The sequence below is a fragment of the Psammomys obesus genome, unplaced genomic scaffold (assembly GCF_907164565.1).
Source record: "Psammomys obesus unplaced genomic scaffold, mPsaObe1.curated_primary_1811, whole genome shotgun sequence".
Classification (NCBI taxonomy): Eukaryota; Metazoa; Chordata; class Mammalia; order Rodentia; family Muridae; genus Psammomys; species Psammomys obesus.
In genome coordinates, this window is record NW_026590859.1 from 8,223,345 (window position 1) to 8,295,433 (window position 72,089).

The 72,089-nt window shown below is 40.5% G+C and overlaps 1 protein-coding gene and 1 long non-coding RNA gene across 2 annotated transcripts in view; both read left to right on the forward strand.

The window, feature by feature from the left end:
* The window catches only part of LOC129678389 (uncharacterized), an 11,941-nt gene extending 31 nt beyond the window's left edge, over positions 1 to 11,910 (forward strand). Inside the window, exons 1-4 of the long non-coding RNA XR_008720371.1 lie at positions 1 to 196; positions 5,406 to 5,631; positions 5,841 to 5,883; positions 6,694 to 11,910. The exon at positions 1 to 196 is cut by the window's left edge and continues 31 nt beyond it. This is a non-coding gene — a long non-coding RNA (uncharacterized LOC129678389). The remainder of the gene's footprint in view (positions 197 to 5,405; positions 5,632 to 5,840; positions 5,884 to 6,693) is intronic.
* A 15,927-nt stretch (positions 11,911 to 27,837) lies between these two features.
* Positions 27,838 to 54,373, forward strand: Lyplal1 (lysophospholipase like 1). Its single transcript, XM_055609210.1, has 5 exons — positions 27,838 to 27,950; positions 31,713 to 31,812; positions 40,287 to 40,456; positions 52,728 to 52,843; positions 53,506 to 54,373. The coding sequence occupies exons 1-5, from the start codon at positions 27,857 to 27,859 to the stop codon at positions 53,767 to 53,769; spliced, it is 744 nt and encodes a 247-aa protein (XP_055465185.1). The 5' UTR covers positions 27,838 to 27,856; the 3' UTR covers positions 53,770 to 54,373.
* Positions 54,374 to 72,089: the final 17,716 nt, after the last annotated feature.

Consider the following 72,089-nt stretch of genomic DNA (forward strand, 5'->3'; position numbering starts at 1 on the left):
GAGGATAGGAAAACACTCCTAATGTGAAAGTAGAAAGGGGGATACTGACGAAGAAGAGGTTGAAAGGTAGACAGAAATGAAGAGCAGAGGAAGAATAAGAATGTGAGCGAGGCCAACCAAAACTAAAGATAGATGAAAAACCCAAATGGAAACGACTGTATAAATGAAGTCTTCCTGAGTGAGCTGGAATCTCAAAGTAAGTTTAATTTGTTTTTCCATGGTGGCAAAGGGCGGTGGGCACTTTAACAATGTTCAGTAGCTGCTTTTACTTCTGTTGAGAACTCTTTGTTCGGTACCATAGACTATTTCTTTTGAGGTATTTATTTGTTTTCTTGATGTTTGGGCTTTGGTTTTTTTGTATATTCTCTGTCAGACAAAGAGCTAGTAAAGACTTTTTTCCATCTGGTAGACTGCCTCATCATGAAGTTGACTATTCCCTTTGCTATACCAACCCCCTTTAATTTCATAATGCACCACTTTGTCAATTGTTGGCCGTATTTCCTGAACAACCAGAATTCTATTCCAAAAGTCTTTATGTCTACCTATGACTGTGGCATACTTCCTGCTTTTGTCTTTAGCAGTTTCAGAATTAAAAACTTAAAAATCCACACAGAAACACAAAAGATTCCCAAGTGGAAAAAGCATTCCTGAGTAAGAGGAACATTGCCTAAGACAGAACCATATATGTTATACAAATTATGCTACAGAGACATAGTCATAAAATCAACATGGCACAGAACAAAAAAACAGACTTAAAGATCAATGGAATGGAAAAGAAGACTCAGAGTAAGTCTATGTAACTATAGACACCTGTTTTTTTTTTCTGTTTTTAAAAATTCAAAAAATACACATTAGAGAAAGAGTGGTGTCATCAGCAAATGGTCAAGAGGAAGTTGGATAGCTACATGTGAAAAAATGAACTAATCAACACCTCTCACCCTCCACAAAATGTCGCTCTGTAACATGGCTGTGGCTTCAGATCTGGTGTAGTAACCTATCATTTTTCTTCTTGCTCAGGATAGGATTGCCTGACCCGGGTCTTTTGTACTTCCATAATATGAATTTTAGAATTTAGGATTTAAGATACTGTTTACTATTTCTGTGAAGAATGTGATAAAATTTTTGAGTAGGATTGCATTGAATCTATAAATTACATTTGCTTGTGGTCATTTTCATAGTATTAATTCTTTAAATCTGTTGAGCATGCTTTCATCTTCTAGTGTCCTCCTCAATTCATTGTAGTCTGTCAGCAAGCTTTGTTAGATTTAGACATATATACCTATTTTAGACTATGGTAAATGGAATTGTTTACCTGATTTGTTTCTCAGTGTGTTTGACATTTGTACATAGAAAGGCTGCTCACTTTTATATGTTAAGTTTGTGGCCTGTCAGGGATAGGAGTTATCTCTCCATCTTAGTTTTTGAATCTCACACTGAGCTTGGGATTTCCATTTTAGCCCTTGGGATCCATCTTCTCCTACTCCGAGCTCTCGGATTACAGGGGAGCATCATTATTACCCAGCTATTATATGGATCTTAGGGATTCAAACTCAAGTCCTCATGATTGTTCAGTTAGTACATTACATATGGGTCATCTCCAGAGTCCCCAGTTTTTTGGGTGGTGTTGGGGATAATTCAGGCTCCTACACACTAAGGAAGCGAGAGCTATGTCCTAGTTCTTTACTGTACATTTCCCTTATGACCTCCAGCAAAATCAGAAATAGTCACCAGGAAACCCTAATTTACCGAAGGCAAAAAAAAGCCTAATTAACCCACCCATCTCTTCCCCATGGAGGACAGCTAGAAGAAATGCTGCATGAAGAAATCACATGGAAGATAATGTCCAAATGTCTTTAGAGTGAAAGCGATGATCTTCTGAAATATACTTTTACATGAATACTAATTGGGTGGATTATATCCATCATTTCTATGGTTTTCCTTCAATAGATTCTTCCCTACCTCAGAAAACGAACTCTGAAAAGTAATCTACAGTACCACATGGAATTAAACTGTGGTAAGAGTGTAACATGCAGCCAATTATATAATAACTTGATGCAAGGGCATGTTCCGTGAAGTCATGATCCACATAGTTTATTTATTTTTAAATCAGCCTGAACCCTAGGCATGTAAGGAAAGTGCCTTAAACAAAACTAAATAATGATAAATGAATCCAAAGAATATGTTCGCTTAAAATGATTTAAATTCAATGTACTGAATAACTTCAACCTCAACATTTCAAAATTTAGCTTCTTTGTAATTGGTCCAAATTCCCTAAGGTTTTAAGTATATTTTAATTACTCTGTGATGAATTTGATTACTTGAGATTAAAGATCCAGATTCGTAACCTTGTTGTAATACGTTTCAATGATCTGGGCTCTACACATCACATAAAAATGAAAGAATAAGGAAACTGAGCAAACACACTATTACAGAAGAATAAACTGGGACAGGCTCACCAGAAAATGTTAAAATATTTTGCTGGATTTGGGTTTTGTAAGAATTCTTAAATATGTTTGGCCTAACACATTTCCCTTTAATTCCCTTAATACGCCCTGAGGATTTCCACAGAAATGTGAACCATATGTTTCAGATTCATTTATACTTAACTCATCAACATGTTTGGGGCGAATAATGTGAAGCACAAAAGCTTCATGAACACTTTTTGTGGGCTCTTTAGTTGGTAAACAACTGGAACGTGAACCCAGAAATCCTGAGTCTTCGTTTAATACTCAAATCCCATCAAGAGCAAGAAAGCTCTTAGCCAGGTTGGGCACACTTTGCCCTTGGCCATGCCTTGCTCCAGATCTCGCAGCTGGGAGGAATTGTTTTGATAGTTTACTCTGCTCTTGCCACTTTCGTTTTAGAGACCGTAAGTAAGTCTTTGATGGCACAGTGCTTGTAGGCTCCCAGATCAATGACACCCCATCAGCTCTGTTTGTTTTTGTACTCTGAAATAAAAGCTGCACCTGCTGTGAGCTTGCTCAGCAATGAAGGGAATTAAGCAAATCAGTTTGGAAATCTTGTTCACGCCCTACCCACTACAGTCTGTTTGTGTGTGCAGAGAGAAGACAGAGACAAAAATTACTACCTGGCTTTCTCTGGTGTCTGTTCGAATGAGTAGAAAATTATTTAATGGCTGTTTTTACAGGCTGATTATCCTCATCTGACTCCACATCTTTGATATAGCGTGGGACTGATCTACTTCCTTTCTCTGTCAGCTTAGTGGAACATGTGCTAAGATCCAGGTCTGGGCGTTTAATGGCCTGACAAGATGAACACCGGTTGTTTGTTCTCTGCTGTCTATCATTTTGCAAAGCTTTACTCTCCTCATTAAGATGGCTGGCACCTCAGTGTTTGGGCAATTAACACTCATTCCTGTTTCTGTATCTTCCTCATGGGTTGTAGATCTCAGTTTCCCTCTGGTTTGTATTGACAAAGACCCCTGTACTCTGTGAACACTAAGGATAATCTGCTTAGACTGGCATCTGCTTTGTTCTCTGTCCAGCCCCACTACCTGCTCCATGATCAAACTTTAATCCCTCACTGTTGCTTCTGAAAAAACCTTTGGAAACAAGATCTGGAGTCTGAAAGCATTCCTTTCCTTCTGCTTTCCACTGCAAATCAGAGGTAAAAATCTTCTGGTTTAGCTCTATATGTAATTTCTGTAAAGGAAATGTAAAAACAGAGGATTACCAGACTGAATGAGAATAATCCAAAGGAAACACTATAAGAGGGAGACATTCTCTTTCATCAACTCTCCCAGGGATTAAAGAAAGATGAACCAGCTATGCAGAGAAGAAAGAGTGAAAACATCACTTTTCAATCCAGAGCATAAAATCTACTTTTTGAGTTTCACGAATGAAGGTCTCAATTGATCATTTCTTTGTATCAAAATAGAGTGGAAATTTTAAGGGGCTAAAGGGGCTATGTGTGTGATTCCAGTGAAGGAAACTGCAGGAATGGGGCCTGAGTACCTCATTTAGTAAACATTCCTGGCCCAAGGTGTTGCGGAAAATAAGGCACCAGGGATAGAAGTATATTGCCTTCCACTTATAATCATTAAGGACTTTTATTTCCCTGTCTCCACAAATCATTCCTATTAAAATAAGATTCTGTGAGGCCCCACTCCAAAGTGGGGAGAGGAGAGTTTAAACAAGTTGGTAAGTTACTGTTTTTAGCTGTGTCTCAAAAATAAATTATTTTAAAGATATATTGTATAATACGATTAAAATATTTCACTGTGCAGGTAGACATTTTACACATAACACACAATAGTGGAAGGACGGTGTCAGAAACCTTTTGGTTGTTATCTGTTTCGCTTTAGGATCAGAGCATGTTCACAGCCCACCCCCAGGCCTGTCAAAAGTGTCCTAGACTTGTCACCATGGAGGTGGGACCAGACCTCTCACCACTCTAGCTCAGCTGCTTCCTGTTGCAGAAACTTAATTTGGTCTCTGATTCTCTTTCTTTTTTCTTTTATTGAAGTTCTGGGAACTAAGCCCAGGGCTTTGTGTATACTGGGCAGGCACTATACCCCTAAGCTGTATGTCCAGATCTACTTTTTGATATCAAGGTCAAAATAGACCTTGCCTGAAGGCCACCACAAGAATGCCAGGTAGATTCTTATGCGTGCTCATTAATAATTGCAATTTCAGGGCTAAGAAGTTATCCTAGCTATAAAGTAGCTTCCATGCAAGCGTGCAAACCCAACTTCAATGCCTTGAAACTGTGTGAAAGGGCTAAGTATGGTTAGAGGACACTGGGTTCCTAGAGTAAGTGGCCAGCCAGCTTAGAAAGCCTTCATGGAGAGTTCCAGGTCAATGAGAGATCCTGCCTCAGTAAACAACATTCTCATGAGAAATGAAAGCTGAAGTGGAACTTGGGCCACAAAACACAGGTCGACCTGGACAAATACAAGCCTACACACACACACACACATACACAGACACACACACACACATGCACACACACACACACACATGTGTATGCATATGCCCACTGCATTCATCCATAGACACACATAGAAATATGCATACATACAGACACACACATACTCATATGCACAATGTACATATATACATACATATTCTCAATATGTGCACAAATGAGCACACATACTCATGCCCACTTACATACAGATATATACATATGAACATACACAAACATACACCAAACCTCACATAATGGCCCTTACACACATATGAATATACAGAGATGTTATGTGCACACACACACATAAAGAAAGAAATTTTACTTCTGCAGTGATGATACTTGTACAGGTCATGAGGATGAAGAAAAATAGCAATAGAAATCTTATTCTAGTTCTGCTTTTTTTTCTTTTAGGATTTTTCTTTTTTTGTGTTATATTTTCATATATATGTATGTGTCTGTGTGTGTGCATGTAGGTAGAGCTTCCTTCAGAGGCCAGAAGAGGGCATCAGAGAACCTGGAGTTACTGGTGGCTTTGAGCTGCCTCACTTGGGTCTAGGAAACTAAGGTTCCTTCAGCCCTCTGCAATTGCAAGCGATGCTTAACTGCTGAGTTGCAGCTCTTCAGTGAGACCCCAGGAACAGCAACCATTTTACTGTGAAGGACAAGGATGCAGGTTCCAGACATCTCGGGATTATCCGGGTTAGTGATATTTGGGGGAAAATATTGAATTCAATAAGGAAAGGAAGAGCTCTAATGTAATGAATTGGATGCAAACATAACCTGAGCTGTAGAAAATGAAGTAAAAAATAGTCCTGCCTGTCCCTCCCCCAGTCCTGGGATTACAAGCAGATGACCACGCTGGCTTTGTAAGTGTTCTGGGATTCTAACTCGGGTCTTCTTGTTTGCAGGGCCAGCGCTTTATTGATGGAGCTATCTTCCCAGTCCCTTAAGGTATATTTCTGATAATAGCATACTTTTTCTTAAGTTATTTTTGGCCATATCCACCATAAATTCAGCATGCTGGTTCTTAAATCCACACAACTAATCAAATTCTGGACCCTAATACCATCACTTAGTTCAAAGAGTAGAGTGTCATTCATTTTCAGAAAATTAGGAGATATTTGTGTCTTTTTCAGTGTTTGGGTGTTTTGATAAAGAGAGGCAGCATTTGATTCCTTTTAGGTACTTTAATGTTGAAGTAGAATTTATCACAGTCTCCAAACACATACAAAGACAGAAATGAGGAAGTGAGTCAGTAGCAAAGCTGAGCAGTAGCTAACCCAAATCTAGATATCCCTTTTCAGAAAGGGTTCTGCACATTGTTTGTGTCACCCACGGATTTTCATTGTTGTTCAATAGAAACTGTCTGGACTCATTCAAATCCTTAAAATCTTTCATATGCCATTATTAAGTATACAGAGAGATCCATGAGACTAAAACTTGCCCTTTGCTTCTGAATTCTGTTTAGAATACTGTTTGTATCCTCAACTCCACATATTTATGGAAATTTGATAGTAGAAGCTTTTCAATAGCAGTGGGCAATTACAAATAACAACTAATATTAGCTGCCATCTATAGATTTACAATGATGTAGTTTATTTAACATTCCTACTAATCCTTATATTTTAGGTACTATTATTTGGTCCATTTTATAGGTAAGGAAACTGAAGCTTAAGAAGGGTAATTAGTTCGCTCATGGCTACGCAATTAGTAAGTGGAAGGGCCAAGATTAAAATCTGAGCAATGTGGTTCTATGTCCAGATGGTGAAGAAGCTAACCTGCCTGCAGAGAAATGACAGAGAACGAGGTTCTGGGTTTGGAGAGAAAGTTCTGTGCTTAAAGAGCTTGCTGTGCAAGCAGTAAGTGAAACTGGAGTTAGGTCTACAGGAAAGTGTGGTGTCCACACACTGGCAAATCCTGGCACACTGGAAAAGCGGGAGTAAGGAGCCCTGCAGCAAACCTTTCATCTAGACAAGCCATATCAATCATCTCTGAAGGTTCACCTGAGAGACCTCAGTGATTAAGGTGGAGAGAAATCAAGGAAGATGCTTGACGCTGGCGTTGGATCTCCACAGGCACACACTCAGACCTGCAAAACACACACACACACACACACACACACACACACAGACCATGTACATAGACATGATAAAAAAATAAAAGGAAGCTCCCTGGCAAGTCAAAGGAGAAAATGATTATGATGCTAACATTAAAAAAGAAAAAGATTTCTGAGAAATGAATGACATACTTTTCCTGAACATCCACTGCTCACCGGTGCTCAACTCTACTCTGTAATCATAACGGTGCCTCTCAGAGCTAGCATCCCTGGTAAATCTAAGCACAAACTGTCACTCAGGAAATTTGATGTTTCAGTGTAAGTCAACAGAATTTGAAGTGCTCTGGGATTTGAATTTGAAGATTCATGAGGCAAATTGAGAATTTCATGTGCAATCTAGAAGAAAAATTATAATTTGTGAGAAATGTCAACTGTCTTCACCTTCACTATGGTCAACTGGAGTCTCAGAACTAGGAATGCTGGAAACAACCCAGATGTCCATCAACGGAGGAATGGATACAGAAATTGTGGTACTTTTACACAATGGAATACTACTCAGCAATTAAAAACAAGGAAATCATGAATTTTGCAGGCAAATGGTGGGATCTAGAAAAAAAAAATCATCCTGAGTGAGGTATCCCAAAAGCAGAAAGACATACATGGTATATACTCACTTATATAGCCCTATAAGATAGGATAAACATACTAAAATATGTACAACTAAAGAAGATAAACAAGAAAGAGGTCCAGGGGTAAAATAATCAATACTCATCTAGAAAGACAAAGGGGATGGACATTAGAAATAGGAGAAAACAAGTGGCAGGACATTAGCCTACCACAGAGGGCACCTGAAAGACTCTACCTAGCAATGTATCAAGGCGTTGCTGAGACCCATAACCAAGCCTTCTGCAGAGTGTAGCGAATCATATGAAGGAAGGAGGAATTAGTATATCCTAGAGGGGACAGGGAGCCCCACAAGGTCCAAATATATCTGTGCACAGGGGTCTTCTATGAGACTGTCTATCCAACCAAGGACTATGCATGGATATAACCTACAACCCCTGCTCACACGTGTCCCATGGTAGCTCAGTATCCAAGAAGGTTCCCTAATGAGGGGGACAGGGACTGTTTCTGACATGAACTCATGAACTTCCCCTCCCTTCTGAAGGAGAAGCAGCCTTGCTACACCACAGATAAGGACATTGCAGCCATCATGGGGATACCTGATAAGCTAGGGCCAGACTGAAGGAGAGGAGGACACCCCCTCTCAGTGGACTCAGAAGGGGGCAGGGAGGAGATGAGGGAGAGAGGAAAAGAGGGAGGGGGCTACAGCTGGGATACAGGTGAATGTATAAAATTATTTAAAAATAAAAAATATTAAAAAAAAAAGAACTAGGAATGTCTTATACATCTGAATGTAGAATCAGGTTATGTGAGAGTTATCAAAAGTCAAGGAAAACGAAAATCGTGCTCCATACTGTGTCATCCTGGGGAGCCCGAAGGCAGAATTTTGAGATATCTTAGACAATGGAGCAACTCACTCTCTGGGGCTTGGGCTAGAAAGGTGGCCAGACACAGCTGGCTTACCAGGATCTCCACTAAGAGGTGCTTTCCTTCCTCTTCTTGGAACAAGGACTGAGATCCATTCACTCATTTTTCTCACATCAGAGTCTACTCTGTCTCTTGGAATTCCATCTGCCAGAGATAGTCCATTTGAGATGCTGTTGAGGTATTGTGGAGCTTTTGAGAAGTATGGCCTCAGTAGAAGTCTGTAGATGAGTGGCTAAGAAGCCTTCGGAGGACAAGGGGGATCCAGTACCTTCCTATTGCAATTTTATCCTTTATTGTGCTTTGGTTGCTTTGCTTTCAGTTGAGATGCTTCATTACATCTCCCAAAAAAAATAAGCCAACAAACCATGGGCTGAAACCTCTAAAACCATGAGCCAAACTAAATCTCTTTCTCAAAATAGTGAACTGAGACTTTTGTAATAGTGACAGAAACCCAACTTACATAATAGCCATAGTGGGGACATGTAATTATCACTACACAGGACATGCCACAGGTGTTTCACAATCTGCTTGGTCTCAGTGAGACCTGAGGAGTTCCTGTCTGCGTGACCAAGAGAATGGAGCAGTTGAGAAGAGAGTTTGGAGCCAGTGTGAATGCCATGGAGCACATACTTCACATCTTCTCACATTCTGGATGCCTGTTTCATGCCATGCAGCAGGCTAATCCCTGAGGATTAGGGCCAGGAAGACATGTGGAAGGAGTGTGCAATTGGGCAAGAGGAAAGGGGACAAAGCAGATCCTAGCCAGGAGATCTGACGATTACTCAGGGAAGGTTATAAAATACATCACTGTTCTAAGGGACAAACTGAGTCCTGACAAATCTTCAAGGCAAGCTTTAACCAAGTCTCTTTCCCCCAACTAGATAGGATGAATTGTTTTCCAAAATAAATCTGCAAAATGAAATTGACAAAAGTGAAAGGTCTTTGAGAAAAATATGAACTAAAATCAGGTTCTCAAGATGAATATTTCAGCACAACTCAGCATATATTTAAAATGAAATGTAAAGTATTCCTATCAAGAAGGTTCAAAGCTCTCCAAGCAAAATTGTTTGACCTGTTTGGCAGTAAAATAAATACAATGTGTGGTCTGTTTCAGGCCCCTGTCCAAGTCCAATCACATTACATTTTCATAGTCTCAACATTTAAAAGCTCCATCACTGTTGTGTCAACAATGGCATATGGGAACATCTCCCAAACACATGGCAACCAGCACATTATGCAAACACGTTTGCTCCATGAGCCAGAATCGGCTGATTTCCAGAAAATAAAATCTTACCAAGTGACAGGAGGATTTGTGTGCTACATCTCAGAACCTCTTCATTTGAAACACAGCACGTGAGCTTCAAGAGTTCAGATCCACTCCATGAACTGTCAGTTGACTTTCCAAAATCACGAACATCTTTTTTCAGTTCAAATCAGGGAGCAGAGGCTAAAATGCCAGTTCTCTGGCTCTGAACCCAGTTTGCTCTCCATTGCACAGCATGGTTAGCTTAATTTTTCATACTGCTTTAGTCTGAGATACAATTAGTATGTACCCACCAATGGTTTCCCCTTTTCATTATTAAATAAAACAAGTAATATATGACAGAAAGCTCAAACTTGAGTCCACAGGCTGGCTGCCATGGGTTTAAATTAATTGCTTAATTTTCCTAAACTGGTTTTATAGCCTAGAACCATGAAGAATAAATTGAAGATGGTTTCAAAGACAGAATGAAGAGGACTACAAATAATAAACACTATACAAATATATTAGTATGTTAATAAGAATCATTTTTCCTGACTGGGATTAAGAATCGGTGGGGAGCGGTACTTGTTGCCAAGGCTAATGACCTGAATTCTTTCTGTGGGACCCAGGTGGTTGAAGGAAAAGAACCAAGTCCTATGGGTTGTCTTCTGCCCTCCACAGTGTACTGTGATAAGTTTGCGTGTGAGCATGCATGCACACACACAGAAACAAATAAAAAGTTGAGAGAAGCATATTCAACCAAATTGCCTTGGGAAGAATAGGAGTAATAAAGTGTGCAGCTTGGTCATGACCACTGAACCAGTGATCAGCAAGACCTTCCCTGTTTTCTGGTTCAGTGACTTCCTAGGCAGAGCCTGGAAGCAAACAGATGTTCACAAAATACTTGCTCCACTAAGGAAGCCACAGGAAACTTGAACTGCATATTTTCCACAAGGGTCCAAATCCCCAAGTACCTGCTGGTTTCACTGGCATGTGCAAGGTTCGGTGAGCAAATGCATTCATCTGAGACTAGTGTTAGTTGTTGTTCACATGTTGGCTAGTGAATGACAGCATTTGAGTGGAAAGTTGAACATTCATTGTGTCCTTTCTTTGGTCCAGTCTAGAGTATGAAAAGTTATGCTTTAGCCTTCAGGGTGGGGCTTGCTTATTCGTTCCCATTTATCAAAAAGTCAGGAGACCGTGGAGACATACACAAGGCCAAGGAGCTTGCCGCAAGTTCATCCGGTAAATCCTCTCTGGGACACACAGATCCTGAGGGAGGGCTGCCCTGCCAGACCACTTCCTGTGTTACATCCTGAGGCCTTCACAGTTTTGGCCTCTCTCTAGCAGGCCCTTCCCTTTACAGCTGGTCTGCCTGACAGTTTTCAAACTAAAATAATTCATGTCTCAGACATCTTATTACCACTTGTTTTGAGTTGAACACTGCCCCTTTCTTCCAAATGGATGCCTCTACCCTAAACACCTGAATGTCAGTCACCATTTGGATAGATACAGTGTCTTTGCTGATGGAGTCAGACTGGGAATCTCAAGTGGAAATGATCGAGAATTTAGATCTGCTACATCAGATGACTGCAGTCCTCCTAAGAGAAAAGGGACGGTTTGAGCATAGAGACATGGAGGAGCTAGAGCTACAGAGGCTACAGAGAAGAATATGCTGCAAATACAGACACAGGCTCTGCTCAGATGTACGTATCGTATCATTCCGGTAGCATCACAGCCTGTGTGAAGAGCTAGCACAGATGTGTACACAGAGTCTTTTAGACTTCTGGTCTCTAGGACTGTGAATGAACACTTTTGCCTCTTTGAGCAACTGTGGCATCTCCGTGGGTCATGTCTTAAGGCACCTCAAAGAAATGAAAGCATCACAAGACCACTTCCTCCATACAGAATAAAGAGGAGCCCTCGGGGGCTTTTCAACACACTTAGGAATCAGGGATCCCATACAGAGCCAAACGTGTAGGTTGCACTCCACATGAGAAAACCTGGCGTGAACTACAAGCCACACAAGGACAACACCAGCCGTGGCTGCCCAGCATCCAGTCTTGCTCTGGATCTGAGATCACCTAGTATCAAGAGCAACGCTGACTTAAAACATATCACTCCTCCCCATAGCACACCTCCATGCGACTACGGAGCAACATGTTCTTTTCCATTAAAATAAAGGAAATATTTTGGGAAAAAATATCACAAAAGTCTTTCCTATTTCTTCCAAGAAATATCTATTTCAGACATTGGCTTTCCTATTCTTAGTTACTGCTGATCTATCTGGTCCAGTTGTAAATCCACTGCACAGTGAATGTCATCTAAAACATCCAATACTCCACATCTCCCCACAACCCAAGGAATCATCAACTCATTAAAATGTGCAACCAGGTCCATTCGTGCCCTTCTGAGTATTTTCTCCTGGATGAAACACAGAGAAACTTCCTAACTGCTTAGGAAGAAGAACTATGCCTTATTAGGAATGATGTTTTTAAATCCAAGGTAGTGTTCTCAGCGCGGTGCCCACTCCCCACGTGCGGCTGTGCCTGAAGGAAACTCCAGGTGTGAGTACCCGGGCTTTTCATATTCTCCTCCCTTGAAAGTTCTCGGCTGGGACACAGCCGTCATTCACAGAGGCCACGCCCTCAATGGGCCAAATGAACCACCAATCTCTGTCCTCCGCATGCTCTCTCAACTGCCATAGGCCTTTCTACAAGTCAGTTCAGTAAAGGAAAACATGCCAGACACACTGTTTATGTGCTTTTCACATCCTACGACTTCCTATGAAATATGTTTCCCCTTCCACAACACAAACAAGCAGCACCAGGGAGGAGCCATTCCGTCCTTGGCTCTCTCCTCCCCTTTCTTCACAGTCCTCAGTCAACAGATCATTAGCTGCTGTCTTGTGCAGTCTCTGCAGCTCTCCTTTTTGTAGGTGTGGTGTGTGTTATGTGTGTATGTGTGTGTATGTGTGTGTTTGTGGTGTGTACATGTATGTGTAGTGTGTATATGTGTACTGTATTTGTAGTCTGCATGTGTCTGTGAATGTATGTGTGCTGTGTTAGTAGTGTGTGAATAGTATGTGTGTTCATAGTGTGCACGTATGTGTATGTGTGTGGGCAGGTGTGATTGTATGTGAGAGAGAGTGAGAAGGGGGTCAACCTCAGATGATGCCTCCCTCAATGATTTCCCCAGCTTATGTTTTGAGACATGGTTCCTCACTGAACCAGGAGTTTACTGATGGCTGGAGCCGCTGGCCAGTGAACTGTAGAGACTGTCTTCTCTGAGTGTTGGTTACAGGTGTCCAGCCTTAGCTCTTCATTATTTACCCAACATATTTGCCATTTTTTTACTTAAATCTTTCCTTGTGTAGAATGTCCAGCACAGTGCCGATACTCTTACACATCCAAAGCAAGCCCTTCGACCCTTCTGTACATTCACACTTACAATCTCTAATGCAGGAACACCAAATCCTGCACTTTTCCTGGTTTGGTTTTGTTTTTTTCCATTATAAATTTGAGGACAATGTAGATTAGCCTCATTGCAGTTTCTATATATACCCAAGGTTAAGCACTAACAGTTCCATCTCTCAGCTCTTTTCCTTCAATCCTTTATAGATTTTTCTTAAGTCACCAGCCTGATTTCTATTCCTTTAATTCCTAGACAGTTGATAGAGATATGATGATGATGATGATGATGATGATGATGAAGATAGATAGATAGATAGATAGATAGATGATACACAGATGAAGATAGAGAGATAGATAGATAGATACCCAAATTGATAGATAGATATATGATAGACAGATGAAGATAGATAGATAGATAGATAGATAGATAGATAGATAGATAGATAGATATCTCTAAATAGGGACTTATATAACCTAAACTAGTCTCAAACTCCCCTCAGGCTCAACATGGATCTGGGATCCTTCTGATGCTGCCTCTTGAATGCTTGTATCATATATATGAGAGCTGGGACCTACATGTACCTTGTTAGTCTTAGAAGAAGCATGCTGCTTTCTCAGCTTCTCCATCACTTCCTCTCCATCACTTTTGAGTTCTTGCTTGTCATTGTTTTGTTTCTCTCTACTCCTTGAACTTTCTTAGTTTATTTGTTTAAATATTTTTAAATATCCATTTCCCTCAGCCATGGTTAGTACTTATTATGACCTGGACAAGATCTGGAGTCACCTAAGAGACAAGTCTCAAACCCATCTCCCAGGGCTTATTTTGAATATGTTAGTGTCTAGGCATACTTGTGCGAGGAATTAATCTTGATGGAGGTATGTATGATTGAGAACTTTAGGACTGATGATCCATTCTAAAAGCAGATGGCATCATTCCCTGGACTTGGGTCCTAGGTGGCACGAAAAGGGGGAATAAAAAGAGGAAGCTAGCTGACCACAGCATTCCTCTTCATTCTTCCTGACTGCAATGCTCTCTCAAGCTCTTCCCACCACGATTTTTCTCTTGGCAGAATGTGCCCTCAAAATGTGAGCTGAAATAACCCTGTTGTTCATTATTTTTGCTTCCTGTAGAGTATTTTGCCACAACAACATGACCAGCAACTAGCACGGCAGGCCCATCCCTGTCTTGACTTTACATGTATTGAAGCCTTGACTGTACTCGCTAAGTATGCTTGTTCCCTCAGAGCTTTAAGCTACAGCTGCAGTGTGACTGCTGTACTGAATCCATTTCCCAAAGCTTTCTTGGTCGCCTTGCTTCCAGCTCCTCAGTCCAATGGCTCCATTTCCCCCACTTATGGCACCTATCAGCTGTTTCTCCCACCTCAAGACAGCTGTCTGCTTTCATGACATCCCAAATCCCTGGTCTTCCTACTCCTGTGACTATCTCTGGGGGCAGGTTTTCTTCCTAGGACTTCTCTTCAGATGAGATGAATGACCCCTACACTTTATTTCCATCACCAATCTAACAATTCCCTCACCAGAACACTTTGAACAGGCTCTTAGAACTCTTTCCTAAGTTTTCCCAAGAAGTGCACCGGGTCCAAGCGTCCTCCATCTTTTCCGTCTGCTCTCTCTGTTTCTTGCTCTGGTCTACCGAAACAGCATTCTAATGAGTCTCTCCTCACAGTCTCTTTTAATACCCCACATATTTCTCTTAAACATATGTTTATTTTGTCTAAGATAACTCATTAGGTGTATGACCATGTCACTCCCATATTAAAAAAAAAAAAAAAAACAACCTTATTTTAAAGAGATTTTCAAATGCTAGCCTATCTTTTATGTCTCGTCAAGCATGGTCTGAACTTAAAGACTGGTTAAGGAGATCATGTATGACTTTGGCCCACATGGCTTTTAGTTGTGAAGTAGCCTTTATTCCTTTGCATTAAGCCTAGGTGCTACCTGTGAACCTTTATCTGATCTCTCCAGATTCAGTCTCTTGCTCAAATACAAATCTACAGCTATATCTCAGGGCCCTAGGCCAGCCACTGTTCCTGTCGTTATCCTTTCTTACACCTCCCAGCCAGGCTAAGAGATAGAACCCACACTTCTTTAAGCGTCACTAAACATTCTACATTTATTTATAAAGGATAGTCTTTTCATTTGGAATTAAAATTAATGTTGCTTGTGAGAATACCTGCTGAACCAACTTGTGTCTTGTCTTTCAGCTTTACCAGTGGTTCCCAACCTGTATGTCGCTACCCTTTCATAGGGGCTGCATATCAGGTATTTACATAATGATTCATAGCAGTGGCAAAATTACAGCTGTGAAGTAGCAATAAGAATAATTTTATGGTTGTAGGTCATCAGAGCATGAGGAACTGTATTAAAGGGTCACAGCATTAGGAAGGTTGTAGACTGCTGTTATAGATAAAGATTATGATTATCACAATTGAAACAATTCACCTAATTGAATAGGACCCTGGATTTTCAAGAGGAACTTTGAAGATTTCTAACCGCTAGTGTGCACCGTGCATGTGCAAACAAGCAATTAAGACAACCAACTTTATTTTCGGTTAATTCTGACCGGACTGGAAGGTGCTTCCTGGCTATCCTGGCCAGCATGAGCTTAAGTCTTGACACAGAGCTGCATTCCTCCTACTGCTGCTGTGAGGAGCTGGGCATCTTTTGTAAGCCTTGTTCCAGAACCTCCTCTTCTGCTCTACCCATCCACCGTGATAGGTGGATGGCAGAAAACCCGACGCCACAATGATCAATAGCCTTTCACAAGACACAAATACCCACAGTGTCTCCTGACTACCTTCCTGCCTCACTCAAGATGAACAAATGTTTTAAGATCCTCCTCCTTGTTTTCACGTGGTAGGGTGTGCATGAGACAGAGAAGCAGCCAAGGATCACATTTCTATCTTAAAATGGTTAACTTGTCACCAGCTACTGAAAGATCCTACACCATGGTAATTGTTTAACTACTTTCTTTCTGGATAGATCAGACTTCTGACGTCAACCTAGTTTTGTCCTTCTGAACTTGCTCTTTGTGTTTGAAAACTGACATGGAGTTTTGAAGCTATTATGCAGATAAGGGAGTCAAAAGTTAAGTGGAGTTTAAGTCTATTGCATTTTTATCTATTGGCTTACAACTCTGAACATATTTTTGCAAGCAAGGTCCCCATAGATATATTTTTTAGGAATTGGAGTCAGTGAACTCACTCATTAAAGAATTGGTTAATTCACTTCCTGCTTTGGTTTTCCTCTCGTCGGTTAGCTGTTAACATCTCCTTAAAGGAGCCAAACCATTCCCTTGAGTTACGGTTGCATGTTATACAGGCTGCAACAGAAAGTCACAGCATCAAAATGTAATTAAAAAAAGCATTCCCAAATAGAAGCTGTAAATTTAAGCCAATATAAACTTGTCTCAGTGCTCCATCTCGATCTCACTCCAGGGCGTGGTGCTACACAGCTGGAGAGCTGAGCTAATCAGCGTTGAAAAGTGAAGATGCCTCTTCACCACATCACTGGCAAAAGGGTCCTGTTAACTCACCCCATCCTTACAAACAAACAGCAGGACTTACATGCTGTGAGGAGGAGGCTCCATGGGAGTAGACTTAGGAGGCACAGAGAGCTGCAGCTTTTCATCTCGTGGACTGGTGTCAGCAATCAGAAGCCATGGCCTTTATAAAGTGAAAACACTTTTGGCTGCTCTTTGAACCCCCAGAGGGTCTTTTCTAGGAAAGTCGTTGGAAACCCTGCACAAAGGTCGATTTACCTGTGGTGAAGTAGGACTGTCCCTTCCACAAGGCGACTGAACTTTCTCTAATTATCTGAATATCAGCACCCAAATGTGGACCATGAGGCCTCTGAGGATTGTCACCTTCAGCTTCTCAACACTCACACCCAAAGAACTGTGCTAAGGATGGTCCTTAACGGACATGAAGGTGTACAATCAGGACCCTCTGTCTTCCTTGGCTGGTATAGTTCCTAGCTGATGGTCACCCTCTCCTTTACACAATCAGTCACTCATAAGTCAGCCATTGAATGTTCAGTCATCCTACATCCATGACAAGTTTACCATGTCCACATATGTTCAAGAAATCCAAGAGAGCTGTCACAGTATCATATCAAGATCTCAACAATTAGTCAGAGAGGAAATTGCCTTATTCTTGGGCTTGGGATGAAATGAGACAGTGCCCAAATAAGGAAAAGAGGGAAAGACAGGCAGCAGAGTGTATTACTGCACACACTGATTTGTCAGAGAGAAACCCGTGCTGTCTATTGTACCAAGATCTTCTTTGATTTTACATGGCTATAAACAAATTGTTTCCCCTTGAAACTCTAAAACTTGCTTTTGTACTTAGTATTCACACCATGCTGTTTTTCTTACCACTTTCCCCCCTGTTGAGTATAAATTCCATAAGGACCAGAGTCTATCTGTCTCTTACCAGCTGTACATTACACCATGCATTGGAATAGCACATATTCTATTTTAATTGACTGGATAAAGTTATCAATGGATTCAAACAATATATTACCAACTATTCATTGTACCATAACAATAATACTTATTATGGAAATGTGTAATGGAAAAATTGAAAGATATGACCAGCATTTAGGGGGAAGGCCATTTGGGAAATCCAAATTATGCATACGGATTCCTGCTCCATCCTGGGCATGCTTCTAAAACTCATTTCTAGTTGTCATAGCTTTGAAGATGCCAAAATATATGAAGAAGCCTCTGCAAAGTGACCCTTTTTTAAATTTCCAAAGGTATCTGAGTGTACAATCAAAGATGACAATGACATGAACTGTGTGACACCATCATTTTTTTTTTTTTTTTGTTACTGCTCTCTAATTTAATAACATGCATTGCTGGTACACTTTCTCCAACAAATATAGATACAAGTCCTGAAAATCGTGGCTGCCTCTCAGGAACAAATCTGTTCTCATTACTATCATATTTTTAATGTTCCCTAAACTAGCCTAAAAATGATAGAAAATAAGAATTTTGGTGTCTGTAACAGGTTCCAAATATTAAGAAAAAATTCCCCTTTTCTCATCATTCATCTTTCTTTTCCTATTTAGAGCAGTTTATCCATCAATTCTTATTAATACATTTATACAACGTATTCTGATTGTATCCATCCACATTAACCCCTCCATCTCCTTCTAAAACCACTAACCCCAACATCTGCCGAACGTCATCACATCCCCGAGTCCAACTAGTGCTGCTCAACTGCACGTGGCTGTGCAGGGCCACATAGAACACAGGGCAAAATGGGGAAACAATCCATTCTGCTAACAGCTTAACCAACTTGGTTTAAGTTTAACAATCTAGGAATGATAACTGAGGTTAGTTATGCAATGGAAATGCAAAATAATTGACAGACGAAAGGAAAGCCATTTACCAGGCTTCCACATCCTTTCTAGAACACTAACACTGAAGTCCAACTTCTTGCTGGGAGGAATGGTTAATGAGTTAATAATTTTTGGCACTTGAGCTATTCACAGTTAGAAAATTGTCAGTCAGCAATTTCACAATGGGCAATGTGGGGACATCTGTGAGGAAGAGAGTTAGTCAACCAGAAGTTTTATTTTAAAAAAAAGAAGAAGAAAAAGGACAGTAATTAAAAGCAATAGTGCAATAGTGTCCTCTGAGAGGAAGGCCAGAGACCCAGGCTACAGTCCTGTCTTCAGATTCAATAGTTGCCATGATCATCACAGTCTTTGACCACACAGAGCAACCTACTTATCCCCAATAGAGGTCATTATTTAAAAGAAGAAAAACTGGGTTTTGTTCCTGCTTTAGAAAAAAATCAGTATGTAGTAAATGTACAAAATACTAGGTTCTCTCAGATTGTTTCTATCCATGTGTAAAATACACTCTGATCATATTACCTCCCGATTTCTCTCTTACCTTCCTTGCCCATGCCCCCAGTTCCCTTTTCTTCCCTAATAGCCTCCCTCAGTGTTCATGTCTTTTTTTTTCTGTGCTCTCTCTATAAAAGAAAACATATGATACTTGTCTCTCTGAATTTATTTTATTTCTCTTGACAGGGTGAACTCTCTAGCTCTATCCAGTTTCCTATAAGCCACATGATTTAGTTCCTCTTTGTGTCTCAATATTCCATTGTGTACATATGCCAAAGTATGCATACATCTATTCATGGGCACCTAGACGGATGGTTCAGTTTGGTTATTGTGACAAATATGGGTATGCAGGATTTCTTTATATGCATACAGACTTTAATTCATTTGGGTATATATTCTCAGCAGTTGTACTGTTTGATAACACAGTGGCTCTTTATTTTTATTATCGTTTATTGATTGTGTGTTTATGCCAGTGTGTGTATACCTGCATGTATGTACATGTGTGGCATTTATGCCATGACTTGGTTGTGGAGGTCGGAGAACAATGGGCAGGCATCTCTTCTCTCCTGCTACCATGAGGCTCCTGGGATTAAAGTCAGGTCACCAGTTTTGGTGACAAGAATCTTTACCCTATGGTTCATTTTGCTGGCCCTAGCAGTTCTTTTATTAGTCTTTGAAGTGCTTCCACATTGATTTCCACAGTATTTATGTCATGGGTCCCCTATTTATTGGGACAGGAAATAGCTAGGCCTATTCTGTAACCACTATTTTTTTTTCTTTCAGTCACAGTCATTTTTGAAATACCACAGAATCTGTACACATGATTAAAAGAACAGAGTGAAAAGCATGCCATCATTAGCAAACTCTGTGTTAAAGAAATCCCAGAGAAACATCTTCAATTGATTCTAACCGAAATGCTAGAGAGATCTGTGAAGTGATCTGCGAAGCTGAGAGATGGTGACTGCAGAGCAGAGCTGGGGGTTTGCGATAACACTCTATGGGATTTTCCCATACTCAGATGAACAAGTCTCCCAAATGCACTCTGAGAGACAAATTTGTGCTTTATCACAAAGCACGGACTATAGGAATAAAAGACATGTCTGTGTTTGCATCCAGGACCAACCTGAAAACTCTGCCCTGGGCGGATGAAAAGCAGGGAGGGATTTCATTGTTGTGCATTTCCATGTCCTCTAGAGGTTTGTTTGATGACAAAGGACATATTTATTTACGCTTTGATCTTTTCAGTGGCTTAATGAATGACTTAAAGGCGATGCTGAGATTGTAAGCCGGGAGTGTTGGAGGAGACACAGAATTGACCCTCTCCTTCCCTCTCAGTGTGTCTACTCGGTACAGCAGCAAATTGCTGGTGGGGATTACCTCACATGATCTCCAGATGTTAGCCATGCAGCTGGCAGGACCGGCCACTGACAAGAGCAGCATGACAATTCTTAGCATATATGATCATTTCAATAACCATGGAAAGGCCTTCCTTTCTGCTGTTCACACCACCTATGTAACGTGAAACACCTGTGTGAATAAGGCACCTTCCTGCACAGGAAAGCTAGCTTTAAAGCTATGAAGTGCACACTTTTTCTTTTGCATAGAGAAGAAACAACTAGTTGAAGAAAAACTGGTTATAATTTGTCCTTTAATGATTTATGCATTTTGTGGTTGCAGAATCTGTGCCTATGATCTAGAGCAGTGCATCTCAACCTGTGGGTTGTGACCTCTTTGGGGGTCTAATGACACTTTCACAGGTGACACCTAAAACCACAGGAAAATACAGATTCAAAGAGAAGTAAAATTACCACTTATTACTGGTCAGGAAGTGGCAATGAAAACAACTTTATGGTTGGGGTCACAACAACAAGAGAAACTGCATTAAAAGGTCGCAGCATTAGGAAGGTTGAGAACCACCGATTTAGATAGAAAGTCAAATTCTTATAATCTTTGCTAATTGATGAAGGGTCCTCTGGGTGTTTTTGTTGTTGTTTTATGGGTCTTTTTTAAATAGTCACAAAACTAATTTTTATTTTATTTTGCTTTCAAAGTTTAAAAATTCTACGTTTATTAACTTGACTACTTGAGAAGGAATTACCAAGTACTGTAACAATTACATTCACATGGAATCATTTTAAAGCATACTCACATTCATGCGTATGTGTATATGTGCTATGAACTATGGGCGTGTAATGTTATTTACCACAGTGAACTTTTGTATTTTTATGTATTTTACTATTGAAACATTACAATGACTCTTCACGTTATAATGCTACTAGCACACAATTGATTTTTTGTAACTCTATCTTAAAATTGTATGGACTTTCTTTGTCCGCCCCAGCTCCGAAAAGTGACATGGAGACTTTATAGTAGCTTTAGCCCTTAGCTCCAGTTGTTTCCAACCAGCTCTTTTTTTATTGTCTTCATCGTTCATGCTTCCTATATTTTGATTATCAGTCTGCTTATAATGTTGATGGTGTTATTTACTATTTCAGTAGGGTTTCTTTTATTTTTTTTATCAACTTTCTTTTTTATTTTAACTAATTTATTTGTTCACTTTACACCCTGATTGCAACTCCCTTCTCTCCAGCCAGTCTCTCCCCACTCCATACCCTCCCCCCACATTCTTCCCTCTCCTCCTAAGAGAAGGGGAATATCCTCCCTGGGTACCAACCTGCCCAGGCACATTAAGTCATTGCAGAATGAGGCTCATCTTCTCCCACTGAAGCCAGACAAGGTAGCCTGGTTAGGGAAGCAGGATGCAAAACTCCGGTTGTTGGGGGATCCACATGAAGATTAAGCTGCACATCTGCTACATATATTCAGGAGGTCTAGGACCAGTCCATGACACTCTTTGGTTGGTGGTTCAGGCTCTGTGAGCCCTCATGGGCCAAGGTTAGTTTACCATATTTATTTCCGAAGTGGTTGAACAAGTTTGCACTCCCAGTAGCAATAGAGGAGCGTTTCACTTTCTCCACAAAATCGCCAGTATGTGCTGTCACTTGAGGCTTTTATCAGAGCCATCCTGAAGGCTGTAAAATAGAATTTCAGGGTTGTTTTGACTTGCATTTTTCTGATGACTAAGGACATTGAACATTTCTTTAAGTGCGTCTCAGCCATTAGATTGGTCTGTTGAGAATTCTCTGTTTAGCTCTCTACCCCATTTTTAAAATTTTACTTATTGTTTTATTAATTACAGTTTATTCACTTTGTACAGCTGGGATCTGTAGCCCCTCCCTCATCCCCTCCCAATCGCATCCTCCCTCCCTCTTCTCCTCCCATGCCCCTCCCCCAGGCCTCTGATAGGGAAGGTCCTCCTCTTCTTCTATCTGACCCTAGTCTATCAGGTCTCATCAGGAGTGGCTGCATTTTTTTAATTGGGTTATTTGGTTTGTTGGTGTCTAATTTCTTGAGTTCTTTATATATGTTTTGGATATTAGCTCTCTGTCAGATGTCATGTTGGTGAAGATCTTTTCCCATTCCTCTGGCTGCCATTTTGTCCTATTGACAGTGTCCTTTGCCTTACAGAAGCTTTTCAGTTTCATGAAAAGCTTTATTAATTTATTCAGTTTTATTAATTGTTGACCTTAGGGCCTGAGCTGTTGGTGTTCTGTTCAATAAGTTGTCTCCTATGCCCTCGAGTTCAAGGTTCTTCCCCACTTTCTCTTCTATTGGATTTAATGTACCTGGTTTTATGTTAAGGCGCCAGCCAGCTGGCAGGGTGAGATGGAGAGGAGGGCAGGAGGCAGCACGCAATATCTGGCCCGCTGTTGGGGTACAGCACAGCAAGAAGAGTGGAGGAGGGTCTGTGTGTGTGGGAGGGGAGGGAAGGACAGGATATGGGACACAGGGTTGAAAACACAACAGGGAAGAGCAGCAGGGCCCAGTTCCCAAAGAGCGCTTGGAAAACTGGCATCAGTCCCTAGAAGCAGAGGGATTACAAAGGCTTATTTTTAAAATGTAATTCTGTAAGACTTTTAAAAAATATATGCATATATGAATCTATATATATTTTTAAGTCAAATATATACATATATACACACATATGTGCATATATATTTTTAATATATATTATATATAATATATATTAAATATATATGTATATATGAACATATACATATATACATATATATTAATATATATATATATATATATATATATACTAGATGCTAGCAGTATTAAGATGAAAAAGCAGTGTTTGCATGTAGGAAAGTCACAGAAAGAAATGAATAAAATTCATGTTATACCATAGCTAGTGAGGTTAGACTTTGGTGATGCTATCATATTCTCCTAAAAGGAGGCTTTCCCATGGGAGGCTTCGTAGCCTCTCGATTCTGTGCTTGGACTTGGAGGCCCTCTGTGTGTTCTATGAATTTTACACTTCAACGCCCGAGAGGAGGCGTCACGCAGTGTAAACTGTCTTCTAGTGAATGTGACAAAGCTTACTTCCTTTTTAAAAGTTAAGTGACACCCTGTTCTGATTTTTGTCTCCATCTGTGGACTTTTGGTTTCCTTCCAGACTTTGGTTAGTGTAGATGTGAATGCATGCACAGCTCTCAAAGGCCCTTTTAGACAGACAGCCTTACACTCATTTTCAATCTACACAGAGACACTTGCTCTTTTTTAAAAAATATAATTTATTACATTGATTAATTAGTTTGTCTTTGTGGGTGTGGGTGAGTATATCTGGGGAATCACATGTAGGATTAGAAAGGATAACTTGTGGCAGCCCATTGGCCACCCCCACTTTCGCCACCTTGTTTGTTCCAGGGATCAAACAAAAGTCAGTGTCTCGACAGCAAGTACTTTTACACACTTAGCTGTCTCACTGGCCCAAGAATATCTACCTGCTTCTAAAAACTGACATTACACCATTTTACAAAAAAGCAAATTATTTAAAACATAGTCAGAAAGAACAATGGTTCTGATTTGCCATCACAGTAAGAATCAATAACAACTTCAAAATTTCATTATCTAAAGATAGAATTATGAGACCAGGAAATCTACTGTCATATCTTCACATAGACTATTGTGTAGGGGTCAACAACACACACACACACACACACATACTCCTGAAAATAGTCCATGGTGGAATAAAATATACAGCAAAGACTGTCTTCAGACTGGCCATTAATTCTATAGTCTTCATTTAAACTTTTAGACACCACCATGGGAATAGTGGAGACAGCTGAAAATGTGAGTTTTTTGCGGTTCTAAAATCATTCAGTTGGCAAGGTTGTCAAGCCTGGTTGCCTTATCATGCAGCTGGAGAATGTGTCCAGTATGGCCTATCTAATGGCACATAGCTGTCATCCCAGCAAGGGACTAGAAATCCTTATTCCTGCTACAGCATTTTAATATTCGTGGATTTAAACAACGTTAATAAACAAATAAGTCACAGTGTGGAAGTTCTCACTGTTCTGACACTGAAATTTCTTTCCTATTTTTCCTTCTCTTTCTCTTCCTTCTTCTTTTTCTCCTCCTCCTCCTTCTTCTATTTGATTTCTAGGATGCTGTGGCTTCTCCTTACCTCAGGGATTTATAGGATGAGATTCCTTTCCTCAAGGGAAGAGGGCATGGTTAGTATTTACTGCCCAGTCTTCCTCTGGCTCGGAGAGCGATTGTTAGAGAGCTTCTTTCATAAATGTATAAAGGGAATATCCTTTGCCAATTTATAAAATGTATTGTCACCCAAGTCTGAGGCTTATGGTGAAGTATATAGTTATTACATATGTTTGTGTTTTCGCAAAATGCGACAGTAGATAAATAACAACCAGGTTAGCAAGCTGGCTGAGCCAACTAAGGCACTTACTGTGAAAGCCTGAAGCCCACATATAAATGGAAGTTACGAACTCATTACACAAAGTTGTTCTCTGACATCCACATGTGCACTGAAGCATGCCCACCCACGTTATTCACATATGTGCACACAATAATAATAATAAGTAAAAAATAATAACTAATTAAAAATCCAAACCAATAAAGAAGACAAATTCAGTTTCATAAATGAGAAAAATGCCGACTGACAGGATTTCATGTAACTGGGACAATCTAAAACAGCAGATGTGAGGCTAGAGTGATGGCTTGGTGGGAAGCAGCACTAGCTGCTCCTCCAGAGGCCCTAGGTTCAATTCCCAGCGCCCACACAGCATCTCACAACTATCTGTAGCACCAATTCCAGGAGATCTGATGTCCTCAGACAGATGTACACACAGGAAAAACACCAATACACATGAAATAAAAACAAACATCCAATGATGCACTCCAAGGGCTGGACCTTCACATGTTCTGTAAAGATAACACATACACATTAAAGACTTTCTTAACATGGCACAAGAAACTAAACTGTAACTTTGCTTTTTTTTTTTTTTTTTTTTTTTTGTAGGGAGGTGGTGGTATACTTGGGGCAAGGTATCACTCTGTAGTCTTGGCTGTCCTGGAACTCACTCTGCAGACAGGCTGTCCTGGAACTCAGAGATCTGCCTGTCCCTGCTTCCCAAGTGCTGGGATTAAAGGTGGGTGCCACCATGCCCAGCTTGACATTGTATTTTTTTTGTCTCAATAGGTATGACATTTTTGAGAAATGGAGGAGTGGGTTTTTTTTCCTTTTCTTTTTTTTCCTTTGATTTTGCTTTATTTTTTGGTCTAGAAATGATGTTATCAAAATGGATGTATCAGGTGTGGGTGGGCAGACTGGCTAAAAGTACATGAGCAGCAACCAAGAAAGGAGAAGGTACAGAAAGAGTGAGAGAATGTAGGAATACAGAGCCTCTGGGAATATTCTCAGCACTGACTGAACAGAGCGGCAGATCTGTCATAAAAGAAGCAGCCAGCCAGCCTGAAACCTAATTACATTTCAAAGTATGACAGGGCATGAAAGAAACAAAGCATTGATAGTGTGCCTGCCAGATGGCCTCTCTAAATATATGAATATAAACCCTCTGCTTGTGCCATAACTAAAGATGAAAGGGACAGCAACAACAGCTCCTTATTCAAATCATGGAAAGATCCAGAAGAATCTGACTCAACACAATAGTGATTGTGACTCCAGAAAGGGTCAAATTTCAGGATTCCTAGCCTGCAGGTAGGAATCCACCTACCTGTTGTGACTGATATTTATCCACTTGGAGAAAGAGAGCAGGAACTACTACCAAGACATCTGAGGAAAGCTAAATAAATGTTCAAAAAAATAGTAGCATAGCTAGTCCTCCTCTTTGTTATCTCTTGCTCTGACAAAACACTCCAACCAAAAGCAGGTCAGAGAAGCAGGGGTTTGGTCCAGCCTCAAGGACGTCAGGGCAGGGACTCAAACAGGAAGTGAAGTAGAAAGCATGAAGGTATGCTGTGTAGCAGCTTGCTGCTGAGCTCATGCTTAGCCGGCTCCCTGACACATCCCAGAACCAGCTTCCTAGGTGACTGTGCCACACACCGTTTTCTGGGCCCTCCTACACCAAATAGCAATCAAGACCACCTACAGACATGCTCACAAGCCAACAATTCCTCAAATGAATTGCTCTCTTCCCAGGTGACTATCTGGCTTGTCAAGTTGACAATAAAAACTAACTAGGATAGTTAGGGTATTTCCTGGGCTTGTTTGTGTGGGCCAGTGTGTGATTGTGGGTAATGAATAATTAAGAACCTGAGCCCCAGTGTGATTCATGTGAGCTCAGGCTCTACCAGAGACTGGATGGATTATCTTGAGAAAAGTTATTTAGCCAGGGGGCTAAGTTGCCAGGAAGAGGTAGCCAAAATTGAGTTATAGGAATTTACTTATGAAGGGTTCATCACCTTGTAAAGACTATGCACACAGCCTGCTTATTAGCCAGAATACAGATAATAATAATAATAATAGAGATGAAGATAATAATGATATCTACTTTGCAGGGATCAAACCCCACCCCATCGTGATCAACCTGGTAAGGAAAACCTGCTTCTACTGCCTGTCTTTTCTACCTTTGTTCATTCTAGTCAGAGCGTTTCTCCCTTTCTAGCTGGCTCATTTAACCATCACAGTGTTTTCAAAGCTAATCTATTTGGTACACAAACCAGAACTCCAGGCTTGTTAGTCGTGAGGAGTACTCTCTGGTGTACTCGTCCTTTGTGGACTGTGAATACAAGTGCGGGTATTGGTGTAGGAGCCTCTCTCGAGTCCCCGATTTCCTGTCTCTAGGGAGGGATGTATCCAGGAGTTGAAGTTGTGGGTCATGTAATCCCACACTTATTTTCACAGCACTTGCTGCTCCCATCAGCCATGCACAACAATCCCCAGCTTGTACTCATTCCCACCAATCACTGCCCACAGTTTTGGTAACGGCCATGCCAAGGAATGTAAAGTCCTAGATCGTTAAATCAGATCTGTCTGTTAACTATTAGAAGAAGAAAAACAAAGACACAGAAAAAGAAGTTATTACATGCTGGCTCACCCTGTATGCAAAAAGCTATGATCATCTGGTGTAAGTCTCAACGTGGATGGTTATATGAAATATGATTGTATCTGTTAAAATTTAAAGGCAGTAATATATCCTGAGCTTTAGAATTGCACTTTAAAACCTGCAAATTCTCGAGACAGAACTCTGTTCTCAATCCTTACAATAGAGGAGCCTGTCCCAAGGGATTGCACTTCCCAGCAGAAATCAGAGCCTCCCACTCCCGAGTCAGGTTTAGGGGGATGGAGCACCTTCGCCAGCGCATGCTCAAACCCATGCTGGCGCAGCGTGCCTGCGTGCACCGCCCCGCTACGTTGAGGGGCGTGGCCACGCGCCCAAGCATCTCTGCTCCGCCATGGCTGCTGCACCCGGCATGGTGCACCTGCAGCGCTGCGTGGTGTCCCCAGCCGGGAAACACAGTGCTTCGCTGATCTTCCTGCACGGCTCAGGTGCTTTGCACTCTCGGGGTCTTGTTCCTCCTTGCTAGAGCTGGGGAAGCACCTCCTCCGTTCCCCCAGAACTCTCTACTGCTAGCGGCCGCCTGCCGGTGCCCAGCGTCAGGAGGAGGCTGCCACCTCTTTCTCTGTGGCAGCCACTGTCATCATCTTGCTTCCTTTGCTAGTATCCTTGACCTCTCCACCCACAGCAGGGTCTTCAGGGCAGTCCTTACCCCACCCCAAGTTCAGGCACACTGCCATAGCCATGTAAGTCTCCAGGCGCAAGGATCAACCACTGTTTTCAGGGTCGACCACCAGTGATCTGCCATAGACCCCTGACCTCTCTAGCTGGTGCTAAGCCTTTGTTTGCCTTCCCCGTGTGTCAGAGAGTCTTGGGTCATATTTACAGCCTCTGTTCTTTCTGCTTGCCCCTATTAGGGCTCCAAGCACTTTCCACCTGTCCCTTTTGACATTCCTTCTCCCAGGTTTCCCCTTTGCCCTCTGTCATGAAATCTCTGAGGTAAGTACCAAGTCAGCTCCATATAGGGAGCGCCCCTAGAGAAAGACTAGGAAAGCCTTTTTTAATCCTTGCATCAACAGTGCTTGGCTGGCTCAGGGTAAGTTCCCAGGAAACGGAAAAATTTTTTTTTTCTTTTTTACTTATTTATTATTTAAAAGAAATGAGATCCAGCCGGTGTCCTCAGGGGGCCTACCTAAATTTAAAAACAAAAACAATTCAATTAATTTGAGTCAGCAGTGGACAGGAGATCACAAGATGGTGCGTGAGCTCCTGCCAAGTGAATAGTAAGGAAAGGAGAAAAAAATGTGGTTGGACATTAGCAAGGCATCTGCGACTGAAGGGCTTGTCAGAGTTTTTCAAGAACACTGTTTGAGCTGTCACATGTGTAGGCTTAAAGGGAATGGCAACCGGAACACTGAAGGAATTGGAAAGAGCGTGTTCCCAGCAACGCTGCGAGATTCCCTTTTCATTTTGGAAACAAGACTAGAAAAGTTTGCTTGTTGTGAGTCGTGGAAAGCTGGGGTCTGAACCCAAATGTCTGACATAGAATTAATATTCCAGGTGGGAGGGAGAGGGAAACCCCTGAACCATGAGGTATCATGTTGGAAATAGAGTAAATGGAAAGACTCACAGTGTTAGCTCACTAAGTGGTTAGTCAGGACTCAAGAGCATTCCGTGAGGAACATCCAGAATCCCCACATAGTAATTTCTTATAATTAATTTGGCATCTTTAGAAAGAACTAGAATTTGTTCTCCCCCACCACCACTTTGCTTAATGCTTTCTATTTTTCAGCTTCAAATTACTGACATTTTAATAACCTATAGTGCATGTCTGAAGTCAGAGTCATCCATTCTGTGTGTTTTACATCTGTGTGTGTGTATAAACTTGCCTTGCCTTTGTGCATTGGAAAAAAAAATCATCTGAATAATTGTTCCATATGTGCAGGTGTATTATTCTTATATAATCACACTCCATTGATATATAAAAACCTTTTAGGAATAGTGCTGTCCTGTAGGTTTTTTTTATTGTCCTCCTGATCGAGGAGTCGCCTGAGAGGAGAGTCTCAACTGAGAAATGGCCACTTCACATTTGGCCCTGGCCATGTCTGTGGTGAATGCTCTGATTGTTGATTGATTTAGGAGGGGCCACCCTGCTGTGGTCATTGCTACGCTGGGGCAGGTCATTCTGGGTTGTATAAAAAACCTGGTTGAGTGTGAGCTACAGGGACAAGTCAGTATCAGCTATTCCCTGGCTTCCCTCGGTGATGGACTGTTAGCTAGAAGAATAACTTGAAATAAACCCTCTCCTCCCAAGTTGGTCTAGGTCAGTGCTTGCTCATGGCCACAGAAAACAGACTAGAATAAGGCCTTGGCCTTCCAGGTTGGAAGGTAAAAATTGTACATTGGACTTAAGCATGTGTTTGTGTTACAGGAACAGGAAGTATTTGGCTTCTGGGTAATCCAAATATAAACAAAATAATCACATAGTTTTTCCATGGTTTCGGAATAGGTACTGAAATTTTTGTCATTTTAGTTTTTCCTTGAGACCTTTAGTGTAGAGTGGGTGCAAGCTTTTTAAGAAACTGGACTCCGTGACCGGATGGATGACTGCTGCTTTCCAACATTCAGTTGCCACGTTCCCCCATCCCTGAGGCTGAAAAGTAAAAAACAGATCCCATTTCATAAAGAAAAATGATGTAAAAAGCCTTAGCATCTGGTCTAAGGTATATGGGAATATGCCACCACATGTACTTGAACCTTTTCCTGCTTCTAAAACGCAGGACAAAGAATGTAGCTTTTCAGGTGTTAAGTAAATGGTCATCATGGGTTACTCTACTCCCTAAGAAGTGTCTGCCTTCAGTGGGGTCCGTCAGACTTGCTATTTCCTACGTCTGTGTTCCATACTGACCTTTAAGGCTCATAAAAGCCTTTCGCTGTGTACGTCTTGGTGGCTTTCTCCCTTTATAAGGTGTTCATTTCTGAGTCGGATCTTGCTGGAGTTACAAGAAACCCTATGAAGCAGCACCCTTATCCAGGAGCCATTCTGCTCTCTGCCCTTTATCCACCCTCCTCTCTCCAGTAGATAAGGCACACTTAGCTTCCCTCCCTGTCGCCATGCCGATAAACATACAGTAAGCCTTAAACTAAAGTTTTGGTAGATTGTATATCTTGAGTATTATAAATCATGATGTTAGGTTATTTAAATATGTCAACACACTTAAAACCTGATTTCCTGGTCTGGAGAGATGGCTCGGAGGTAAAGAGTACTGGCTAGTCTTCCAAAGGTCCTGAGTTCAATTCCCAGCAAACTGCATGGTGGCTCACAACCATCTATACTGTGATCTGGTGCCCTCTTCTGGACTACAGGCACACATGCAGGCAGGATACTGTATACTGTATAAATAATAAGTAAATAAATATTAAAAAAACAACCTTATTTCTTCACAATTACATTTGAAGTAGAAGGAACACCTTACCCCATCCTTATTTAAATTTATTTTTATAATTTATTCACTTAACATCTTGATTGTAACCCTCCTCCCTCATCTCCTTCCAGTCCCGCCCTCCCTCCCTCTTCTACTCCATTTCCCTCCCCTACTCCTCAGAAAGGGGGAGCCCTCCTCCCCTACAGTGTGACCCCAGTCTATTAAGTCTCATTAAGACTGACTGCATCCTCTTCCTCTACGGCCTTAGAAGGATACCCCCCCATCAGGGGGAAGTGATCAAAGAGGGGGCAACAGAATACATGTCAGACATAGCCCCTGTTCCCATTCTTATCTTGCTGAAAAACAGGCTTTAATATCATGACAAGAGTATGATTTAAGTCAGTGTTTCTCAACATGTGGGTTATGACCACTTTGGCCTTATCCTATCCTTGAAGATTTGTTTTTACCATGAAAATCATATTAGGCCATGCCAGCTACAATGCTGTAAATCACATTGGAATTTTTTTTAAGGGTAAGATGAGAAGTGAATGATGTTAAAAAACAACTACAAAGAACTCTCCGGAAGAATTTATTATATCTATTATAAATAAGGAAAACTGAAATTCAAGCTTAATGATGGTCTTCTGAGTAATAAATATCCAGATAATAAAGATTTTGTGATTGGTCAGCTACTTCAGCTATCCAAACAACTGTTTTTCATACTCTCTCTTCCAGCCTTCAAGTGACCTGAGAGGTACAGACTACTTTCAAATGCACTGTATTGTGAAGGTGTTTATCCATCTGACTGTGGGTTTTGTACTTTGTCAGGTCATTCTGGCCAAGGGATGAGACAGTGGATCAAGCAGGTGCTAAACCAAGACTTAACATTCCAGCACATAAAGATTATTTATCCAACGGCTCCCTCCAGGTATGCAACGCTTAATTTCACCTCGAAGTGTAACTCCATGGCATAAAATGGATGTATGTGCCAGCGAGATGTTTTTTAACTTTAACTCTATTTAAGATATTTTAAATTAGGGACTTCAACTCCCACCTGTAAAAAGGCATGCTTTACTTTGAAATTTGCTTGTTCACCAAGCTTTCCCAGGCAAGCCCTGTGATCTGCTGCTCTGACTGGCCACGCTCCAGCTCACACTCTGGCATTCTGTAAGCCTGTGCGGGTCTCATCCTTCAGATGCCCTCTCTCCACCTCACACACCCCAAAAGCAAACGTATGCCCTGTGCCAAGATAATCTTTCTTATAATTTAGTTAAACCCAGGTTCATAATCCCTGGAAAAGTTTTATCATATTTTCTGAATTTTAAACGATTTTAAATACTGTTAGCTTCTTTGAATCAGTAAACTAGGGTAGAGATGAGGAACGGCTTACTTAATATGCAGAGTGGAAACGTATAGCTGCATTTAATTCAATTCATAATGATGGGAGTGAAACAGTTTTGAGGTCACTGCTTTCTATGAATATTAAATAAGCATCCACATAATCTTTTTTCAAACTTTTTTTTTTTGCATAAACAATTATTGTCTTGTGTCATGCGACCAAACCTGATATCTCATGATGTGCTCTTGACTTTCATCTTTCTGTCAACCTTGTATTAACAAGAAAATGAACCAGGATTTCAAGACACTTCTTATATTCACCAATAAGAACTTATTTCACTAGTTGATAGAATGTAGACAGGTCCAGAACAAAAATGACAGTGCAAGTAGAGGATACAAAATGGTTATTATTTTAATATAACCAAGCTTAGGGGTTTGGTAGCACACACAGACACCTGTGTGAGCTGTAAAGTGAAGTCTCAGAAGAGCTTGTTGTTCATAATTGGTTTCTAGGTTAGGTGAAGTTGGAAGGGAATGCTAACATTTCTGTGGAAACTGGAAAATTTGAGTTTTATGCCAATTGTAAATGTATGTGATTAAATGATAAGAAAGACAGCCAGGTGTGGTGGCTCATGCCTGTAATCTCGGCAGAGGCAGAGGCAGAGGCAGGTGGATCTCTGTGAGTTTGAGGCAAGCCTGGACAGCCAACCCTACACAGAGAAACCCTGTCTTGAAAAACAAAACAAAAAAAAAAAAAAAAGAAAGAAAAAAGGAAGAAAGACTTTAGAGCCATGATTCTAAGAATTTAATAGTTTTTACATTTTCTTTGGATGTTTGAGAGCACTTGGAGAACTGACGTGGATCAGAAGTTCTCCTGTGTGAGTTGTGGCAATGCGTTTTTCTTTTGTCGAATCCAGGTTGTCAGACTTTCAATGTATTTTCAAATCAATGTCAGTGATTTGTGTCTCTGGTGCAATTTGTCTCTGATTTCATGATACTTATTTTTAAAGTTTAAATTTCTGTTCATGTATTTTATTTCGACTGATAATATTTTATATTATTATTATTAACTTATTACTATTTATTGTTTGCCTTAGAACTCACAGTCGTTCTTCCTTTCTCTCTCTCATGAGTGCTGGGATTACAGGTCTTCTCCACAGCATCCAGTACCATTTTCTCTTACTTTGGATTTTCTGTTTCATTTATATCTGCCCATTTTCTTTTTTCCCTACTATTTATATCAGAGCAATAATTTTTATCACTACTCTAGCCAAATCTCACCATGCTTTTTTTTTCTGTTTTATTTATGTTGGAAGATTTTCTATCACTTTCATGTTCCATGTATAATTCTTATGTAACAAATCACCCCCAAGCAACACTTCTATTATGGTCACAAATTTTGTGAGTTAGGAATTCAGAAAGGGCACAATAGTGGTGACTCAGCTCCATTCTGTTGTTTTTGGGGCTTCTCTTTGGAAAGCTTGAAGGTTGGGTGTGGCTCCTGATTTGTCTGCTGGGGACTGGATCCCTCATCTAAAGGCTTACTCATGTAGCTGGCAGTTGATGCTGGAGATTAGCTGGGGCTCTTCTGTAGTCTCTGCACTGTGACACTGAAGCCAACCAGGATGTAAGGAAAGAGAGTAGGCTTTAGCCTCTCAGCAAATGTCAATCAGAGTGTGGAAAGGGCTTGTGTATTTTACTTTTCTAATTGGAAAAAAAAAATGTACTGGACCTTCTAAACCTATCTAGAACTCTGTTAGTAATTTTCATGCATTGAGGGCTGTTGCGTTGTCTTACAGATGCTGATTTCTAATTTTATTTCATTGCTAGCAGATAAAATATCCTATACAATCCCAGTCTTTGGCTTCTCAGTGGGGTTTTACGGTTTTATATAACTTCTATTATGCTGACTCTTCATGTGTAGTTTCATATATAGCTTTTAAAAAATACCGGCATAGTCCAGGGTGGCAGTTAGTATTTATATATGCTTGATAATTATTTTTAAGTGGATCTAGGAGTCATGAGGGAAGCCCTTTAATAACTACCCTTTTCTTACAAAATGATCACTCTTAAATTCTGATAACACCCAGATGTGTGGTTTCTATAATTAATGCACTGCACAGCAGCTTTCTTATACTTATTTTACAAATTTTTATCACTTTGTGTTACTTTGACTATTGTTCCATAGCAGGCCTCCAGCCTTTTCATCTTCAGCCTATCTATCAATTGTATGTAAAGTGTGTTTGTTACAGTGGACAACATGTGTTCGCCTCTGTTTATGTCTTTAACTCATCTGACAGTTTCTGTCTTTTAAATGATTTGTTTAGCCATTTACATTTAATGTAACATTCGATTTATAGTTTTGAATGTAAGTCTGTTTTTTCTTCTATGTTCTATCTTTCTCATTTTTTGCACTATTTAAACTTTTTAATGTTTCAATTTAATTTTATGTCTTTTTTCCCCCTGATTATGGTAAGGTTCAATATAAATCATAGACCTTTCCCCATCTTAGAGTAAATATTTAGTGCAATAACTGAATTTTAGAACTTCAAATTTCATAGGTGCCCTTTTTCCTTCTCTTTTATGATTCTCATGGCTTTCATCTACAGTATGTTGAGAACGCCTTCAAGCAAGATTAGAGTTTTGTTTTTCATAGTCATAAGCACCACAAAACTCGGAGGGGACAGTGGTGTACTATGCTTGTTCAGGGCAGTCCATAATGGCACTGCATTGTATTTTCACTAATTTGTGAATTACCCTTTTGTTTGTAACTGCTCCTTCTCCTGTACTATAAATTGTCCAAGCAGGAGTATATTAAATAGAACTCAACAATAATTTGCTGTGTTAATTAAAATGGAAAAACAGAATAGTACTTTTTCATTATGTTAATTTGGTCTCTTTAATTGGAAGTACCCAATAAATATTTTTTTGTGGCATATTTTAACTGTGTTTACAACCACAGGTTTTCTTAGTTTGGATTTAATAACAGAATTACCATTAAAAATAACAATGTTTTATAGACCATTTATAATTTTTATGATATAAATTCTCTTGGTGATTTGAAAAATTCTAAAACTCATCAGGCTTGTTTGTGCCTCTATATGCTGATTACACATTTTCCCACTTAAAATGGGCGCTCAGTACTTTCAGAAAATGTGTACTGTCAAGTCAGTTTAGATACTTATTTTATTCACTTGTATTTTTACGTGTTCACGTGGGGAATACACACATATAAGGGATATGCACATGTGTCTGTATGCAAGTACACGTGGAGGCCAGAGGTCAGTTGCTCATGTGCAGGCTGAATATAAAGCAAGCAATTACAATTTCAAATAAAGATGAAATCTAAGCTATGAAGACCGTTAAAGAAATGAGATGGAGTCTGTTGCAGAATAAAAGCAACACTGAGTAGTCAAAGGGGTCCCCTTGAGAAGATGACATTTCAGTTGACACCTAAATAATCAGCGGGATTTCAGCACATAGAATGGTGGGAGAGCACAGCAGGAAGAGGGAGATCAGATGAAATGCTCCAGAGTCACTAATGAGCTGGTCCAGTATGATTCTACCCTACAGCATGCTGGGAAAATTCTGAAACCAGGACCAAGAGAGACTAGAGCCAGATTGCTATCTTAAAGGCTTCAAATAATCTTTTGGTTTTTATAATTTTAGGGGAACACAGATCAAAACAAAACTGGGTATTCAGCTGAATGCCTTTTTTGTAAAAAGAAAACAAAAAACAAAAGCAAACTAACCAAACAAAAACACCTTTGGACATTTATCCTAGGCTAATACTTTACCAGTGTGTAATGGATTGATTGATTGATTGATTGATTGATTGATTGATTGATTGATTTAGGAGCCACACAGATGTTCTTTGCTCAACATATTTGTTTATTGTAGTAATGTCTGAGCTGTTTTATACCAGCTAATAAAGTGATTTATTTGAGGAAGAAAGTGAATGAATATAACACATGTGCCAGGCCTTTTAGCTGTTTAAAAAACAATCTTTTATGCTTTATTTAAAGGTTATTTTAACATCTTTGGAGATTTATGTACTCTTGATTGTTTGCTTAGCAAAAAAAAAGTTCTAAAGACTCTTTTATCCCATTAAAGTATCTTAATGATTCTTTTTGAACAAAAAAATTTAATTTTTTTTTTCTTAAAGAAATGTGAGACTGAAAACCTCCAGATGAATACATTGGGATTTACTTTGGGCTGTAGGTCGGTGGAGCATCTATCTAGATTAATTAAGGCATTGTCAAAGGGAAAAAGAGTTAAGAGAGTATGATTTTTTTCCCATTAATGGCCAAGTTCCCAGAATGATTCACATTTTAGCCTATGATATCATCCTTCTTTAAGTGCTTAGACAGACAAATAAACAGTTAGAGAACCAGAAGAGGAAAATGGAGCGGGAAGTCGAAGGAACTGCAGAGGTTGACAGTCTTATTGGACCTCCAGAGTGAGGGTTGTGTGTCCATTCCAGAGCTAGGCTTCACTGTGGTCTCCGTGCAGCCTGAACTTGGGACTTGACGGTATGTGATGACCATGGAGAGCAGAGCACCTGCCTTCTTTTGCAGTTGAGAGTTAACCTCGAGAAGACCTCTGGGAGGATGCTGTTTGCCTTCTCCTTGCGCCTGAGCTGTCTCCCTTGAGTCAAGCATCCCCTGGGGTCAGAAGGCTTAGCGGGGCGAAAGAACTGAGTTGAGCCACTGTGGACTTCGTCTTTCCCACTGCACCTGAGGGTAGAGAGCAGTGGGAGAGAAGCCTCATCCACGGTGGGAGGGCTCCCTGTACAGAAGTCTGCCGTCCTCCCAAGATTTTCTCTCTAAACATCAACCTCAGATAATAATACATATTAACTAAAAAATCCTGACTGACTTTTAAAGAGAATTTTTTAAGAGTGTTTCAAACTTCTAAATGTTTCGAGTGACTTCTTGACTAAATAAACAACAGTGAGGCTTTGCGGAGTGAGAATGACCTCCAGTGTGATGCTGGTCAGAGGAGGGCAGGAAACACCCACTGATAAGTGCATAAATCAATGGGGGAGCCTGTCCTTACGAAGACACAGAATGCTGAAAGTTATTTGAGCGATGGTTTTCTTGATATTCTCAAGCATAATACAAATCAGTATTTTTCTAGCAGACTAAACAAGAAATGTGGTCACTGTATATGGAGTGTGCCTTAGTAGGGAAGGTTCTCGTGTCTAAGAATGGTGCCTCCTTCCTTTCGTCTTTCCCTTCCCTCCTTCCTTCCCTCTCTACACATTTACCTGTCCATATTAGATAAAATGAATTTGTGCTTGAGTCAAACCACATATGAAAAAATTTTCCCCAATTTAAGCATTGAAAAGTGAAAATGGAAACACAAGTCACAGAAGACCACTGAGATATTATGTTGGATAAGTCTTTCTCTATATAAGAACCAGTGTACTCAGAAAAAGAATTTAATGGAAAGCCAGAATGTAAACTTTTCAATGAAGATATTTCAGATGCTTTCATTGTGAATTCTTTTATCTGATTAAAAAGAACACTTTATAACGATATAATCATATCCTGCTTGAATTATAAAGTAATAAAGGATACTTTAAATACATATGAATATGCAAAATACATTTAGGGAAAAACACACTTGAAAACAGAAGGCAAGTCTTTGCCAATAATATCCAAGTGCTCTTCTGAATTAATGAGAAAAACTTCAACCCTGCTAGAAAAAAAAATAGCTATCAATCGCTGCTTCCACTGATGTGATGGTTTAGAATAGACAGATTAATCAGTACTGATGGGAACACCCTAAATTGTCTAAAAGGGTTTCAGAGGTTGTCTTCTTAGGGAAGGGAATGCCCCAGGAGATCTTGAGATGCTGGTTCCCGTGTCAAAGCATTTGACCTTCTAGGTTCAAACTGAGCACAGCTTTCTATGTTAAACCAATGAAGTTGATTTTATACTACAGTCGATACCCTCGAGTGAGAATGTGTTCTTACCTGGTACCTCCACTAGAACCAATAGTAGAATGGTGTATTTTTACCACCTTTATTGAGGCAACTTTGAAACAGGTATTAAGGTAAAAAACTGCACCTTCTGGTGCAGCAATGTGATTCTTGGTCTCTTTTGCATAGGAATATTAGTCCTACTACCTAAAAAGTACCTCTATATTAAATACACACGTTTAATGTCACCCTGTCCGCAGGGCTAGCATCTAGGTACCAAGTAAGTGATCCCTGGGGGAAGTAGGTGAATCAGCTGTCAAATAGCTTCATCTCTGAGCATAAAGTATTTATTGATATTATTTGATTCATAGGGAAGAGGGCTAGTAGGGTGGCAGGAAAATGGGAGAGGGGCCAATATGTCCAGTAACTAGGATGGAACTGTGAATGGATAGCATTCACTAATGGAGAGGCATGTAGGTGAGCCCTATTTCGATGGACTTCTGTGAGGTGATGTGGAGAAGGGTGTGGATGCATGAGAAGCAGAATGCATTATCCAGCTTTGAAAGAAAAAAACAATACTGAAAGGTTATGTTTCAGTATATGTTGAGAAAGAGCCTTGTAAGGGGAAGGGTGAAGAGATGAGCAAAAATTAAGTCAGATTTATTACCTCAGAAACCAAAGTAGTATATATAGAACTGAGCTAATATGTATGTATTTAGTTAGTAACATACAGTAACCCATCACTGTATTGTTAACATTTTTATACATATACAAGGCAGGGAAATTTCGGTGTTTGTGCACTGCAGAAATTCCCATCACCTGCCTTAGAACAGTTGTAGCCTCATTCCAAAACAGCATTCATTGCATGATTCTGTCAACAAGCAGAAGGTAGCTGCAAGGTGCTTCTGTTACATTCAAGTCAGGGCACCTTCCTTGCTTCTAGGCTTCTTCCAGCTTTTCCAGAAAAAGTTTTAAATATAGCCAGGCTTCCAGATTGAATGTCCCTTTGTTTGCTGTGGTGTCATCAGCAGGAAGGAGTGGTGGCTTGTGCCTGTTCCTCAGCACTGGTTGGTGCCTTGCAGAAACTGGGGAGGCCGTTGGGCATGCTGCGCTTTCCCTTGTGTTTTCAGAGAAGAGCTAGAAGTGGGTCAGGTCTGGCTGGTGTCTCTCTGTTCCCACCTGTTACTTTCTAAGTTGCGTCTCTCCTGCTTTTACATATGTGGCTTGGAACGTGAGAGTGCAGCTGAGTCTGATGAAAGTAGAGGAAGTAAGCATGAGATCCAGCAATCAATTTGAGAGTCTCTGTGATTGGTTGAGATGCCTTTCAATCATGGTGGGTCTTTTGTTGCTGGCTAGCTCATTTGTGGCAATTTTGCATATAAAGCAAACCATGCATCTGGTAAGTAAGAAAATGAGAGTTTGTCAAGCAGTGGGCAGTGCCTCTTGTCAAACTCCCTGTCCCTAATCTCGTTCAGGCCTTCCTTCTCAATGCTTTAGCAGAAATGCCCCCCTGCACCTTTTTGTAATTTCCACAAAACATCTCTCCCAAATTGTCTTCATTTCACCCACTCACTCCCCTTTTTAGCCTCTGCTAACAAAGAACTTAGACCTGAAACCTTTAACCACATTGTAATTGGTTTACAAATATTTGGAATGTACACAGGTATGTGTGTAGAACTGGAAATTCATTGCGAAGCATTAGTGTCCATGAATGGGCTAAGATTCATAGCAGCATAATTGCCCTACTTCCTAAAAAAAAAAGTAGTTACCGGCTTGTGAGATGGCACAGAGGGTAAGGGCACTTGTCACCTTGACTGAAGACACATGTTTCATGCCTGGAATCTTCATGGTGGAAGGAGAGAACGGACACCTGCAAACTGTGCCCTGACATACTCATAGCCCATGGCACACCTCCCCCAGTAAATAAATATAACCATTAGACAGTTAAGATGGCAAACCACCTCTGGGAAAAGTTAATGGAACAAATATAAGAAAGCTAATGTAGTATGTATGTGGCTTTTTCTATACAAATTCTTTAGTATAAAAATCAGCAAAATAAATAGTAAACTAACTTTTTAGAAATTAAGGCAACTGTTTTAATATCACTCTTTTGTTGTTGTTTTCTTTGTTTTAAACAGGCCATATACTCCTATGAAGGGAGAATTCTCCAATGTGTGGTTTGACAGATTTAAAATATCTAAAGACTGCCCAGAACACCTTGACTCAATTGATAGAATGTGTCAAGTGCTCACTGGATTGATTGACGATGAAGTAAGAAACGGCGTTCCGAAGAGCAGGATATTAATAGGTGAGGACTTTATAGCACTGGTAACGTATTGCCCTTTGGTCTAATCCCGACTTTTGAGTTGTATTTGTAACATTGTTTACAAGTACGTGAATATGGCTTGACCCATTCACAGTTTTGGACAAGCTACATGTGCTGATTTCACCAGTATTAGAGTCATAAACAACAGCTCATGAAACTTTCATTGATTTTCGTTTTGAATAAGAACCCTCTTTTGGCTTGTTTATTTGTTTTAGACAAGGCATTGCTGTATAGCCAAGAGTACCTCTGCCTCCCACTGCTCCTGTGTTCTCCTCTCAAGTGATCAGCTGTAGGTTGTAGCACCATGTGCAAGATACTTTGCCATCTTTTAAAGTAATAAATATTTTCTACATTAATTCTTAACTGAAGTTACCTATTGCAATTACAAAAATACTTTTCTTTCATGTAGCTGGGTTCCTGTGAGTATAAGATTAAGTTGTTCTTACCATACGGGGAAGAGGGTATATGGTGAGAGTGTGTTGTCAAATTCATAAGCATGATGTCTTTCAAGTGGGTGTCACAAGACTGAAACGTTGATAACCTTGTGTTAGTCATAGTGAGACTGTTCGCAAGGGCCTTTAAAGCTTTATGTAAACTCTGTATTGAATACTTCTTTGTCTGAAATCATCAAATATATAAACGAGCAAAATTTCTATTTCTCTAATATATACAAATGCAAGATGAGATGCATAATAGAATGTCAGTAGTGCAGAATGTTTTGGTTGTACATTATACAAACTTGTAACAGCTGTATTTAATGATGAAATTATAATATAAATTAAATATCTCCACCATGTGCCAAATAGCATCAAATATACTCAGAAATCTTGTAGAGACTGGATTAAAGAACATTTTCAGTACTGTGAAACTCCTTGGCACTCCTTGAAGGACTGAGCTGTTCAGTGAGTTACCCAGGTCGCATACTACAGGAGATGGGATCCGTTGTACTTTTCGCCTTTGCTTTCTCCTTCAGTCTGCTAAGAGCTGGTGTAGCACTCAGCCCAGTGTCACCCCACCCTTCAGTCTCCTCGCCTGCGCTTGGCTCCGAGTGTAGCTGCAGTAAAGAAAAACTTAGAACAGTATTGGGAGCCCTGGGAAGAGCATAGGGGTAGGAGACACAGCTCAACCTGCGACCTTATGAAACAGCAGAGAGATACCACTGCTTGCACCATTTGGTCACCAGCTTAGTCCTTCTAAGTCCCTACCATTGTGGCAGGAAATATTCCAGATACCTAAAGGGACAGACAGCCAAGTGACGTAAGCTCTGTATCATGTTTCTTCCCATAAGTAACTCAAAAAGGGAAGTGATCATGCTGGGCTATGCTGCGCACCCTAGCATGGTGTCACCTACAGCTGTACAGAGGGAGTGGTCATATATCATGTCCACCCCTGCCCCTGAGCACTCATCACACCCTAGCACCCAGTACATGGTAAGCAAACCTGTATGAAATAGATGACTTGTGAGCAAAGTGGATATTTGAGTCAGCATAATTGTAGGAATTTAGAGGAACAAAAGGTCATGTGTACTTGGAGATGTTAGATGAGGACCAGAGGAAGATGGCAGCGAGACTGAGGTGTGTGAATTGTTAAAATTTAACTATTACACTGTGGCAGTCCAGGCATAGGGGATGAGACAGACAGTAAATTCAAAGTGGAAGAGGCCACACTTATTGCTTTAGTCTCTGACACCATAACAAAGTTAGCTCCCTGACTGGGAAGTATTTTGTTGTTGCTCTTTGACAAGGTAAGAATCTGAAGTGATATAGTTGGATAGTGATGACACAGATGTCTCTGACCTGGCTAGACCAACCTGTAATTACTATAAATATCTGTAAAGTGGAAATAATAAAACTATTTGGTAGAGAAATGACACATAAATCCTTGGCTCATCCTTCATTCCTAATAGATGCTTTTAGTACTATTCTGTGCTTGAGGGAACAATCTGTCCAAAGGTTGACAAGCTAGGGATAGAACTAGAGAGTTGGCTCATTGGTTAAAAGATCACTGGCTGCTTTTCCAGAGGACCTACGCTTAGTTCCCAGCATCCACATGGCAGGCACAACAGTCTGTAGCTCCAGTTGCATGGGCAACAGACATACATGTGGTAATAGACAGATATGTAGGCAAAGCACCCATACATGCAGAATAAAATATTAATACATATTTATTTTAAGTTAGGCATGGGAAACCAGGCCTTGAATTTGTCAGTATTAGGTAGTGAAACCCCAGGAGATAGCAGTAGGAAAATATTAAGATGGGAACTTGTTGTCAGATAAGACCACAGAGTCTTTGGAAGTAAAAACTGTGAAAAATGCCCTGGGCCACTTGGTGGGCCATCAGCTGAAGAACTTGTCATATCAGATGCTCACCCCGGCCTGCTTATCTCTTGCCTGACCCTTCCCACAGTTTTTCAGGCCCAGTGCTCTACTTCTGCCATCTTCTAGTGCCTTGACAACAGGGGCGTTAGATAAGGTCAGAGGACCAAGGAACATGTGGAATCTAGGTACTACTGCATTTAAAGCCCAATGTTAGAAATCAATTTAAAGGCCATAGTTCTTACATTAACCTGAATATTTAAAAAGCTCAAAATATTTGTCAGAACCCCTTCACAAAAATATTATGCCAATAGATGACCCACCACCTGCATTGAAACTCTGACTACATCTGTACTTAAGCGTCCAGTCTTGAGTGTTTTTTTCCCACAAGTAAGTATCAGTAATTAATTTTAATTTGAATTATAATTTATTTCAATTCTGCTTTAGTTTAACACAAAAGGCTTTTTTCCTAACAAAATTTATTAGCTTATTCCTTTCATAACATATATATATGTGTGTGTACGTGTATACATATATATATACATATATATATGCCTTTTGTTCTCTACAACTTAGATGAACATTCAAATTAATTTTATTTTTTCTATAATTTATTTTTACATTTAGTATTTGGTTTACCTGGAATTAAGTTTTTTTTTCACATAGAGGATTTTTAAAATTATTTTCTAAAGCACCAATAGATATTTATTAAAAAGTTAATTTGTATATAATTATAAGACAGTTTGTGGTCAAATTAGTATTTCATCAGTACTCCATGTAATTTATGAGAAAGAAAAAATTGTTTTTTGAAGAGTTGCATATACACTTTTATAAAATTCGAAGTTTATAATGAAGGAATAACAGCATTTGTAGAATAAAGTCACTTATGAAAATCTAACACAGGGAAAGAAAAAGTACATCGTTAGAATTTGTAACATGAGCCAGTAACTTCAGCGAAACTGCTTTCCTGACCTGAGAGAGATCAGAAGCGCAGATATGATCCTGTCCATCTGTCCTCATTGAGCACCTGGTCCACTGTTTGACAAGTGAGAGAAAATAGTAGCAGCTCCACAGTGGCGTGTCATGGAATCCGTGTGCTTCTTGGTCACGTGTACGTGACAAAGCGAGCTGTGGGAGCCACTGTGTCCCCGGCTCTGCGTGCCGCCTCCTGCACAGTGCCGCTCATCCAGGAAGCACAGGGCGTGCACTCCCTCTGCCTTTGCTGTGGCCTTTCCAGTCACTGATCTAGCTGAGTTTTCTCATGCATTTAAAATGTGGCGTGGGATGATTCTTAAGCACTTGTACCTGAGGCCTCTTGATCATGGCCATCCAAGCTAAAAGATACCACACAACTGATAGCAGACAGCACAGGGAAAAACAGGAGCTGGAAACTGACACTCTGTCTGCTAAGCCCAGACTTAGCACTTCGTGGGTGCACCACCCTCCTTGAGATCCGTGCCATGAATGGTAATGTCCCTACCTGTAGGGTTCAGATATGCCAACGTCAGTGAAGTTCTTATAGGTAGGGATGGATCTGGCATTTCTTGCTGAACGGCAAGGCTTTCTCACTGAGATTATATACTGTCCCACCCACCCCTATGGCCACCAGATGGCTAAGTGGCCATCCTGGCATGGTGCCACCATTCAGAGCCCTTGAGATGGCTCACTGTTCTTCATTATAGATGTTGCTTGTCTCTCAGGAGTATGCACACTTCCCTGCCTTCTGCTACTCTCACTGTTCAGTGGTAACTTAAACAGAGATTACTACAAAATATTTTTCTGCTAGCTTTAATGTGTCTGTTAGAGTATTTACCAACTGTTAAAATCTCAGTGCTGTTTGTAATGCTGTGGTAGAGGGATTTAGTAGGCAATCAGGAATGTGCGCCTTGATTCCAAAGTATTGTTATTAAATATGCACAAGGGTACAAGCATTCAGTTGTGTGTGTGTGTGAGAGAGAGAGAGAGAAAGAGAGAGAGAGACGCATACGCTTCATATTGAAAAGTGAAAGTTAGGTCATCAAAGCAAATAGCTGCAAAGTAGGAAAACTCTTAGATTTAAAAGGAATAAAAGGGAAGTACCATGTACAACATCATTTCCTTATTCTTCTGTAGAGTAACGACTGTGGTTCTGACCCATGAAATGATATGTGTAATGGGGCCATGTCTCTGAGATTATTATTACAACCTTTGTAGCTTTGTAAAGAACAGTGCTTCAGAGCTGTGCAGGCGAGGAAAGGGCCATGGTTTCCCTGTGTGTTACTGTGATTAGAGCTATTTTATTGTGTTAACTTAGTTAGAAACAGTTCTTCGTATTGTATGTAACCTGCCACCTCTTCTAGGGAGTCTGTCCTGTTTTGGAATGGTATTTAGACTGACTTTTATGTGTAGGTTGTTCATAAAACTTAAATGTTGGAGTAGTAACATTTCCCAGAAAATCTAATGGGCTAGGAACCGAAGTCAAGCATTCTAGCGAAGAAGTATTGTTGGAGAAATGAGTGGAAGATGTGGGGCTGGTGGTATGGAAAGAGCAAATAGACATTAGGGTTAGGAATTTCCTCTTAGGTAATATAACCCTGTAGCTGATCTTAAGTCATGGAAAGAATTTGGTAAGTGAAAAGAGAGAAACCTGTTTGTGGAAGAAAGTAAGGGGCACAACTGTTCTTCAGAAATAGTAGCTTGGCATACACTCCAAGCTTTGGCATATACACGTAGCACAGGTATTGGAATGGGATGTTCACTCCCGAAGGCTGCCAGCCGTGGTGTGCAAGCAACATGTGAGGTCACTAGGATCACAGGAAGGAAACAACCAGATAAGGAGAACCATGAAGCAAGGAACTGGCACCAAGATGTTGGGAAAATGGAGATGAATGGTTCCAAAGAAGATTACAGCCCACTGTGGAATGAGCAGTGAAAAATGCACTTTCCAAGTTTTATGCAAAGGATACACATGCTCTCTGAATAGAAAACATTAGTAAGCTTCCACTGTAAAGGAAGAATGAGGTAAAAGTTTTGCTAGGGGTTCACGGCTATTACACAGGTAAGTGAATGCAAGAGTGGTCTCTGGAGACATTCACGAATCCTCAGTAGGTGCATTAAGAATGTAAGGTAGTGTTCAGTGTGCTTGTTTTTTAATATTTATATATAGTCTATGAAGGTTCTGATAAGACATAGAAGAAACACAAGCATGCAATTATTAACTTTCCAGTTACTTTCTGAAAGTTGACCAGATGTCCCTAGTAGAAACAGCTAAATCCTGCACTGTGGGGAAATTCAACACTTGAGATTGGCCTGCCTTCTGGCTTCTTTACGCATTGACTGTGTGTGTCCATCAGTAAAACATAAACACATTTCATAGCCAGTGCATACCTCTTGGATTTACTTCATGGACTTTTGCATGCTTTTGTTTAAAAAGAGAAATCAGAATGGAGAGTGGGAGGTTCCAGTGTGCACCGCTGTGCTTGGAAAGTCTAGAGATGATGGAATACTGTTCCTTTAGCCGACGCTTAGTGCAAACAGCCATCCTATGTCAGCCTTGTTTTATGGAAAGTGCTCATAAGCTTTTCTTCCATGTGTAGCTCAGCCCCCTTGAGCCTTGCTGAAAGGAAAGTAGGATTTGATTGTTTTCATTCCACCTGTGAAGGGGCTAAAGTTTAGAGATTATGGGTAACACAGAGGAAGCCTAGAACCCAAGCCCCTTGATTTAGTCAAGAACCACAATCAGAATACACTTGTGGCCACTAGGTGGTGATAACTTGTTAAGATAAAGTATTGATATAATTTAGGTTCAACTTTGATCTAGGATGTATAGAATTTACTCTTACTAGAATTTTGATACTATGAATGCATGATCAAATTTTGCAATAGTGAGGAGCAAGTGCTTATAGGACCACACCTATGTCACATGGGTGTCCTATACACTCATCATGAATGGCCCAGTTAAATAATTATGTTCTTTCATAAAAGTGCATTTTATATATCCATAAATTCACTGTCTACACATAGAAAGCTCTCAGTAAGTGTTTATCACATTTTAAATTTAGATCTTAACTTTCATGTTTTGCAATCCCATGCAAAGATTTCTCACATTAGGGATCCACAGGAGGTAAAGCAGGGTGCAAGGGTGCAATGTAGAGTTTGTTCAGCTTTAAAAAAAATGTTGAAAGCTACTAAATTTGGGTCTGGGTACTAAGAATTTCAGGATTGGTTTCCTTTGTTTGCTCTGTCTATAGACCTTTTTATTATCTTTATAGGATGGGCCTGTATTAATATTTTAACATTATAAGATGATTTAAAATAAAAGTAAAATAGAGGGTCATCTGAAGTCCACAGATACAGCTGAGAAACACCATTTTCTGAACCGTCATTTCATGCCTGGTGCTAACGTGTAATGGCAAATAAATGTATTTTTACTAATTGAAAACAACTCAGTATTCATTTAACAAGCCTTAACAGACCTCCAAAGGCTTGGTTGGTACTGTTGTCCTAACACTTTTCCTTAGAAAAGTAGAAATATTCTAACTTGAAAGCTTGATAGAGAGGAGACGCAGAAATAAACGTGGCAGCCATGCATTGTCTATCCTAGACCTTTTGACTCCTGTCCAGTTGGAAGAGTACTAGCACACCATGTACATGAAATTCGGGATGGTGGTGGGGTTTATTATCTTAGAAACATCTGTTCCCTTGAAGGCAAACTTCGTATTTTTGTCCTTAGGATTTTGCTTTGAGATAGAACATGTTAATTTTCTCAGTATAGATTTTTTTTATATATTGTTTCTGTTTTTTTTTTTTATACAAAGAGTTCATAAAGTCTAGTTTATTATTTTAAACATGTTTTACTCAGCTAGTTAATCTTAAGTATATGTTAAATTGTTACCTCTCATTACTTTAAATACTTCACCAGCAACTATAAATGCCCACCATAACCATTACCTACAATGAATTTACTATTTTCTATTTACTTACTGAGTGGTATATTGTGGGCAGTAGTTTAGACTCCTAGATGGAAAATTGACTCAAATAACTGGTCCTTTGTGTTCAGTTTTCTTCTTTGAGGGAAAATATACAAAGTTCCTTTTCACAGTGTCCTGTGGTAGAGGTGACAGTGTTGTCAGAGCCAGCAAATGGGAGCTGTGATTACCTCACAGGATTGTAAATGGGTTAGAGACTTAAAATGAGATCTTAATAGCATTTCCATATGCACATGTTCTCTGCATTGTGATGTATAGAAACAAGGTTAAATGCTTATAGGAAACCTTTATGTGTTTTTCTTTCTTTCTTTCTTTCTTTCTTTCTTTCTTTCTTTCTTTCTTTCTTTCTTTCTTTCTTTTTCTTCTTCTTCTTCTCTTACCCCTCACCCCAACCCTCTCTCTTATTTTTTTTTATCTTTTTCCCCCCCTCTCTCAGGCTAGTCTAATCCAAGGACAGTGAAGCCACACAAAGTCATTAGATTTCTTAATAAAAATGAAATATCAAAGGTGCTTAATATGTAAAGTTTTATGGTTTTATAATCACTTTAAAACATTTTTGGCCTATTAGTTTGTTTGATTTATACTTTATTTTTAATGACTTTTATCTTAGCCTCAAGATGATCTTTTAATGAATTGATCCTTGAGCTGAATTGGATTTTGAAAAGTTGTTTTCTCTGGTACATTAGATGCCCTTTGTTTAAGTTTCGCTGCCCCCAGCGACTGCGACTCTTTAAATTCAAGTTTAAGCTATCAAAACAATTTAAAATTAAACACAATTTAAAATTTAGTTTTCCCATCACACTAGCTATCCTTGAAATGACCATGAACAATGTTTGGGAAAATGTATTCCAGTTCTTGAGTTTCTCAGAAGAGAAGAGCTGTGTAGCCCCATTGTAGCCCCGGTGTAGCCCTGGTGTAGCCCTGGTATAGCCCGATGTCCAGAGCAGATGGAACATCTTAAATCACTGCCATGTTTGCACTTAACCCCAAATCTTACTGTTGAATTACCCACAACAGCTGTAATTCCCAAACATCTAATTCATGGCAGAAGAGCACTTTACACATATGTGATGAGATTTTGCTAGTAGTCTGGGATTGAGTCTCAGATATTTTTAAGAAGACAAATTGGACTGTTCAGGGCAGAGCATACCAATCATTCGCTCCAGAGTTCCTTTCTTATGAGATGCTGTGTTGTTCAAGTTGCCCTCAAACTCACAGCCTTTTGCCTTCTTCTCCCAAGTGCTTCGATTCTATGTGAACACAAGCATTCCTAGCTTCAACCAAACATAACTTTTTCAAAGCTTTATTATCATATCAAATTAACTGGCCAGAAAATGACATTTCCTGATGATAAATTTGCCTACTTGCAGAAGTATCTTTTTCAAACTTCAGTTTACATTAACTTCATTTATCCAGTGAATATTTATGAAGCTCCTGCTGTGCCCAGCCCTGTTCTAAACATAGGGAGACCTTTCTTCTCCAGTGAATGCTAAGTCGTTATGCTCTTTACTGAAGACTTTATTAAAGTGTCAGTAGCAGAAGCGGCCGCATGCACAATGTCTGGCTTTTGAGTTTTATGTTTAATAAAGATCCACTTAATAAATTCCAGCAAGAAATTAAATGCTAGGAACAGTTTCTGGGATGATTTATTATGATTTCTTCTGTGAAAGAATATTGCCTTGCTACAGAGGAACTGTTAAACCTCCAGCTATGGCTTGAATTATCGAAGTGCCAGTATCATGGCCTGCTTCATCTTGCTCCTCCTCAGCCCCACACTTCCTCCAGCTTCTACTTTTTCCACCTCTCTTTCTCTCTCCCTCCTCCCCCGTGTCTTCCTGTTTCTGTGTGTGTGTGTGTGTTTCTTCCTCCCTCTTCCTCTCTTACACACACACACCACACAGAAACCTCTTTAGAGGCATAGCTCATGGTTAGCAGTGTGTTTGCCTTTATACTCTATATAAAGGAATAAAGAACTAAAAGGTAAGAGCTATAAGTGGGCATTTTCAGCATCGACCCCTGAGAGTGAAGGAAAGCTGCAATTCTGCTTTCCTGATAGATTCGTGTCCTTATGCTAAATATAAACTTGGAAAACCTTCGAGGTTCAAGTTTTAGCACTGACCAATCACACAGTGCTTTTCAGAAATCTGATGGAAATTGATATGACCATCTAGTCTAACTGTGATTTTCCTGGAAATTAAGTCCTGGATTGTAGTAAATTAATTTAGACATCCAGGTGGGATATGTCAGACTAGAAGTAAGGTTTTCATATCTTCCGTCTAATTCCCTTTCTAGTCCAAATTTTAAGTCACAAAATCTTAAGAGAAGCTTATAAATTGTTGCTAAAATATCCATTTCTAAAATATCAAATTAGCAGGCATTTGGGATTGATCGGTTGTTTAAGACACAGGGTCTGGGTTGACCTTGCGCTCCTGATCTTCCTGCCTCCACCTCCTTTGTGCTGGCGATATAGGGCAATGCTGGCAATGTGCTGGCATCCACACCAGCAAATGTGCATTCTGTTGTACAGACTTAATTACTCAGTTGCCATCATGTGCCAGGCAGTGTACCAGGCTGGATGTTTAAAGACAAACTAGCTAATGTGGAGGTGCAAAGGAGGGCAGAGATGGCACGCAGCTGGTTGTAAGCACTTAGCCAGTTTCTGACAACTGGAGAAAGAACTGCCTCTGCCTCTTGAGTTTGCAGCGTGGAGAGAACTCATGTGTCTTCAGCAAATGAGAATGAGAATTTTGCTTCAAATCCACACAATGTTAGCTACTGTGTAGAGACTTCAGAAGACAGAGGCCTGAAGCTAGAACTGCAGCGGAGTCTCATGAAAACAATGACTCTGAGATTCCACCCTGAAAACCAGCTCGCTCAACTGTTGGGGTGCTGAGCGAGTGTCTGTGCCAGTCCTATATGTGACAGGAGGCACCTGGAGGGCGCATCATTGCACACACATAGCCACAGCCCACATCTGGAGAAGACTCGCTCAGTCACGCTCAGCCTCTCGAGATGGCTGTGCCCCTCTGCCTTCACCAGTCTGTTCCTGAACCTTTCCTTGCGGTCTTTGCATCTGGGGATGGTGGTGGTCTTTCCTCTTTTAAAGTGGTTCTTGTCACATTGGTCTAGTCACTAGACCACTAGACTGCAGTGCTTCCGGTGAGCCCCCGTCATTTCCTTCTGGAGTAATAAAATTACAGGCATAATAATCCTTATTGTGCATGGTTATTATTTACAAATTGTCCCTTTTAGGAGAAATCTAAACTCTGCAATCTACTAGCTCTCTTTTCTGTGATTGAATCGTGGGCCCTAATTAATAGCAGCTGCCATCCCCAGAGTAAGAGAGCCTCTGAATAAATATCAAAGGATGAAAGTAAGCTGTGTTACAGTGATCTCGATCCCAAAAGTCTTCACTTTATACCTCCAATTAAGGACACACCTGTAGGTAGGTAGGCCACCTGCTTCCTCAGGCCTCAGTCTTCTTGATGAACGGAGGGAGCATCTTACAAACCCAATGGTCTCTGAGGAGGGTTCACATTGGACTTTATTATGTGAAGTAAGACAGTAGGCTGAAAATGAGGAGACCGAATTGTGTGCCAGCATTAATTTAAAACACTGTAAATGTGTGGTTTACTTTCATTATTTCTCATAGACTACAAATGAGATACCTTCAACTCCCACTAAAAGCTAGAACCACCACATGGAGCACGGAGCACTGGCCATGTGTGACATCACCATCTCTGCTCTTTCCCTGACCTGTGATGTGCATGTTTTCTCATCTGAGCCCCCTAAATAGCAGGATCTCCATGTGTCTAAATTTGCCAGTTCCAGCCCTAGCACAGTATTCTGCACTTAAAGACTGAGGAATGAGAGTCATGAGTTCCTGGACAGCCTGGGCCACATATCAAGACTCTGTCTCCAAAGACCAAGAGCTGGCAAGTTATTTCAGTCCTTAGAGCACTTAAAGTTGTTAAGTGAATAGATGATTTTTCTCACATAGGTGAGTTCCTTTTATTCTATCTTGTCAGTTTGCAAAATAATACTGTAGTCCCAAACTGCTTTACCTATCTCACCAATGTTTTTAATCATCCTTCCTACTGCAGAGGTCACCAAACATCTGACAGCAGAAAGATGACTAGAGGAGCCCATGGCACAGCAAGTGATAAGGGAGGAACATGGTATTAACTGCAGGTGTGCTGTGAGGCTTACTATAAATAAAACCCAAACTTAATCAGTTAAATTTATACCATGACTTGTATTTGAATTATGATAAATACTTTTCTTGATGCATGTGATTTCTCTCTTAAATCTGGCTCTTTTTATATTGCATCTCTTTACCACTGATGTCTTACCATTATTTACACACAGCAGGATTTGTTCTGTGATCTGAAAAGCATTGGTGGTTTGAATAAGAATCACTCCCACAGGCTTATCTTTTTGAGTGTTTAGTCACCAAGAAACTGTTTCAAAGGGTTAAAAGGATTAGGAGGTGTGGCTTGTCTGAGGATGTGTGGCATTGTTGGACAGAGTGTATCACTGGCAGTGGGCATTGAGGCTTCAAATGCCTACACCAGGCCCAGGCACATTCCCCTCACCCCTACTCCCCTCCCCCATCTGTCTGCTTTAGAGTCGGAATGTAGCTCTCAGCTGCATCTCCAGCATCATGTTGGCCTACCTGGCCCCATACTCCCCACCGTGATGATAAAGGACTAGCGCTCTGAAACTGTAAGCAAGCTGCAGTTAAGTGCTTTCTTTTATAAGAGTTGCCCTGGACATGATACCTCTTCATCAATAGAACAATGCCTAAGACAGAGACTAAAGTTCTTTTTAAGAGTATATTTCCTTCCCATCTCTAGATGCTTTTAAAATGTCTGTGAAAAATTGGTAGTCACCTGTTTTATCCAGAAGTACCATGTGACCATGTATGTGTATTCCTCTTTTTCTGATAAGTATGTGCGTTGCTTTCTTTAGGGGGATTTTCTATGGGAGGCTGCATGGCGATGCATTTAGCATATAGAAATCACCAAGATGTGGCAGGAGTATTTGCTCTTTCCAGTTTTCTGAATAAAGGATCTGTCATTTACCAGGTAAGTTCCAGATTTAAAAAACAAACAAATATAACACAAAACATAGACACATTGAAACTAAAATAACATTGATAATTAAGCAATAAAATGTGGTACCTAGTTGATACAGATTAAATGTCCCTGCAATTCATGGGCAGATGAGTCATGTTGATACCAGCAGCCCTCTATGTTCAGCAAGTACCCCATGAAGAGGACAGTTACAGAGGAAGGCTGTGTTTAGTGTTATATGAATCCCTTATACAGAACTAGAATGTAGAAGACTGTCGTCAGACTTGATTATGATAAGTCTATTCAAAAATCGATCATAAAGCTGATACTTTACAGCGGTATTCAAGCTTACGACGATGCTACATGATGCTGTTACAGCTTTATGACAAAAAGTTGAACAGAGCCTAAGAAAGCGGCTTTACCCTTCTGTTGTGCCTCAGCTCTGCACCTCTCCCCGTCCTCTCTCCACGAAGAGGTCTGTGTTTGCATTTCACTCAGTTCCTTGAGGAAATGCTTTACTGGCCTTTGCGTCCTCAGTGGTCTGAACACAGAATGCACAGCCACACAGCCAGCACGGAGGCCTGCCCTGGCATACAGTGCCCTGGCATACAGTGCCCTAGGAGGGCTCTTTCTCTGATGCGTTGCCTAATGGACTGTCTCACACCTTCCTCTAGGATCTTCAGCAAGGTGACCGCACACTCCCTGAGCTGTTTCAGTGTCATGGCACTGCAGATGAACTAGTTCTTCATTCTTGGGGCGAGGAGACAAACTCAAAACTGAAATCTCTAGGAGTGAACACCACATTTCACAGTCTTCCGAACGTTAACCATGAGCTGAACAAAAGGGAGCTGGAAAGACTCACTTCATGGGTTCTCAGGAAGCTGCCGGAAGAGACCGACAGGCAGAGTGGACTGAATGAATCCAGACCTGCACATTGACCATTTTTCTTACATTTGAATTTTTTTTCCTATTTCATCCCCACAAAAACTAAGCTTGGTGAAACAGCCAGCACCCCCGTATTACGCAAATGGAATTATGAAAATCATCATGTTATGAATGTTAACTATGTTGTGGCTACATGGATGCCATTGAATGGACATACTGCAGTTTGCTTACCTGTTCCCCACAGATGTGGGTCACTTCCTGTGTGGGGCTGTCCTAAGTCGGGCTGTGATGAGGTGTGAACATCTGGCCAGCCAGTGGCGAGGCTGAGTGATGGATTGTAGCATTTCCTGACACTGCCCCGCTCTTCTCAGTGTTGTTTTACCGTGTTCCTTCCTGGGCAGCAGTGTGGTGTCCCCTGACCCCCTGATGCTCAGTGCCTCATCATCCTTCCATTTTCCCCATCCTAGTGACTGCGCAGTGTTAATGCACTGTTTGATTTCCTTTTTATTGCTGCCAGAGATGTGATACAGAATCCTACCCTGGACGGTTTCCCCACATTTATGAAAAGTCAGTTTTCCCTCCCCAGTCTGCTTCCAGACTATCTTTGTGAAAAGTGATCTGTTGCAAAATTATGACAAATAAAATATGAATAAATAATTTACTGGCTTACCAACTTATTAAAATGTCTAGTTCCATAAAGAGTAATATAATCTTACTAGAAGTAGAGTTAATTTAGATCAATAGCTGCACATTGTGTTTTGATAAATTGTTATAAACACTTAAAGATCTTTTAAGTATTTAAAATAGCATATAAAATAATAGGTCTTTTCATGGTTTTTACACATGTGTATTATACTTAGCTTACGTTAGTTCCTCATAAACCTCCCTGTACCTCTTCCCACTGGTCCACTTATTCACCTCCAATAGTCCCTTCTGCTTTCAGTTTGTTTACGTATGTGTATGTATGTGTACATGTGCAGGTATGAGCACATGTCTGAGTGTGTCTGTTCTACATATGAGAAAACACATGATAATGTCACACTTGTCCTTTTCCCACCCTCATTCTCCTCTCTGGTTCTCCCTGTCCCTTCCCTCTGGATCTTTCCTTTCCCCACATAGTCCCCTTCCACTCTTATATTTGTCTATCTAGAAACCCACATTCTTCATACAAGAGAACCCGGGATGGTTATTCTTGCATGTAGTGCTTATTATACTTAATGTGATCTCCACTTTTTTAAATCACTTTACTGAAAAGAAATAATATTCCTTTGTCCACCTATATAATACACCATATTCTTTTATGCATGAAGACATGGAACCGGGCTTTGCACTGGTCCCATTCCTTGACGATTGTACACAGTGCTGCCGAAAGCATGGATATGCAGCTATCTCTGGTAATGATTTAGATTCCCTCGCGCATATACGGAGGAATGACATGGCTGGAGCATATGGTTGTTCTGTGATTAGTTTCTTGAGGAGTCTCCATATTGATTTCTATAGTGACTGCACTAGTTTACATTCCATCCAGGAGTGTTTACATCCTTGCCAGCATTTGTTATCATTTCTTTTCTTGCTGGTAGCCATCCTTACTTGGGTGAGATGGAATCTCAATGTTCTTGTGATTACAGTATAGCTTTTTTATTCAGAAGGGTTGGTGATGGGGAAGTCAAGGCCTTTTATGGATTTTCATCAATTCCCTTTGATAAACAGGCCCTTTGAATGCCTTTCTCCTCATTAGTAACAGAATATTAGCTGGATCTTGCCAGCGGAGCCATAGGATATAGTCCCAGTTCTTCTGGGGTCTTGTGCTCTGGTTCAGCATAACCTCAACAGTAAATAAATATCTTCATTTTAAAGTTGGGGTAACTTGTACCTGAGGGAGTCAGGGCCCAGACTCTCTGGGAAACCTCCGAGTGGAAGCCGCCTCCCTTTACTAGATGACAACCTTCTCAGTCCCAGAGTTTTGTGACCCAAGGGATCACTGAAACTGTGAAAACACAGAGGTCTCAATGCCTCACTATACCTAGTTCTTCTCAATCAGGAGTGTCATTTGGGCTGCTTAACACACATTCTCGAGAGAGGTGTGTAAAACAGTAGTGTTTCTAGCTTTAGCAGTAGGAGCTGAAACAGCAGCAGTAAGTCAACAGAGAAATACCTACCCTCTTCTCTTCCCCACTGTGAAACCTGCCTCAACCCTCACAGTTAAACAGGAGCATGCCTTTTCACCCTGTGGAACCATGGGACAAACACCTGCAACCAGCAAGCCATGAAGAAATGTTCTTCCTTCCTTCCCCGCTTCCCCTCAGATGTTAACACATGCAGGTTGTTTCTGCCCCCTTGTGGTCCCCAGGCATCTTTCTCCTTCAGAGCTCAATTCAGAGAAAGAAGAGAGATGGATCAGGAGCACAGAGTGCCCAAGAAGCACCATGCGGGAAGCAAATCCCATTTCCAACCTGAGCTTGGTGAAGCTGCTTCAAAAAACTATTCAAGATGGGAGAGGAGTCCCCTACACTTTCAGAGGCTCAACCTCAGCCCCCTTCTAAACCTGGCAGAGGGTGACATTGGTGTGGGCGTTTTGAATAAAAATGGTCCCATAGGCCCATAGGGAGTGGCTCTATTAGGAGGTATTGCCTTGTTGGAGTAGGTGTGGCCTTCTTGGAGGAAGTGTGTCTCAGTAACTTCCTGTCAGTCTGGATGTTGAATTTCAAGCTCCTTCTCCAACATCATGTCTGCCTGCATGCTGCCATGCCTCCCACCATGAAAAAAATAATAGACTAAACCTCTGAATTATAAGCTAGCCCCAATTCAATTGATTTTCGTTATAAGATTTTTTTGTGATCATGGTGTCTCTTCACAGCAACAAAACCCTAAAACAATTAGTTACAGCATTTGTGCTTTCTCATGGCTGGCCATCTCAGAACTTTCTCTGAAAAAAACCAATGCTCCTCAGAATCAGTCAAGGCTCAACAGAAATATGACAAAGTAAAGCCCTTGTACCATATTTACATGATCTCTGGTTGGCATGCAAGGTGACAGGAGGCACACAGCTTGTGGCCTTCTTCCTTTAGGGGCATTGTGCGTTTTGCTCTCATCATCTGCTGTCATCATGACGTGCCTGGTCTAGAAAATAAGGAGTGTGGATTTGCCTCTCTCCCTGTGAGGTGTTGGGCATATGCCTTTAACCCATTTCTACTATATAACAAAGTGTTCTAGGCTGAGAAATTTACAGAGAACTGAATTTACTTTTCATAGTTACAGAGACTGGGGAGTCTAAGATCAAGACACAGGCAGATTAAATGTCTGCAAAGATATGAATCTTGGCCCACAAAGATGCCTCGCTGTGTGACAAAAGGGGCAAAGACTATAAGCATGGAGGGCTTGTTTTATTGCTGGACCTGACAAGAAGCAACTTAAAGGATGAAGGGTTTATTTTGGCTCACAGTTGGAGGATAATAGGGGATTCCATGGCGGGAGGAAGGGCTGTTGGCTGTCTGCACAGGAGCATGGCGCTGCTTGCTCACATCTGGGCAGGTTAGGAAGAAAGATCACATAAGAAACTCAGCTGGGCTAGGCTGGGCCATAAGCCTCAGTACCCTCCCTACAGTGACTTATTTTCTCCAGCTGGGCTCTGCCTTCTAAAGGAGGCTCCCAAAACAGCACCACCAGCTGGGGACCAAGTGCTCAAACACCTGATCCTGTGAAAGATATTTTACAGCCAAACCGTAACTGGATTGCATCATGCCCCTTTTATAATATCACTAATCTATCACCATGGGATTTAACTTCTAAAGTAAGAATTTTAGAGAGATTTACATACAATAGCTGCTACCTATTGAGGATAAATAGGTATACCAGTGATTAAAGGATGGGCCCATGGTGAGGCAGGCTGGGGTCTCTCTTCTTGGGGTGTTAGTAGCAGAGCACTTGTTGGAAGGCTGTTTGGACCTTGTCTCAGTCTATAGTCATTTCCCTGGTTTCTCCTCATTAAGAAGAAATAATATACACAGACACACATATGCATGCACACACACACAACTCCAATAAGACTGTAAACCTTAGTTAACAAGCTCACTACAGTTCTCTATGCGGTTCCCCCTTGCAGGGCCTCCAGGCTTTCCTTTCACAATCTTTGTTTTTAATAATTAAATGCTCTGTTTTATAGGTTGCCTTCGTCAGGCTGTATTGTCACAGCAGTAGAAAAGTGATTAAGGCAGTATACAACATATTATTCAGCTCTAAAGAAACAACAAACTAGGAAAATCATAGGTAAATGGATGGAGGTGAAAATAATCATCCTGAGTAAAGCCAACCAGACCTGAAGGACAAAAATCACATGTTCTCTCTCATATGAATGTTAGCTTTGACTTTTTGGGTGAACATGCTTAAACTGTAGTACACAGAGAAGTTAGGTAAGTAGCGTGGGCGTAATAGGAGAGTTCAAGGCTAAGGAATAAAATACAGGTGTTGCAGAATAAAATACAGGTGTTGCGAAGGAGGAAAGAGGAAAAATTAAACAGGAAAGGTGAAATCAATTGGGAGAGCAGGAAGGACAGTTTGGAGTAGGGAGTGTGAGTGGAATAACTATTTTTAAAAGCCTTTGAAAAAAGTCATACGGAAACATACTTCTGGAAAAACTTCCTAGAATCATATACATGTCCATACATATGCATATTACACATATGTAAACATGTGTACCTGGAGTTTAGATGGGCTACCCCTTTTCAAGTTGTTAGTCAGTGAGGTCCCCCCAACAAACATCATATATTATGGCTATCTTGATTATGTTTCAGACCGTATTTGCTGAAGAGAACACGTAAGTGAGCCACAGGACATAGAAAACTGAAACTTGTATTTGTATAAGGCCTCATCCCTCCTCGGCAGCTTTCTGAGAACTGGAAGGCTCTATGGATGGCCCAGGAGAAGCATCATGTGATACCTGCAAACCACAGTGACAACTGACCTGGCAAGATATGCTCACGGGTGCACTAGCGGCAGGAACGTCGTGATAGAAACCAATTGATTTCTCATTGGTTTTAAGGCCTGTTCCAAAATTGGAACTCATGCTGGATACCGTTAACTGGGTCCCAAACTCATGGCTTATTCTGTCACAGGCTCTAGGGAAAGAACCCAATACCATTCAGTAATCTACTAAATGGACACAGTATTAAACTGCTCCCTAAATTCTTTTCTTTATTTCCCTGGATTGGAGCATCTCTCAGCCCTTATCAGAGAAACCTCTTCGGTTTGTTTTGTTTTCTTTTGTTTTGTTTTTGCAGTAAATGGTTGTGGAGATTTGCATAAGACATCCCTCCCCGCACCTTGGTCTCAGGCATTTGAACATTTGGTTCCCAGTTGTTGGCCTGTGTATGGAGGTTAAGTTCTGGAGGAAGTACATCACTGGGAGCAGGCGTTGAGATTAAAGGCCTCAGGCCACTTTAGTTGACCTTCCCCATTTTGAAGATGTAGGCTTTCAACTTTCAATTCTTGCTGCTGTGTCTGCCGCTTGTTGCTGTACTTTCCCAACTTAATGGACGTTTACTCCTCGAAATTGTAAGCATAAATTCACTTTATCTTCTATAAGTCACTTTTTGTCATAGTGTTTTATTACAGCAACAAAAAACAATTAATACGATGGTGATAAATGCAGAGAACCTCAACTGGCCAGTGTGTGGAGAAGCTGTGAGTTCTCAGCTCTAAGCGGGACATGTGTATCATAAGTGTCCCATGAGGCTGAGGAATCATGTTAGAAAAGGAAGAGGAAAGACTGTAAGAGCCAGATGTAGTGGAGATCTGCAGTGAAAGAGAATCTGCCAGAAATAGCAAGACCGTTGTACACATGAACTCACATTCATTCAAATTGCTGCATTCAAAAGACTAAGCCAGAAAAAATCCAAACCCTAATGGGGAGGGCGTTCACAGAGTTCCACCTCTAGATGGAGAGATATTAGCAATTGACTGTAGGGTAAGGTTGTTGTGTAATTCAAATGCTGACTGTGTCCCCTCTTTCTGGTTGCAAACCTTGTTCTGAGAACCTCTTGTCTTAAATGTTGTATAAACTCTGCTCCCCAAGGTCCTCTGCTATGTCCATAAAGCAGCCTACAGCCAGCTCAGCAGGGGAGAGAATAGGGCTGGACTTCCTTCCAGCCAGGAGAGGAGGAGTTAGAGAAAAGGAAGTAGGGGATTCAGCCACAGGGAACACCAGGAGAGAGCTGAGCAGGAAAGTTACAAAGTCCAAGTATCCTGGGATGTACCTTGGGAGACCAGATTAGCCTGGAGGGTTAAGAACAGAGTTAATAACTGCTTCTGTTGTGAAGCTTGTTATAAACAAACATAAGAGTCTGAATTATTTATGTGATAGCTGGACTAAGTGAAACTAAGAGAAATCAACACAGTTCTAATAAAAATAACCGTAACCATTGATGGTTGTTGGGAACGAAGCTTTCTTCAGGGATGCAGCCCCTGAGAAGTTACGTACGCTCTCAGAGGTGGTTCTACACTGATGTACACACAGGCAGCACTAAGTGGATTCAATGAGTTTAAAATAAGAGTACATGATGTTGGGGGGAGTATGGAAGGAACTAGAGGGGAAGGAAAGGGGGATGTATTCGATCCAAACACATTACATACATGAAATTCTAAAGCATTAAAAGAAAAATACTGTGCTTTCTTCTTCAGTTTTCCCCAACCAAACTCCCATTTTCCTAGTCCAACTGAAAAGAGATACAGTTGATGTTTTAGCTACTGTTACATCTAGAAGCTTCTTCATGCTTCCTTTTACCAATGGACTTGTTGAAAGTGAAACTTTTGGATGGAAGTGTTCAGCAGAGACGAGCCCCCTTGGACAGTATGTATCTTCCACACTCTCTATTATGTGATGAGGAAGCTGGGAGTCTTTCAAAGAAAGCTATAACTGACAGGAGCTAGCAAACATCTCTCCTTAATACTTTCAAGAGGATAAACCTGTAGCTAAGTCAAAAAGAAATATTTTAAATGGAAAATCTATTAATTTCAAATAGTAGCTGACATGAGTGTTTTTAGCATCTTAATTATTCTACGAAATGTCAAGCGTGTTTTAGGGCAATTGGTTAAGAATGTCATACTTCTGTCGTAGAAGCCAGGAGTATTTTATTGCTGGAAGGGAATTCAGAGATTATCGTTTTACACATGTGGAAAATTGAGGTACAGAGAAGCACAGTGGATGCTCATGGTCCTGAATATGCAGGACCAGTACATAGTTCCCCTGAGCGGTGCTGTTTTGGCTGTGCTGCCTACCACAATGGAAAGTATAGTTTAAAAGTCATATGAAATTAAGAATTTCTACATCAGGAGCTATTTCCTTTCCTTTGTGGATATTTTATACTCATGGTGTTTGGGATCCATGAATTTTGCAGGTTTGCCAGTAAGATGAGTTGGGCTGGTCTCCCTGTGCCGACCTCCACAGCAGGTCCAATCCCTTTTTACAGTGCTGGTGGATATTTTTATATAAAGGCATTCTTAAAGACTATTCATCATTTCTCTTTGGGTTCTAATTTCTGAACTCCAGTGTATCTGTGGAGACTAAATTAAAACAGTCGAGAGTTGTTGCTTTAGTGAATTGCCTGTAAGCCTGCTTCTCATTTCTGTTTGTTTCCAGGGCCTCTGCCGCCATATGATCACATCTCTCTAACCCCTACAATTCCTCCTCTCTTGTGTTTCTTCGTGCCACCCCTATACATATGCAACAGATGTGCAGCTTGGTTCTCATGTGGGTCCCCTAACAACTTGTGCAGGGACTGTCTGACTCTGTTGCCTGCCTTTGGATCCCTTTCCCCTCACTGGGCTGCCTTGTCCAGCCTCAATAAGAGAAGATATGCCTAGTCCTGCCTCAACTTGATATGCCAAGATAGGCTGATAGTCATGGGAGGCCTCCCCTTCTTTGGGGAGAAAGAGGGGAAAGAATAGGGAAGGAGAAGAGAGGATACTTTTGGTGGTTGATGGAAGAATAAATATAATGACACATTTTAGTTCAAGAAATTACCATACTAAGTATTGTTAAGCATCTGTTCTGAGCCCGGGGTCCCAGCAGGTGTCCGAGACACCAGTCACGACAAACAAACATGACTCGCACTCGCATGGGACTCACTCCCTGTTGGAGAAGAGGCAACAAACAATCCAACAACTGGTGACAATATGCGAAATGGAATTTTCCTATTCTCTTGATATTCCTCCACAAGTCTTGATTCTGAGAAAATACCAAAAGAAAGCAAACAGTCCTGGATGTTCCTTCCTTACTTCTCTAAGTAGGAGTGGAGAGAATCCCCCAGTATGTACTGAGCACACACCCAGATGATGAATACAAGCCGAGAGAGATGTAGACGGGAACCTATGGTCAGTACATACAGAAGAACCAGTAAACTAAGTAATAAGTAACACTGTTGTTTAATTGTCCTAGGTTCTGCCTCTTAGTCTTCCTGTTTGAGTCTTCTTAATGCTAGGATTGCAGGTAGTTATTAATTACAGGAGTTCAAACTGTACAGTTGAAAAACATCAACCCTAAAAGGCTACATATTGCAAGTCTCCAATAGTTTACATATTGACAGTGACATAAACAGTATTCACTGAGAACAAACTAGTCCTTGACTTACAACACGGCTGTGTCCCAACAAAGTCATGAGGGTAGAAAGAGAGAGAAAGAGAAGTAGAAAGAAGAGAAGAACGAAGAACGTGTATGTGGTAAAGACAGGAGGAGGGGATTACAGGTGTTAAAAGGGTAACTCCACTCTCCCTCCCTAGGGGGAGGATGCAGAATGACACTGAACAGTGAAAGCACATGTTGAAATTGTTGGAGGTGTGTAGGCAAACACAGACTGTAGCAGTCTCTCTCCTGCTGCTGGGATAAAACTCCATGACCAAAGGTGGCTGATGGAAGAAACACTCTTTTGACTTTATTGTATTCTAGGTATTTTATTCATGGTAGGGCAGCCTGGCAGCAACAGCAGGTGTGGCCCGAGGGTAGGAAGTTGAAAGATCACATCTTCAACTGCAAACTTGAAGCAGACAGATTAAACTGCCGGTGGGCTGCCATAACTCTCAAAGCCTGCTTCCAAGTAGTGTAGGTCCCCCAACAAGGCCACAAGTCCTAACCCTCCCCAGAGAGTGCCTCCTACATGCTCAAATCCCTGACCCCACAGGGGATTTTTCTCATCAACTCACCACACCCAGCCGTGCATTTCAGAATAGGCACCATCGCCATCCACAGTGAACCCTGTGGCACCAAGCTTTAAGCGTTAATAAAAATGAAGGTAAATCACATGTGAGGACATTTTGTGGTTGCTGAGATACATGAAATGCATCAGTACTTTCAGTCACTGGAATGCCACGTAGAGGCCATGTTTCACTGGTCCAGAAAAATCTACTTTGTGGCTTTTACTTCTGGTCTGGAGCTTCATCTGTACCTCTAGCTGATCTTTCAGGTTTTCCCTTACAGACTACCCTGAACCATTTTGTACACAGTCCATTTTTAAACACAGTTCATTGAAAGACACGAATCCTTCACTCCCTTGCTTAACCACCTAAGACTTTCCTATTGCCATTGACTGACTTGGTGAAAAGGCAAAAGAAAACTGGTTCAAGTAGTCTTATATTCTCCTAACTAATGATGCTTCTAATCATATCCAAAAGTAAGATACAAGTAAAATATTTATGGATTTAATTTCATGACCCTAGTAACTGTAATTAAAGTTTAGCAACAATCCTTCCATCACCAAATGTGACACTATTCCTTTGACTGCATCCCCTTTGATGCTATTCTGTGCCTCAGTTTGCCCAGAAGCCTGACATGTTAGAAAGTGCACATTTGATTGGTTGAAATGCCCATGAGTTAGGGCATAGCCTTTTTAATGATGGTAGGAAGGTATTTTTACAAACTGAAGTTCTCACTGGAGAACTGAATTCTGTAGGTGGACACAGCCAGAAGCCAGACTCACCTACCTAGGGACACCCTGTGATTCAGAAGTCACTTTTGGGTGGCTTTAAAAAACTATTTGTCAGGACATAATTACATAAATCTTTGAAAATAGCTAATAAAAGGACTGCCAATGGCAACTCACTGTATGGGAATTTTGAAGGAAATATAACCATGCTTTTAAAGACTCCCTCTTGCCAGTCTGTTGCAATGCCTGGAGTTTTAAGTAAATCATCCATTTAAGACCTGTAACGGTCTCCCACACGTCGGGGGCCATGTGAGTGAATGGCCTGCATGCACAGAGACGAGATCCAGGTGAGGAGATGAGGAGAAGACTGAAATCTGTTAGAGGAGGGCACGAGGCCCCCAAACACTGTTCACTGTGACAAGGAGCATGAATCTTAAACCAGTGCAGGGAGGCACAGATACCAAAAGACATAATATCTTTGGTCAATCTTCCTTTAACTAAAAGCATTTGTATTTTATACCAACAAAAGATTAGCCTGAAAGAATGCGTAAGTCATACAAATAAGCATGTTAACGTAATACACTTATTACAGGCATTTATACTTTATGCATATATACATGTATATTTATATGTCCACAAGTTTTTAGGGACAGATGTGATCAGTTAATGATAAAAGGAAAAATGTCCATTATGCCTTTATGTCCTAATTTTCTTGACAACAGTCCCAAGGTTGTAATATATAAATTTTTTATATTTTTTTTAAACATATGGCAGAGTGATCTCTAGGGAAGAAGAGCCAGACAGATGTTTTGTCTGCATCGACTTTTTTGTGGACTATCTGCCCTGCCTGGACAAGACAGGCACACTTCCCTTAACATGTATAGACAACTATGTATGTATTGCAGGAGGATAAGGGCTACATCAAACAATTAGTAATCTGAGTGTGTAATTACTTTCTGTCAAGCATATAGCTATCATATTTTTATTAAACATTCAGTCTTTTCAGAACTAGAGCTTTTTCTCAATTTGCCCATGTTCTCCATGGCACACAGCATGCAAAGCTGCAGAGCAGTGGATCAGGATGCAAACTAATGTCACGATGAAAAAAGCAGCCTGACAGTTCTGCAGACAACTAAAACTAAACTTGCCTTATGATCCGGTGGTCCTTCCAGGTATATATCTGAGTAAATTAGAAATAGAATCTCTGAGACATGTCTGTACACACATGTTCATAACGGCATCATTCACCATGACACAAGTCTCTATTCAGCAAATAGAAATCAAAATGTGATTATTTTTAGGTATGTATACATATTTTTCAACATTGAACAGGAAGGAAAGTCTGACACATGCCCCAACATGGATAAATATTTACTTTGATAAGTGAAGGAATTAAATTACAAAGAGACAACCAGTACGGAAGGCATCTAAAGTTGCCAAACTCATAGGACAGATAATATAATGGTAGGGTAAGATTGACAGGAGAGAGAAGGGGTACAGAGAGACAGAGACAAAAACATAGAATAGAGGTAAATGAGGAGAGAAAAAGAGGAAGAAGGGAGGGGAGGAGAAAAAGGAGAGGAAGTAAGTATAGTTAAAAAATCCCCTTTGAGGGAATTCCTCCAGTTAATTTACTTCCTCTAAGTCCTGTCTCCTAAAATCTTCACAGCCTCCCAACAGTCCACTAAATTATGAACACATTCTACTACTCTCCCCTGGGATGTGGCAAAAGGCAATCAAATGGAAGAGAGGGATACTTCAGTCACAGTTTGAGGGGTTTTGGTTTGTCACGGTCAGGAAGGCATGGTGGGAGTGTTCAGCAGCTCTTCCCCCTTCTCTCCAGTCTCCATCGGCAGCTCATAGGATGGCGACACACATATTCAAGAAGGTTCTTCCCACCCCAGTGAAACCTCTCGAGGAACACCGTGTAGACACACACAGAGGTGTGTCTCAGATGCGCTGCTAACCCACAGCAAGTTGACAACGAAGTTAAACCATAAAATCTGTCAGTGGATCGGTGAGATTAGAGCTCTCGTGACACCGTCACTTCCTGCAAAACCTGTCATACTATTGTTGTAATGGGGACACATGAGCTCTGGGGAGGTTTTCTTATGCAAAAATTACAGATACTTAGTTCTAATTTTCCAGTGTGAAAAAGTGAGCACTACATGTATAAGTACAACTACTGAACTGCACACCTAAATGGAGAAAACGCTAAGTTTTACTTTGTGTGTTATTTTAATACTTTGTAAAATAGTATGTAGGGGATACAGTGTGCCCCACTTCCAAGAGTGAAGAAATGCTTTCCCGGAATGATGATCTCTTTATGAAGAGAAGCTAGGGTGGACATCCCCGAGGAGAGACTGAGGCAACAAAGCATACACTGGGAAGGTTATGGCTGCTTGTGTAAGCATTTACACTAGTTCAAAGCTGAACCATCTATTGCCCTATTCAGTTCAACTCAGTAAATGTTTTTGTCCCTGGAGTCTCTTTTACATGAAGGCAATATATTAACTTTTGAAATTAGTTGGAGTGGGGCTGGAGTGATGACTAAGTCAGTAAATGGGTTGCCTAGCGAGTACTAGCACTCAAGTTCAACCCTCTAGAACATCTATTCAAATAAATAAATAAATAAAGCTCAACTGCCATGGCTTGTGCTTATAAGTCAGGTGACTGAGCGATTAGGAGGCAGAGCCAGGCAGATCCCTGAAGCTCCCTGGCTAAGCAGCCTCGCCTCCTTGGTGAGCTCCAGTCTAATCAGAGGCCCCGTCTTAAAAGAGCAAGGTGAATTCCACCCAGGAATAATAGCTGAGGTTGTCCTCTGTACTCCACATGCGCACGACCATTTGAGCACACATGTGTCCCCCAAACACACAAATATACAAAGACATACACACCAAGGTTATTTTAAGGTAAAGCTGAATTTTTAAACATGTGTTTATTGTATATCTAATACGTAGCCTAGGAGAAGGAGTGTGCTAACATATCATTATTAATAATAAAGTTTGGGTTTCTTTGTAAGACACAGAATTCAAAGTCTGCATTGTTTTTATCACCGAGGAACACTCACAGAATGATCCCCGAAAGAAATTATGACTGCAAACAGACAATGGATAGTGTATGTGGAGTTGGAGGGAGATTGACAGTTTTACCTTCACTCTCGACGTTTAAGGTTATTTGTTTCTTTACCACATATTTTATGAATATAAGAATGTAGCAAAAACCAGTCACTTAAAATGATTCAAAAACAACATGTTTTCACACTGTTTTTGGACATGTATTTTAGATAACACATGATCTTTCACTTGTATGTGTCGTAACTCACTTGACTGTGATATTCCAAGGAAAAGATTAATTAGATGCTATTGGGCTTGACTGCAAGCATATGGTTTTAGATTGCTGACAGGACACTTTGCAGAGGCTGGAGTAACCATTCCATGAAATCCCATGCTAACCCATGTATTTGCTCATGGCTACATCTGTAAGCAAAAATGTAAACATTTGAAACACTGAGGTGACATTCTTGAAACAGAAAACCCCTTTCACTTGAAGCATAAACTTTCTAAAGTTAATATTGAGGCATCTTTGATTGCTACCAGACCCCACTGAATTTGAAGAGAGTCTATGAATCCAGCCTGTTGTTTATGGAACATAATCTAATTACCTATAGATCAATGTGGGAAAATATTCCAGCATTTAATACAACATCAGCAGACTTTGAATACTTCAGAGGATGTATTTTATATGTAATCTTTTAGCATATGTTCTGAGAAAAATGTTTCTGCAGAGTTGTAGGGAAACCAAATTTGCCATTTTACAAGAATGCCATATAGATAGCATTGCTTACTTCCTTATAGGTTTCTAAGATACATTTATTATGTATGTGAGTTTCTGAATTTAAGTACAATCTTATATTAGAAAGAGTTCTCATTGCCAATATGGGAATTAAGTACACTTCCCTTTCTTTACGTAGGAATCCTCACCATTTGATAAAGTTCCTGTGTGCCTTTCACATTTGTGTAAGGAGCCAAGAGAAGAGGTTGACAATGTGTTGTTACCTTATTGAAGAAGGCAACAAAGGCTTGGTTCTCAGTTCCAGCAACTGTTTGGAGTGCCAGCAATATTGCTTTTATTATAATGAGCTTAAATCAGCATTAGCAGCTCTTCTATCAAAAAAAAAGTTCATATGTGAATGGCCAATAAATAAAAATGGCCAATAAAATTGTTATACAGTACCAAAAAAAAAAAAAGAGCATGTAATGAAACTTGATTTCCTGCCAAACAAACATATGGATATTAAAAAAAAATTAAGGAAAATGTTCTTTATATGGTTTATATGGTTTATCCACCACGAGGGATGGTGGAAGTCATCCACCAATGGGTATCTGGATTCTATCCGTTTGAAGCACCAGATTCTTTCAGGTGGGGGATGGTTCTTAATGTGAAGGGCTGTTGGATGTGCGATGCGTCCTGTGGAGTCGGGGAGAAGGGAAGATGCAGCTCTCAATAGTTGCCAGGTTTTGTTTAACAGATTCTATTCTACAGTGTGACCTTAAGCTTCATGGCACATTCCTTAGAAATTACAGCATTGGCTACTGCCTTAAAGCAACCAAGGAAGACCCCCTTTTTACACTTTTCTGAACAAGACCTCAAGTTTCTTTCGGATAACCTTGTGGAGCTTCCCTGAAGCTGTCCATTCATTTAGATAAACTTGGGGACAATCTATTTTTAGAAGCCTCAAGACGCCCTCTATCTTTTGTGATTGTTTAAAATGCCCAGTATCATTTCAAAAGCAGTAGAAAGCCAACTGAATATATAAGGACATGAAGTTTCATGTTGAGAGTATATTACCTAAAGCTGATGGCTCCTCAACAATAACTAAACAAAAAGCAGGGCTGTTAACTCGCAGATTCTAGCTAAGCACTCTGAGTATAGGAAATGATGGGTTAAAATAACATAAAAAGTCAAGCCTATACCAATAAATACTCACAGTCTTTGGGAGTTCTCTACACTTCACATGACATTAAAAAAATGTGGAGTGAGCTATTTGCTAAACAGATCACTAGAAGACTAAAACACAAACCATTAAACATTCGGTGTTTTTAAGTGCAACAAAGACTTGCCTGTTTCCCCACAGAGGACATTTTTCACTGTTGACCAATCTGAGACTCTTAGCAAAAAGTAAGACTGTGTGGAAGAAATAAATGTTTTCAGCAGCTACCAACAATTTCGTCAGCACATTTAATTGGTAATGCCCTCCTGAGGCTACTGTGTTATACAGACAGCACAGGGTGTGACCTCAGAGCAGTGGTCAGGAGCTGGCTCTAGACAAAGAGAGCTGCTATCTTGTAACTGTGTCCACTTCCATCACAAAGTCTCCACTCTCCTGCCTCAGCTTTATTTGTTGGCTTTTTTTGGGGTGTTCCCATTCCTTTCTTGGTCTGATTTTCACCTGTTTTTGTTTGTTTGTTTTCAATTTCAGCTCAGACTTCTTTTCCTCACAGAAGCTTTTGAGGGTACCAAGGCCTAGCTGGCTTCTTAGGCCTTCTCGAGGATTCAGAGGTCCTCTTTCATGGCTTAGTTTATAATCCCATCTTCATTAATCCCTCTGCCTATTCAGCTCCCACCTCACAGTGTGCTCTCCGAGGTGGCAGAACAGCATCACCTCCGCTTTGTCCCCGGCTTCTAGTTCAGTCCCTGGCACTTACAGGATGCTGGTAGACACCACATGAATAAAATCCTAAGTGTATGAACATGAATGAACGGGAACACTATATATGACATCTGGGCCTTGCCACTGAGCAATGAAGTTTTGGGAAAACAGAATAAAACTCAGCCTCCATCTCCTCGAGTTCAAATGAGAGTGTGGGAAAGATGATTTCCAAAACACTTAGAATCTCAGGTTTTTCCTGCATCTCAGTTGCTGACAGACAGTGGTCCCTTCATCCAATGCCCTCTCCTTTATCTGAACAATATTTAGTGATCTCCATGCACCATGACTAAACTGAGTTGGCTTTGATAAGCAAATTGATAGCTAACGCCCAAGAATAATTATCTACTCAACTTCTGAGGAAAGATTTCAAGTTATTTTACAGATTTATAACATATTATCTGCCTCACGGGGTTAAGACCATGGGAGAAAAACAAATAGTAAATGATAAAGTGGGGCTTGCCTGACTCATACCAACACACAAAAATAACAGTTCAAACCTCATCTCATTTGGAATCACCCTTACCTTGTTCAGCATGGAGGCATAGGAATGAGGCAGTGAGTTCAAGACCCTCCTTTGCTATTGTAAGACTCTACCTTTAAGCGAAGTTAACTGACTGAATAAATAGACAAACAACTTAATATGAAGTAAGACTGCTGGAGCGTGAGAAATATGCTGGCTTTCTTATTGTCAGCTTGGCACAAGCTTGGATCATCTAGGAAAAAATGCTTTCATCAGAGTGGCCTATAGGCAAATCTATGGGGCATTTTGTTGATCAATGATTGATGGGAAGGTCCAGTTCACTGTGGCTGGTGGCCCCTTTGGCAGTTGGTTCTGATAGGTATGACAAAAATAGTTGCTGAAGATGAGTCTAAAGAGCAAGCCCATGAACATCATCACTCCACGGAGTCTGAACTTCCTTTTCTGCCTGCTCTGCCCTCCCTCTATGATCACCTATAGTTGGGGTGTTTAAGCCAAATAAGCCCCTTCCTGTAGAAGCTGATTTTTTGTTATGCTGCTTATCAAAGCAATAAAAAACAGACAAACCATCCTCAAAATTATTACTTAAGTTGATGTGTTGTGAATTTTCTCTGAAATCCACCAGAGACATTTAATTTAAGAAATGACCATGGCAGATGTACTATCAATATGTAATGTATGACCTTGAGGACATATTCAAAGGGGTGTCAATTTTGCACTGGTATGGTTCAAATGCTGTTCCTAGAAGGATATAGCTATTTTTTAGAGTAGGAATTCGAATGTTATAAATTAAATATGTAACCCGGGCTCAAATCTAAGCCACATGAGCAAAACTCCATTATGGGCTTAGCTGCTACCTGCTATCTCAACAGGTAGCTCCAGCACAAGCCATAATTGCCGACAAGTGTTAGATTCTCAGTTTGTGTTTGCTTATTGTACATTTTGCAGGATCGGGGATTGAACACACAGCCTTGCACCTTCCAGGCTCTTGTTCTTTCAACTGAGCTATACCACCAACCCCTTGAGCAGATGTTTACTGCTTAATAAGCTCACAAATAGGTGTACAGACATTTTTCTCTAAAGAGATGAAAAGTCCAAAGGCATGCAGATAGTTTGGGGGACTGGCCAATGTGGCAATGAGAGAACCATGAACTGGGAGCACACAGAGACGATTTTGTCAGAGGTGCATGTGAGTCTATGTGTATGTGGTGTGTGTGTGCATGTGTGTGTGGATCCATATGTGTGTGTATGTTTGTGTCTGTGTATGTGTGTGTGTTTTCTACTGGCATACATGATGGTTTACATATAATAAATTCTAACCTTAAAGTGATATTTAGATATCATATTCCAATTTACAGCCAAACTCAATGTGGCAGAATATAAACACCCAACAAGTAAGGATGATAATGGAAGTTTTGGAGGACATTCAAGTATGCTGCCTGAATACTTCATAGGATGTTTATCTCTCTCTGTATTTAGGCTCAGAACAATGCTAAATTTGAATCTTTCCCTATAGCCATTTAGTCAGTAATTATAAAGGATCCATTCAGTTCCTCATACTTATGCCTACATGTCAGAAAGCAATCAAGGGATTTGCAGAAAGTTTCTTAGGAGCAGGCAGTGTCATCAGGGCAAAGTAAAAATGGTGATGTCCACACCACCACTAGACCCTGCCAAACAGTAAGGCTGCAGTCACAAGGGCTGAGACAGTGAGCATAAGACGTAGAAAAACATAAGCTTGATTTCATAATACATTGTGCTGCAAACATGTGTCTGTGTGCGGCTTCCCATGCGACTGGGAAATAAGAACTGATGAAATATTGGAAAATCACTTGTGCTTTTAAACATTTTTCTGCACCTAACGATGGTAATAGAAGTTAGTGAATTGCAGCATAAATAGCCAAAAGGAATAGGAATATAATATAATGCTATTTAATAAATTTTTGAAATTACTTAGAATTTGCAATTAAATGGAGACACCTTTAAAATGCAACTAACATGCATTAATAGACTAACGGCATTACCCAATTCTAAAATGATTTATTGTAATCTATTGTAGGAAAATCTCTTATATAGTAGCCTATATGAATAAAGGTGGGACATGTACACATCCTTAAGTCTATTTGCATACAGGCTAATTATCCCTTACATTTCAGGCTACTTGACAACACTATTAAAATGTAAATATGAATATAAGAGCAAGGACAAAAATAAGTAAAAATAAAATTTGCCGTAATTTTAAATGAAGAGAACAAAGTTATACAAACCAAG

Excerpts from the sequence above, each read along its gene's own strand:
- Lyplal1 (XM_055609210.1), top strand. The coding sequence starts at position 27,857 with ATGGCTGCTGCACCCGGCATGGTGCACCTGCAGCGCTGCGTGGTGTCC. Across the intron at positions 27,951-31,712 it reads GATCTTCCTGCACGGCTCAG|GTCATTCTGGCCAAGGGATG; the intron begins GTGCTTTGCACT and ends GTACTTTGTCAG. Across the intron at positions 40,457-52,727 it reads GAAGAGCAGGATATTAATAG|GGGGATTTTCTATGGGAGGC; the intron begins GTGAGGACTTTA and ends TGCTTTCTTTAG.